General features: G+C 36.3%; 1 protein-coding gene and 1 pseudogene across 1 annotated transcript; one reads left to right on the top strand and one right to left on the bottom strand.

Annotated features, from left to right (window-relative positions):
• Window positions 1-27,866: 27,866 nt before the first annotated feature.
• Window positions 27,867-30,414, top strand: SNRK2-8 (Protein kinase superfamily protein). The gene is made up of 9 exons (XM_079054412.1): window positions 27,867-28,200; window positions 28,324-28,398; window positions 28,819-28,920; window positions 29,017-29,070; window positions 29,151-29,243; window positions 29,334-29,426; window positions 29,570-29,674; window positions 29,758-29,856; window positions 29,940-30,414. Exons 1-9 carry the CDS (start codon window positions 28,081-28,083, stop codon window positions 30,213-30,215), a joined length of 1,017 nt encoding a protein of 338 aa, XP_078910538.1. The 5' UTR covers window positions 27,867-28,080; the 3' UTR covers window positions 30,216-30,414.
• A 267-nt stretch (window positions 30,415-30,681) lies between these two features.
• On the bottom strand, window positions 30,682-33,057 carry LOC145122409 (wall-associated receptor kinase 2 pseudogene; annotated as a pseudogene).
• Between the last annotated feature and the right edge of the window lie 39,032 nt (window positions 33,058-72,089).

Raw genomic sequence — 72,089 nt, 5'->3', positions numbered from 1 at the left:
TTGAGGTCGAGTGATATTTAGCCAAAACTTTCTAAATGAGAATTGAAGATCTCATCAATAGTAGTCCAACGATAAAAAGACAGACGAAAACGGAGTTCAAATGAAGGAGTTATGAATTTCGAACAGAGTTTTCCTGTCCCGGCCTACTAAAAATAGTATATTATTAATATATTAAAAATAAAGTCAAAATTAGCCTACAAAGTCTAAATGAAAGTTGTAGATCTTGTTTTTACCTACGCGTCGATATAAAGAACGTCGAAAACGGAGTTCGTATGCGAAAGTTATGAATTTCTGAAGTTCGGGGCGCGAAACCCCAAAACTGTCAGAGACCACGACGTGGCAAAAGTGGCCACGACGTGGCATGGCTTCTGACGCCTTCTGGAGCCTGACAGAGCAAGTGGATGATGACCCATGCAATGACGACCAAGCCCACGACGTGGAAGAAGTGCCCACGACGTGGAAAATGAGAAAACAGCCCTATAAATAGATTTGAAGGGGCAGCCATTTGTGGTTGCCAAATCTCTTCTCTCTCACCCATATTACCTCGATTTACGTGCAAAGAAGTACCCCCAAAGCCCCGATATCATCCCGATACCCGAAGCGAGTCCCGAAGCCCTGAAGATCCCGAGGAGAAAGGAGTTTCCGAGCCGAAGCTCTGCCTGCGAGAAGCCAGGTATTTGAAGATATTCTAGTTTCACCGAAGAGCTACTACTCTTAGAGCCATAGTGTTGTCCGATCATCTTCTGATCAAGTGAGTGTATAGTCCCTTTCATAAACACGATAATAATACAAGTATTGTTTGAATGTATTAAGTATATTGTTGTTTATATGTGTGAGTGTGTAGTTACTTTCTTCTAACATATAAGTATTAAGCATTTGCTACGAAATACGTGTTATGTGTTTATATATTGTTGTTTATTTGAGATAAGCGTGGAATGGATGTTTTATATAGGTTTTAAATGAGTTAAACTGTATATGTATGTTATATCTACAAATATGTTGGGTAGAACATGGGTAGACGAATTAGTTAGTGTGTGATGACGGATGAGTTTGAGGATGAGACGAAAGACGAACCTTGGTAGCTATGGATTTAGTACCGTATAGACAAATGTTGGTAGCTATGGACTTAGTACCTACACTGGTAGCTATGGATTTAGTACTGTAAAGATAAACCTCGGTAGCTATGGATTTAGTACTGTATAGATGAACCATGGTAGCTATGGATTTAGTATCGTATAGACGAACGCTGGTAGCTATGGATTTAGTACTGATAGATAGATGATGATAGCTATGGATTTAGTACTGTTAGATAGACGATGATAGCTATGGACTTAGTACCTGTTAGATAAACGTTGGTAGCTATGGACTTAGTACCTACACTGGTAGCTATGGATTTAGTACCCGATGAATGAGCCATAGCAGTTATGGAATTAGTGCTTTACGAAATAACCTTGGCAGCTATTGTCTTAGTGCCTAATAAAGAATCCTGGCAGCTATTGTCTTAGTGCCTAATACAGAGTGAACGAATAGATGACTCTTAGGGTAGACCCTTAAGAGTAAGGAAGATAATGAGGATGGGTAATTGGAATGATCGTTTGATGATTGAATATATATATATATATATATATATATATATATATATATATATATATATATATACAAAAGTTCAATAGAGAATCAAAAGGAAAAAGGAATCAATAAACCAATCTCATCTATACATTCATACTATTTATGATGGGCATGCTTGCATGTGTGCATATGTGTAGGAGTGTATAGATATACAAATAAATATCCGATAAGGAACATGCGAGGCATTGATATGTCAAACACTTACATGTTTATAAAGCAAGTTGATGTTTATGATTTAAGGAATTGATCAAGTTAATGTAGTAAGTATGTAAGTATATTATATGTACATGTATTCTTTACGCATATGTAAACAATGATTTGATCATATTTATGTAATTACCAAGATATGTTATATTTTGAGTAAGGATACAAGTATGATAACATGTTAATTTATTATGTTGTCATTGAAATAACTGAAAGGGTTGTTGTGTTTCAAAATAAAAATTTCTTTTTTGATAGAAGTGCTTATAACTTATGCAGTAACAAAAAAATGTGTTTGGATTAGTTTATGTGACGAGGAAAAAACTATAAGTATAAGTTTTTTTTTTGTTTGACAAAACTACTTACCGATGTAAAATGACCAAAAAGTGCAGGATAGAGAAAAATGAAGGAAAAGAGAGTTTGAGGTTCATTAAAGGTACTATGGTCTTTTTATCTTAAAAATTCATAAAGAGTTTCAATAAGCTAGTAGGGAGTGTGTAACACCCTTAATTTGGGCATGGAGTTTTAACTCATTTTTTAGTAAAAATATATTTTTTTGGAAAAATAAAATAAAATGATTAGATGAATTAAAAAATTTAACTAAATAAAATAATACAAATTAATGTAAGAAATATCTTAAAGTTTAATAGATTCCAAATAATGAAATAATTTAAGATTTAACCTTAAGTTAGCTTGACTTAACCTTGTGGGATTAAAATGTTATAAAATTGACGAGAAGGACTAAGAGTGTAATTAAATAAAGTGTTAGTTATTTGTTATTTTTTTGGCCAATGTTTAAAATAAGAATCTTGAGGGTTTGTAGTGTAACATGTATTAAGTATAAAAACTAGTGATCTTCCCTCATTTTTCTTATTTGATTCAAACGACATGTAGAGAGGAAGACACACTTTGAAGATGGTGATCCCAAGCTCTCATGGTGGAATTGAAAGTCCTTTGGTATCAAATTATATATTCAACCATTTCCTCTTCATCTCTAAGTGATTAGAGCTATAATTTCTCTTTTAACTTCTTCATTTAATTATTTAGGGTTTTGAGTGATAAAGTCGAATTCAACTTTTATCTTTTACCAAGTGATTCAATGAAGTTTTAGTTTTTATCTCATCTCTAGAACATCATATCATCATCAATTTCCTCCATAGTTGATTGTATGATGCTTTGATAGAGATTTTTGTGTGTTTTCAACCCTAGATTTTTTAATCTTGAATTTGATGATTGATTTGTGATTGGAATGAGATTTAATGCTTGTACCATGCTCTAAAACATCAAGGTATCACTATTAAATCCTTTGAATGGTTGATTACATCTTCTATGGTGGAATGTGAGGGGTTGCAACCTCAACTTAATGTTGGAATTGTACTCTAGATTACGCCTGAAGTTTTGAATTCAAATCTAGGTTCTAGTTATATTTATGAAGTTAATTGTTAATTTGTGATGATCCTCATGATGATTCCAAAGTTCTATAGCTCCTATGTTAATGGAATTAATGATTCCAGTGGTGACATACCATTGGAATCGTTTTGACTTGTTTTTAATCAATGGTAACCTCAAAATCATTTCGTAAAATTTGGAAAAGAAGTAATGATTTTAACACTACATGTATTTGAAGGTTTTTAAAAGTGTTTTAAAAATCCAATTGAATTCACAAATGTTTTATTAGAAAAAAGTCTCATAACTTCACAACTGGACTTGGAATCATGTATGAAGGATGGAACCATGAACTGAATGGGCGGATTAGAAGTAATATAATGTTTTGAACTTTTCAACGTAATTTAATTGATGATTTTAAGGTTATTCAAATCAATCTAGTTGAGTCAATGCAGTGAAAATGCCAATTTTGAGACTGTCTTAATTGTTGCTTCTTTTGAGTTTTATTGAATTCGTAGTCATCTAATCTATAATTTATGGAAATGAATAATCATTTTTATAATTTATTGAGTTGTTTTAGAAGTTTCCTAATAATTATTAAGTGTTTAAGAGTCCATTGGAACCATTCTTGATACATGACCCCAAGCAAAGTGCAATAGCAAAGTGCAATGGACAAATGGGTGAAAATAAATATTTTTGGCAATGTCCTACATTTAAACCTTGGGCCTAGTTGGGTATGCCTAGTTGATTTTGGTACTTGTTGGTGAAACCGACGCAAACCCACATTCAAGCTAAGCCCAGGTGGGCTTAGTATTCAACCATTTCTTGTTTAGACCATAACTCTCGCACCTGATATATAAATTAGTGCCTGTTTCTTTTCCTATGATCGTGTTTAAACTTAAGGAAGACTTTGAGACAATAAAATTTCATCTTCCAAATTAAGATCTTAATATGTGACTTAATAGGTCACTTAATAGGATTTCAACACACCAATTCCTTATAGCTACTTTGATTTTTTTTTTCTTTCTTTTTTTTCATTTTATATATGATTTTTTGGTTTGTATATCATATAATATGATCTTACTTGCTATATATGTATCAATGGTTGCTTGTATTCATGAAACTTACTTATGGTTTTGATGAAAATATATGCATAGTTTTGAAATGGTTTTAGAGCATCCTTCTGTGTGCATTCATATTAGGATTGGGTTGAATTGAGTGGCCACATGACTTTGTGATCCCATATTTGTTTGTTTGTTATGGTGAGTAGAATTTTAAAAAAGCCCTCGCAGGTACAAGTGTGGCTTGATACCTCATATTTCCAAGTTTGTTTGACATTGTGTGATGGCTCATATTTCCTAGTTTTTTTTAGGACACAAGACGAGGGTTTAGGCTATGTGATTGACTCGGGTTGGGATAGATGCATATAACATTATTATTATTATTATTATTATTATTATTATTATTATTATTATTATTATTATTATTATGTTTATTTATATAATTACTCCATTTTAACCTATTGAGTCTTTTGTTATGTTTTTAGACAAAAGTTGAAGGTGATGCATTATGCATACTTTTCATGACTCCATAGATTCTTTTGTTTGGTTATTTGTTGTCAATCCTTATATTTAGTTTATTGAAAGGTTAAACCATTTATTTAAGTTTATGAGTTATTCTTCCTTACGCTTTGGTTTATTGAAAGACTTACCTTTTATTTGAGATTATGGGTTATTAAACCCTTTCTTGGATTAAGCATTATGAACCCTTCTACTTGAAATGATGGGTATCTAAGCCCTTTGCTTTGCATTATGAAATACTAATTCCCTTATTATATATTATGGGTTATTAAGCCCTTGACATTGGATATGATTAATACATCTTTGGTTTTGGGATAAGAGTTAGTAAACTCTTGACTCTGGTTTATGAATTTCATATCCATATATTTGAATTTAGGTATATATACCCATTGTGTTTGGTTATTTTACTCTTCGTATTCTACACTTTAGTTCTTGATACTTATGGTATTTGTTGGTTTTAAATTTATTTTGGAGGTTTGATTCAAGTGTAATGATAGCTATCATTACTTGCTCAAAATGAATCAATCTTGAGTATTTTCACTAGGTAGTTCTATTGCCTATAATTATTTTGACTTATGCGTGCTCAGATTGAAGACTTTAGGGGCGAGACTAGTAGTAGTAGTATGGATTTTGAGAAGGCCACGTCATGTGTGGTATATTAAACTATGTTATGATATTAATTGTTAAATTCATCCTTCTTTTGTACTTAAACAAAAATATTTTAAACATTAGGACCTATTTACTACACTAAAACCTTTTGAGGTATTTTGTAACATCCCACTGTTGAGGTATTTTCAATTTTGACCCTATGTATGAATAAATATTGCTTTTTAGCCCTTGAGTTTAAGAAAGAGTACAAAATGGCCCATAGTGGCATTTTGGTAATTTCAACAAAGGATTAGTACGCTGAGCGTACGTTGTGTACGCTAGGCGTACTAGGGCGGACCCTAATACGTTGGGCATACACTACGTAACCAAGGCGTACGTGGTTAACCTTCAAACCCTAATTTGTAGGGTTTTGCCTATATATAAGCATTATCGACAAAGGATTAGTATGCTGAGCGTACGTTGTGTACGTTAGGCGTACTAAGGCGGACCCTAGTACGTTAGGCGTACACCGCGTACGTGGTTAACCTTCAAACCATAATTTTTAGGGTTTTGCCCATATATAAGCATCATTATCTCTCATTTCTCATTCCCTCACCAGCCTCCATCTGAGAAAAACGACCTCTAGCAAACCCTAAGTGAAAAGAGTGCATTTTGAGCCCATTTGTGTGCTTTGGTAGTGTTCTTGAAGAAGAAGAAGAAGTTGGTACAAAGACTTGGAGCTTGGGAAGAAGCTTGGATCTAGGATTCTTCACTTGTTAGCTACCTCCAAAAAGGTAAAAAGCTCCTTGCACAATCTTACTATCTTGTAGATCTAGCCATTTCTTCGTTTAGGGCATTTCTTGAGCATGACATGCTCTTAACCAAATAAGTCGTCCTTTCAGACCTTATGAGGGGTCTTGAGTAATAAAAATGTGGTTTTGATGCTTAGTTTTGCCCCATGCATGCTATAGAAGGTCTTAAGGCATTAAGATGTTGAGATTTTGTGTATTAAGCACTTAATGGACATGCAAAGTCATAAAGTTGGAAACTTTATGACTCTTAGTGGTATTTTGGCCTTGGATATGAAAGTTGGACGTGAGAGCTTAATGCATTAGGCTCTTATTGGGGAAATGGAGTTCTGAGCGTACGCCGCACGTACGTGGTCATTTTTCCGACTCCGGTCAAGGTTTGAGTACGACCAACATAGGAGCTGAGTACGCCCCGCGTACTCGGTTGAGTGGACCAAGTTGGCTGCTTAACCCGTTGACTTTGACTTTGACCAGGGTTGACCAAGTTTGACTTAAGGGTATTTTAGGTATTTTAAGCTATAGTTGAGCCTTGGTCTCTATCTGTTGAATAGGTGACCTGTAGAGCTGGTATTTGGAGCAGTGTTTTGTTCAGCTATTCGTCAGACCGTGATTTGGGTTTTCCTCACTGTACTTATGGGTCGAAGGCACCAAGGCCGACCCATTGGATTAGATATCCTGATTTGTTGTATGATGTTATGCGGAGTTATGTGGTACTGGTTATGTGATTAGACTGGTAGATCTGTAGGACTACCTGTGTTATCTGTTATTAATTGATAATGTTATGCATTGATATGTTATGGTTTGCTGGGTTGAGGCAGGCCAATGGATAGACTAAAGGCCAAGATACCCAGGACGGTCCGGAGAGACTGAAGGCCTACGAGGCGGACCAGTCAGGCCGAAGGCACACAAATGGGCCCACGACGTGGCACACAAATGGGCCCACGACGTGGCAAAAGTGGCCACGACGTGGCATGGCTTCTGACGCCTTCTGGAGCCTGACAGAGCAAGTGGATGATGACCCATGCAATGACGACCAAGCCCACGACGTGGAAGAAGTGCCCACGACGTGGAAAATGAGAAAACAGCCCTATAAATAGATTTGAAGGGGCAACCATTTGTGGTTGCCAAATCTCTTCTCTCTCACCCATATTACCTCGATTTACGTGCAAAGAAGTACCCCCAAAGCCCCGATATCATCCCGATACCCGAAGCGAGTCCCGAAGCCCTGAAGATCCCGAGGAGAAAGGAGTTTCTGAGCCGAAGCTCTGCCTGCGAGAAGCCAGGTATTTGAAGATATTCTAGTTTCACCGAAGAGCTACTACTCTTAGAGCCATAGTGTTGTCCGATCATCTTCTGATCAAGTGAGTGTATAGTCCCTTTCATAAACACGATAATAATACAAGTATTGTTTGAATGTATTAAGTATATTGTTGTTTATATGTGTGAGTGTGTAGTTACTTTCTTCTAACATATAAGTATTAAGCATTTGCTACGAAATACGTGTTATGTGTTTATATATTGTTGTTTATTTGAGATAAGCGTGGAATGGATGTTTTATATAGGTTTTAAATGAGTTAAACTGTATATGTATGTTATATCTACAAATATGTTGGGTAGAACATGGGTAGACAAATTAGTTAGTGTGTGATGACGGATGAGTTTGAGGATGAGACGAAAGACGAACCTTGGTAGCTATGGATTTAGTACCGTATAGACAAATGTTGGTAGCTATGGACTTAGTACCTACACTGGTAGCTATGGATTTAGTACTGTAAAGATAAACCTCGGTAGCTATGGATTTAGTACTGTATAGATGAACCATGGTAGCTATGGATTTAGTATCGTATAGACGAACGCTGGTAGCTATGGATTTAGTATTGATAGATAGATGATGATAGCTATGGACTTAGTACTGTTAGATAGACGATGATAGCTATGGACTTAGTACCTGTTAGATAAACGTTGGTAGCTATGGACTTAGTACCTACACTGGTAGCTATGGATTTAGTACCCGATGAATGAGCCATAGCAGTTATGGAATTAGTGCTTTACGAAATAACCTTGGCAGCTATTGTCTTAGTGCCTAATAAAGAATCCTGGCAGCTATTGTCTTAGTGCCTAATACAGAGTGAACGAATAGATGACTCTTAGGGTAGACCCTTAAGAGTAAGGAAGATAATGGGGATGAGTAATTGGAATGATCGTTTGATGATTGAATATATATATATATATATATATATATATATATATATATATATATATATATATATATATATATATATAAAAGATATAATATTGTGGGTTGAAAACCCTATATGCTCACCAGGCTCCCAAGCCTGACCCACTCAGTTTTCTTTGTATTACAGGTTGTGGCACAAGAGCATAAGTTGGCTGACGTAACGAGAGATAAGGATTATATGCCCGTAGTTATACTTAACTGTGTAAGGTCTATGTCGTTCTGTTTATGCTTTTGGTCTGTATTGAACATGACATCCCGAGATTTTGTTATATAATGAAAATACATTTCTTTAAAGAAATGATTTGATAAATTCTTATCATGTTTTGTTTTGGGAACAAATTCCGCAACTGTTTTGTGTAAAAGATTACTCTGATTTTAAAAACAAATCATAAACAAATCGGTCTTTTCTGGCCGTGAAATTGGGGATGTCACAAACCCCGATCCTGTATGAAAGTTTTTTTTAAACATGTGGGGGCCCTGATCCTGTATTGGGGGTATTAAAAAAAAATCGGGGATGAGGGCGGGGCTGGGCAGTCCCATCCCGAAACCCTCATGGCGGCACCGTTAAGATATATATATATATATATATATATATATATAATATTTATATAAATATAATAAATAATAACATGAATTTGAGCCGCCAAAGTTCAGCAAAAGTCATGTTTTTAAGTTTCTAGTATAATGTTTTTGAGATGTGATAACATTTTTGTTTTAACATGTAAAATTTTGTTATAACAAACTATTTTTTATCCAAAAAATAGTTTCTTTTAGTCTAAAAAAAACTTTTTTTAGTGCAAAAAAAGGCAACCCAAAATCAACCGGGGCAGGAGTAATCTAGGAATTCGGGGGCAGGGGCGGGAGTCGGAAGGTTGGAGATTTCGAGGGCAGGGGAACGGGGGAATTTCGGGGGAAGGGGCGGGTGATGCAACCCCATCATGTTTGTCCCCATTGACATCCCTATTTCAAACTATTTATTTTACTTAATACCGATCGATTCTATAAAAGTGTTAGAAAATATTTATGAAAGCAAGTTGTGATATTTTGTAGTACAAAAATGGTTTCGTAATAAGTTAGCGATAAATGTTAAAAATGTAAAACAAATGCTAATTTTTCATAAAATATTTTTAAAACAAGAAAGATTTATAAAAAAAATATAAAAAAGGCCTTTTTGTTGTTTATTATTATATCAATGTCCATATCTTAATAAATGAATCATTTTTGCCAAATTCCACAGACCATTTTCAATTAAAGTGAAATTTCTCATATACCCATGCTTTATTTTAATATCCGATTACTTTTGCATCATTCAATTTGAATCCCTACAAATTAGCAACTTACAAGATAATATTTTTTTTTAGTATTGATATCATATACCATTAATATAATCGTTTGTTATTAATTTCAAACTAGATTATGACCCGCGTTAAACACGGGGAAACACATAAATAAAATTCAAATGTATAGAGATATTGTAGAATACTTATAGAAAAATCAGGGTTATTAGTATTATTGAAATATATATAAAATATACTGAAATCGGTAAATATATATAGTCGTTGAAGGACCTCTTGAGACAACATTTTTTGTTTTATTAGTTGAACGACCTTCCTCATCACATATGAGTACATTTAAACATTTTTTACTTGTGACACATGAAACATCTACATATAGCTGACCATGCGTGAAAACAGGTCTACGTAAGTATAATCCAACATTTGACAATGTAGTTTCAAAATACATTGTTATTTTATGGTTATATCGTGAAATAGAACCGTTTACTTCAAAAAATAGCAACTTATTTATCCTCCTTCAAAATGAACCACATAGACCCCCACAATATTAAATATAAAGAAACTCTAACCAATAAATATAAAAATTGTTATGTTTGCTCGATTTATATATTACCCGTGACTCATTGAAAATGTCAAAAGACAGAATTGGCACACAACTTACTTGTTATTATGAGATAGATTAAACAATTTAAACACACGAGGATGTCTTTTTTATTTTATGATAATGATCAAATAATGGAAAAAGGAATGCTTTAAAGACATTTGTGGACGTTTGGGTAAGGTCTGTTGTCTTAACTGCTGAGTATTCTTATCTTTTACATATAACTATTAAATTGTTATTCAAGATGAATTAAAAAAAATGTTTTCTTGTTGCCTCGATGCTAAACAGATAAAAGAACAGAAAAAACTTGATTTTCATTATATACCCAATTAGTACAAAAGTAGCCGACCATAATTAAAGCAGAGGCAGAACCATTAAGGAAATTGGTAAATTGAGGTTCTATTTCTTAAACATGTGATAAGGTAGAGACATACCCGGGCATGCATTTAAAAGCTCGAATTCCATCATCACCGCCTCAATAGGTTCAACGGACAACCCTAAACAGATCAAAAAAGTTAAAAATTTAAAATAAAGATTAATAAAATAGGGCCGAATTGATGAGAATGATAAAAAGATGGAGGTGTCGATAACCTACAATTGGATGAATAGGGGATCTATTAAACGATTTAAGATGAAAATCACCTACTGAGAAGATACTTGAATACAACACCAAACAATCATAGAAGGTTAATGGAAAGAAGTGTCAATTGTAAGGAATGGAATTGAATGTTTTTGGAAGGAATGAAATTTAAAAAATGAGTATAGCATGTACCTCCGACTATCAAGCATAGACCAATTGTAGCAAAGTTTGCATTATTTGACCAATTTTAGCATTATTAGCATCCTAACTTTCATATAAAAAATTTCTTTTTTGCATTTGACCATACTAATGTTTTTATCATTATTACCATTCTGTAATTTACATTCTTGAGAGTTTTGAAAGTACATTGCTATATATCAATTGTTTTTTAAAGTTCATTTCTATTTCTTGTCGGCTTAGAAGTATGTTTCGACCATTTTTGCATCGGATAAAAACATATAGGTTCTTTTAGTATTATTGCAACCCCACTTTCATATAAAATTATTCTTTTTCGCATCATACCAAACTTGGTGTTTTTTTAGCATTATTATCATCCTATATTATACATTCTTGATAGTTTTGAAAAGTTCGTTGCAATTTCTCATTTCTTTTTGAAAGTTCGTTGTTATTTCTTGTTGCTTTTAGAAATAAGTTTTAGACTATTTTTTTGTATCAGGCCAAATTTAAAGGTTATTTTCACATTATTACCCCGTATACGTTCCATTTCATTTTATTATTTCAATATAGCTTTTTGTAGTTCAAAACCGATACGAATATAAAATACCGACTATATATTAACCGACTCTCTATAATGTATAATTAAAAATCAAGACAATGTAATCATAATTTATTGATGTTAGTTAAAATGTAATTTATTTGGTGATGAAGTTACTTTTTGGTTATTTATTTGGGAAATATAATATGTATTCTGCATTACAAGTGCTTAGCTTTTGAATTTAGCATTTGTTACTTTAGAATTTTATTTTGGCTTGATATAGCCATGATCATCCCATATTTAATACTTTGTTATTCTTGCACCTTTACTACCTGTTGACCTGTATTCATTAAATCCAAATTTAACATTTTTTAAAAACAAATATAGACAAGAAACTATTAAACTCAATGGATACCTGAAAGAGACATGAAACTTGTCTTTTGGAAAATCAATAATACAAAATTGGACTACTTTGTGCAAAATTAGTTAAGAACCGAAGTAAACCTGATTGCCCAAATGTCTAATATCATTATTTTAGTCATAACGTTTTACATGCCGACAAAATTGAAAATTTCAACCAAAACTCTGTTACATGCCATCAAAGTTGAAAAAAGATCCTTTAAAGTTAGATGAGGGTATTAATTTAAAAAACCGTCTTTCACTTTTTGTTGGATGTATTTTCTGATTGCAGGAACAATTATCAGGTGAAACATAATCCTTAAAAACCATCCTAGCCAAATCATAGATCGCTTAATAAACAAAATAGAATACCATAGTCGTAGATGGTAATCCAGTTAGAACATTTTTTTTTCTAAAAGATCAAGAAATGGACAATTTATTAGAATCTTATCACGTTGATAAAAGTCATAATAAAGTGCAATAGATTGAATCGATAGTTTACAATAAATATAAAAAATGGAGCCCTATTACAAATAGAACAACCTGAGGACGGGACAAAAAAAGCACGTAACACTACAAAGTTACAAAACAACAAAAACACATGATGCTAAAAATCTAGAAAAAAATAAAACCAAAATTTATACATGGTTGTGAGGTGAGCGTAGAGAACTTGTATAAGATTTTTTTGAGACATTTCATCAAACACCTAAGGTGCCTATTCTAATAACCTATCTTTTGAATGTAACATGACAAAAAAAATCCAATGTTACAAGAAAGTGTAGGAAATGAACTAAATTAACATGTATTTAGATTATGCAAATTATTTTGAACAATATTCATTCAAAAATATACTTATTGTTGTTGCATACCTACATACAAAGTTTAATAAAAAAATGTTAATTGTAATTATGTAATTTGATTCTACCAGATAAATACGACCACATAGAAAATTTAAGAATCAAATAAAAAATTTGTCTATAATACCGTAAATCTGATATTCAAGGAAATAAGATCATTCCTAATTTAGATTCTAACTTCTCAGCATACTTCTGATATGGTTCATGTATTAATATTTAGAGAAATCGGTAGGCAAGGATGTTGATATTAAGTGTTGTATATTGTTGTTACCGGTAAAAAATTTAGTTGTGGTTTAAAATTAAAAGGTTTTTTTTTCATGATAAGTATGTTGCTATAATTTGTAAAAAAAATCACATGACTATTGATAGATAAAAAGAAACGTATGTTGCTCTTGCAGTTTGTAGAGGTTGTTGAGGATTGAGTCAAAGTTAATAGATTAAGCATTTAAATAAAAAGTTATACATTGTTGTATTGTTTGCCTTAATCTAGACTGAATGATGTAATATGTTAAACCAAAAAACCTTATGTAATGTTTTATGAGATTTCAAAAATAGAAACATAATTTTGTTAGTCAGAGAAAGCAATCTTTGAAATGTTGTATTTACTATACAGAAACATGTACAAATTAGAATAATTATAGTTTAACCTTTTTTGGATTAAATTGTTTATAAAATTCATACCCTTAATAGTGAATAAAAGATAAATTAAAAGAGACATTTAAAATACGAAAAAATCACTAACAGGTTACTGTTAAAAATGGTATAACACTGTACTTTAAAAGTACATTCCTAAAAATGGTAAAATATGATGTTATTATGTAACATCCTAAAATTCAAGGCCAAAAATTTCATTTTTAAATAAGTTATTACATAAAACCATCAGTATAAAAACATTCATAATAATATCTCATGTCAAACCAAAGTGTCAGTAATCAAAACATATTATCATAAAACCATATCAGAGTGTAATCCCAGAGATCTCATGTGCGGAAAACATAGTGTGATGCGCTGCGATCAAGCTGGCTCCTTTCCTTTGAAAACGAGTACCTGAAACCAAAACTGTAAACCGTAAGCACGAAGCTTAGTGAGTTCCCCCATCGTACCGCATACCATACAATCACATAACATACATATACTGTCAGGCATATCTCGGTGCCCGACCTACCCCTTCGGTCCTCTCGACCGGATACTGCCTAGCATATCTGGGTGCTGGCCTCCCCTTCAGTCCTCTCGACCGGATACTGCCTAGCATATCTGGGTGCTGGCCTCCCCTTCGGTCCTCTCGACCGGATACTGGGGACTATTTCACCCCTCTACTACTACCATATAACATATAACACATAATCATATTCTATCTAGCATGACTGGGTATGGCTACCCCCTTCGGCCCAATCGACCGGAAATCTTGGGGACTATCTCCCCTATTGCTACCAGCATATAACATCATATCATACTAGCACATAACACATCAGGTAGTAGCAAACCTAGATGAATATCACAAAGACAGTCATCTAACATACAACCCCTACTGGTGGGCCGATATTGTGGTCGTAGACCCACCGCTACTGGAAGGTAACTCACCTCACACTGCTGAAGTCCCGTAGACACAATCCCACTCTGCTGAAGTCCCGCAGACTCAACCCCAGCTGCTGGATGACAGATTCCCGAACTGTCAACACCAAAATAACACCCAATTAATAATTGGGTCCCACTACATAACCATAAGTACATTCTTTGGGTAATTACTACATTACCCCTAGCTTGGATTATTCAAGCCCAAGGCCCAATCCATAGGCCCAAAGTCAATTAGGAATCAAAGCCCAACACATGGCCCAATTTTCCAAATTGGGCCTAGGCCTATACATGGTCTCATTCTAAGGCCCAACATTATATAATCATTAAGGCCCAAACTATGGCCCAATTTTCCAAATTGGGCCCAAACCCCTTGCATGGGCCTTACCCAAGGCCCATTAAATTATTCTAGACCATTTGCTTGATCTTGGTTAGCCCATTTAATAACCCAATCATCAAGGCCCAATAGAAAGGCCCAACAATAAACCCAAGTTAAATTAGAGTTTCTCATAGAATGATGATTAGGGTTAAGTTTCCTACTTAACCCATTAAGGACTTAATCCTCTAAGGACTTAATCAATTAAGTCCAATATCGCTTAGATTAATCTTTGCCAATGATTATTATTTAATATCTCAAGTTATTAATTAATTCTCGCGTGCCCCGGTTAATTCCCCAAATTAGGGTTTCATTGCATTAGGGTTTCCAACCCAAATACTAGCCCATTTATCAATTTGTTGGGCTTTTAGGTCAATTAGGGCTTTATTGGGCCTATTAGGCCCACTAGAATATCATTAAGCCCATTAGGGTTTTATTTGGGTCAATTAGGGTCCATTAGGGCTTACAAGGCCCATTAGGGTTTTAGTCCCTCGTCCAAACATCCCGGACTAGTCACTATCCTACAAGGCACACCGCCACCCGACACGGCGGCCGGTGGCGGCAGCCACCACCCTAAGGTGGTGGTTTTCAATTTCTTTTCATTATACTTTAGCTAATTACACTTTACAACGCCTTAACCAAAAATAAACACACACTAACTACATTAAACACACACAATGGTGGTTCATGGCGGCAGCCACCACCTCACGGTGGTGGCAGTGGCGGTTCTTATTTTCCAGCCACGCAAACCCAACTCCACATCACTGAAATAAAGAAACACAAGCACTCTTGTCCGGAACAGCAACACAGCTACCCACCTGGTGGCGTACATGGTGGCGATGGCGCGAGATGGAGGCAGCAACAACAACATTGCTTTGACAGCCACCACCTCGTGGTGATGGCGGCGTTTCCTCACGTTCCACAACCCATCAACACTTCAGCCCACGCGAGTAGAACACATGAACGCAAGCCCGGTCGTAAGCCACGCATCCACCGTGGTCACTTTGGGTGGCAGTATCAGGCAATCAGAGAAGAAATAACGACGATGGAACATCACAGGAGCTGAACGACGTCGAGAAGGTGAAAGGAAAGAAGAGGTGGCATGCGACTACCCCTACCGAGAACCCTCAGGTCGCACATGACCTCCTCAGCGGCGATTACGGCTTCAGTCAGCAGTCTCGATGGCCCTTCTGGTGACGCACGACGTCCGACGGCGAGGGTTTGCGGTTCGATGGCAGAACAGCCGCTTGGCGGCCTTTACTGATCGGAAAACGGACGAGGACCAGAGGCGGCGGTTGGGAGCTCTTCTAGTGGTGGCGGCTACATAGAACCCGTTAGGGTTAGCGTAATGAGGCAACGAAACAGTTAAATACCAGGTTCCCTTAAGACTTTGAACCATAATGACAGAATTAGTCCCTGCCCTTCAATTCTCTTTCAAATGAAATCCAAAACTTACATTATAGCCCTCCCTTCCATAATTCCTTACAAAATAAAACCCCTAATTTACAATACAGCCCCTAAGCCTCTAAAATCCCTTCAAATGAAATCCCAGAAGTTACAATTTAGTCCCCGCCCTCATTAATACTTACAAATTAAGTCCGAATTTTACACTTTTAACCCCCAATCTCTTGAAGTGTGACAGTTAGCTCCACGAGACCATCATTTGATATATAATTATTTCTTTTAGGGCTTCTATTCGCTCATTAATTTATTTATTTATCTAATAAATAAATAGGGTGTTACATATTATATTCGACAATAAGGTTAGAAACAATAACCAAGTTGAGATAATCAAACAAAACAACAGCAACAACCGATTTGATCTATTTTTAAATTAAATTATCGATTTACCCTTCTGATGAACATTGTTCATACTAAATTAATGATTTACCCCTCGGATAAAAAATGGAAGTATCATGCTAAAAGAATCATTTAAGTACACATGTCATCTCAATATCAGCCATCAATTTAAGATATTATGTACAATAAAAAACAGTAACCAAGTTGAGATAATCAAACAGACAGAAATAGTAGCAGCTCACGATTTGGTCCATGTTTAAATTAATTTACTTATTCACCCTTCTAATGAACATTGTACATACTAAATTAATGATTTACCATTCGGATAAAAAATGGAAGTATCATGCTAAGCGAATACACAAAAAATTGATTATCATTAACAGGAAAATGGGTAGGGGTGCATTTGTCATTCCATCAAAGTACTTTGTTATAATGTCTTTTAACTCGTTTCCATCAAAGTACATTTTTTTTTGGATTAAAGGTACGTAATATATTTTCCTGTTTTTTTGAAAAGTTTCAGAAAAGTAGATAACCGATTTTATGTAATTTGTGACAAAGAAAATTAAAATATATGAATACATATATTCAATACAGGAACAAAAAAATAATCGAAAAAAATATAAAAAGCGAAAGAAGGTTCCGACCTTCTATTGCACATCAGTGAAGGTTTGAAACAAAAAATGATGATGGACGTTATAAGAAAGAATGATGTTGTAGGACAAAGTTTGGAGAAAAACAACGATTAAAAATAAGTGTGAGCCGCGGATTCAATGATGAATCGTATATGTATGTAATAATTTGAATCTGCTTTTTTGATATTAATAGTTTCCTAATAAAAATGGATTTTATATGAATGGTTTACTAATATAAACGAATTTATATTAATGGTTGATATTTAATGCCTTAATTGAATTAGTAGTATGTTTTTAAAGTTGACCATATTAAAACCTTTATAACCGGAAATTCAAGATTTAAAATATGAGAAGCTTTTATTGGAATTAAACAGATTCCATTTCAACGAATGTAAGTTAATTTTGTTTGACAGTTGGAAAACTTTTATTGAAATTAAATATATTCCATTTGGGGAAGATAATGTTAGCAATTTGATCTAAGGGTAGAAAATATATGATTAAAATACAATTAAGGTTCCATATTGTTTAAGATGATGTCATAAGGTTTTCTGCTTTAATATATATTAAAGATACCACTCCACTAATCATTACGGATAAAACGGACAACAACGGTGACGTTTGAATATAATTTTTGGGAATTTTTATATGAATTTAATAACAACATTGTCTAAATTTATAGTTTATTAAAATAGTTAGATTTGATAAAAAAAAACTAGATTATAACCCGCGTTAAACGCGGGGAACGCATAAAAAACATACAAATGTCTACAGATATTGCATAGTAATTATAAAAAGAAAAAATATGGTTATTGGTATTATTGAAATGTATAGAAGATACATTGAAATCGATAAATATCTATAATCATTGAAGGACTTCGTTGTATACAACATTTTTTGTTTTATTAGTTGAATGACATTCCTCGTCACATATGGTTATGATATTGTTATATAAGCATAAGTATTCTAATTAGACGTTCATTCCATAAGAAAGTTACTTAATTTAAGCCTATATTGACAACAATATACTGTTTTTTTTCACCGTATTAAATATTGACAACTATTTCATGTATTCAAATCAAATCATAGAGTATAATTTATGGAATATTAAATGTTATATAGATTTAATTTTAGTATATCATCAATGAAAATTCTTTTTTAAATCATGATTGGTTTATTTTAAATTGATTATGAATATAAGTGCTAACTTTTATGTTTGTTCTTATTTTAAATTGATTATGAATATAAGTGCTAATCGTAACGTTTTTACTAATTGTACTTACAAATATCTTAATATCTTATAATTTTTATCTTACTATATAATTTTTCATAACTATATTATTTTCAAGATTGACAGTCTTAATAGTTATTTTTTTCAGTCTATTCAATTTTATATTTCATTATACAACATCATCGTTTGTATGTATTCTGAAATTTCATTTTAAAAATGTTTAATGTTTACATCTTGATATTTTTTTAATAAACTCGTGTAATAATTATGGAATATATATCTTGTTTGAATTAACATTTACTTCCTTCACTAAATTAAATTCCTCATTAAACAGATATATTTTGGTAAGTAATAATTATAATGGGGCAACATTATCTAAGACATAAATGTTTGATATACTTTTGGAGAAGAAAATCGAGATCATTAAAAAAAATTATATAAAGAAAATACAAATTTAATTTGGGTGAAATTATGGATGAAATTACTGACGAAAATTATTTTGGAGGGATTGTATATTTTGTAAAGTATAATACTATGACAAAATTCGAAATATGTATATTGTTGTGTAAATTTATAAATTTTATTGTTACTATATAAACATAAAACAAAGTAGGTTGGTATGTTAAAAAAAATCCAATGAACGTATGTAACTAAAAAATGGAATTTGAAGATGAAAATTTAAAACTTAAAAGTATGAAGACATGTGATAAAAAAAATGTGTGAAAGAGCTCTAACAACATTTGACCAATTTGTTAGTGAGAAGATCATAAATGGACCCTCCTATAATGATCAACAAATTATATCCTGTATGACAAAAGGTGAATTATATAATTAGTGGATTCGAAATGTTTTAAGTAATGTTAAAATAAACATGTATATTGAAGTGTAGATGAACATGTCATTTTCATGCAAACGACATGTTTTATGGTATCATGTAGAAAAATACTTTAGAAAATAAAATGTTTTAAACACATATACTTAACTTAGATCCTCATCAACCAGGTTCATCAACCGTTTCTCCCTTGAATTTTCAATAATCACTTTCATGGGATTAGTCGACACAACATGACCAAGAAAATCTGGAACAAAAAATATAAATAAACGGTTGTTGTATTATAGATATGTAATACAATAAATATTTACATGTAGATAAGGTAGAATGTAAATAAAATCTTACCAAATGCAATACGAGTGTCGAGATTCCTGGCTATCAAATCCTGGAAAGTCACAAAATTATAAGGATCCACCATAATAGCAAAATCATTTGATACACGAACTTTGGTTGTTTTGTAGAAATTATTCTTATGATTATGATCAACCACCATGTAATCTCCTTCATTTCTGGCCATACCAAAACTACTAATTTCTATTACAGACCCTTCAACAAAGAGGGCTTCAAACGAATTAATGAGATTTTTTTATTGTTGCTTGTATTTTAGTGCCATGTAAGTGAAAAAAAAAATTGGTTAAGTTTAAAATTTTATATATTAAAAGCAATATAATAATAAAAAGAAAAAATTGTACCTACTCGTCAATTAAAATCATGTCAAAGCTGTTGAACATGTTTGGGTTGTTTTTTAAATGTTTCAGGTTTTGTGCCATGGGTATAAAATGAAAGAGAAAACAATTAGAATTAGAAAGTACTTTTATATGAAATAAAAGGGATGTATACAATGTATTTATCTATAAAGAGGTATGATTTATAAAGATGTATGAAAGCTATTATAGTTGTCAACAAAATTGTTTTCATACTTAATTTCAAAGGATGCATAAATAGATTATATATTATTTCCAATTAAATCAACCTAAAATTGTAATACGATCATACCAAAATATTTTAAAATCATACCAAAATTAACTGGATTCTTATGACATAATAATTAAAAAAAATCATAATCATCTCTAATATATAAAAATAAAATTTTCCTAATTAGTGTCAATTCCGAAGATAGTTAATTTCTGTTTTGTTAAAGGTACGTAATATCTTTTCCTGATTATTTAAAAAGTTTCAGAAAAGTAGTTAACCGATTTCATGTAATTTGTGACAAAAAATCGAAATATATGAATACATATATTTGATATAGGAGCAAAAAAAAAATAAAAAAAAATATAAAAAGCGAAAAAAAGGTAATGACCTTCTACTGCACAACAACGAAGGTTTGAAGCAGAGAATGATGATGAAAGTTATAAACAATAAGAATGATGTTGTAGAAGAATGTTTGAAGAAAAGCAACGATTGAAAATAAGTGTGAGCTGCAAATTCAATGATGAATCGTATATGTATGTGATAATTTGAATCTGATTTTTTGGTATTAATGGTTTCCTAATAAAAATAGATTTTATATTAATGCTTTACTAATATAAACAAATTTATATTAATGGTTGATATTAATGCCTTAATTGAAATGGTTTGTTACTAATATGTTTTTAAAGTTGACCATATTAAAAAGCTTTATAACCGGAAATACAAGATTTAAAATATGGGAAGATTTTATTGTAATTAAATACATTCCATTTGGGGAAGATGATGTCATCAATTTGATCTAAGGGTAGAAAACATAGGATTGAAATACAATCAAGGGTCCAGATTGTTTAAAATGATGTCATAAAGTTTCTCTTTTAATAATATTTAGAGATTATGATATCTTAAATTATATTTGACCTTATTTGAATAAGAATAAGGGTAGAAATTATTGTTCAGCTTTCGTAATGTTAGCCAAAATTTGATTACCTAATCTAAAATTAGATTATGGATAATCTTTTGGATTATTTATATAGTAATATCTATATAAACTCACCTAAATATCTCTCTAATGATATATTTTCCATAAAATTTTGTTATGAATTAAAATGTTTAACAATATATCACAAAATCATTAAAAGCAGCATGCTAATTTTTTTATAAAGTGTTTTTATTTTCTTTCTTACATCAACAATTGTTTATTTTCTTTTACAATAGTTTTGTGATGTTTTTTCACTAACCTAGCAATTACTTTTCATATAATTGTAATTATAGTATTGTTTTTTTAGTTATTTTAGTATTAAAAACTCATTTATAATTATACAGTTGTAATTACAGTATTGTCTTTTTAATTATTTTAACATTAAAAATTCGTTTAATCAAGTTTATGATTAAATGATATGGTTATGATGGAGTATATTTTTTCAAATACAAATTGGAATAAGAAGAAATTAAAGTATAATATTACAATGAATTTATATCACATGTCCTCATCCGCCAAATTTACAAAGTAAAGTTCCAATTTTGCCATTCTGTTGTTTGAAATTCCATGTGTATGAAATCCTGATTTTTCAGTACTCTTGATCTTGATTTTGTTCATGATTTTCTGCAACTACTAGCTGTATAATGGTTAATGATTCCCTAAATCAACAACATATCCCAAATCGGCCAAGATAGAAATAGATTGGCGTTCAAGATTGCCAATTTCTCTATTTATACTATTTAATTCCACAACCATTATGCATCGATCTGGAGCCTTGATTTTAACCCAAATATTTTGTTCTCTTTCTTCACCGGAGGTTTTGCTTGTGTATTTGGAAATTACTAGAGCGAGATGTATACAAGTGGTGAGTATGATGCTTCATTTTATTTTTTTAGTTGTCATGCTTCAATAATTGATATGCTCTGAATACATACATTTTATACAAATTTTGACGAAATTTGTAGAAAAGTCCCGTTATTTCGAAAAAATTAACGATTTGGTCCCATTATTTGCTGAATAGGTCAAAAAAGACTAAAATGAAGAAATTTATCAGTTTCTTGGTTTTTCTATTCAATTTTTTTGGAACTTAATCATTAATTTCTCAAAATAAAAGAATTTTCTAGAGATTTCACATATATAATTGAATGAGTTTTTATTTGTGCAGTTTAATGATGTTTATTCCTATTCATAACTTGAACTAAGAAATTTTCAGATTTCAGTAAAATAGTAAAATAGTTGAAGTAAAAAAAATTTAGGATTTTTTTCATAAATTATGCCAAAATAATGAGATTTTTCTGGAAGTAACCGGGTAAAAAATAGTTTACTGGTAAAAAATGGTTGATTTGAATTTTTTATTCGGTAATCAGGACTCTTTTTGTTAACAAAATAAAATTTAGAACTTTTTTCATAAACTAGACTAAAATACTAGGACTTTTATGGAACTTTCTCATAAACAGTAGTAAAATAAAGAACATATTAATATTATAAAATACCTTATATTATTGGATTTTTTTTGTTTAAACCTATTATTTTTATCTATTTAAAAAAAAGCTCACATTTTTGCAATTTCTTCATCTTAAGCCTTTCAAAGGTAGACCGGTAATTGACAACTTTTTTTTTTCCGAAAAATGTCCAACATTTTTTCAAAAAACATTTATATTTGAATTTTTTTTGGCTTATAATTCTTATTCTTTGTATCTCGTCTTCATGGTACAATGTATTTGGAAGGTTTCAATATTAAAATTTATAGGAAACATATATTGTTTTAGAAACAAAAAGAATTATTATTATGTCAAATTCTTATTGGTAAAATGTATATCAAAATCAAATAGAAAAACAACTCTCATAATAATCTCATTAATTTTCTTTGAAACTTAATATTTTTCCAGCAATAGTTATATCAATAATAGGAGAGTCAACAAATTTCTTAGTCTTTATATTATTATTTATTTTTTTAATGAACATACGTAAAACCTTCGATCTTCAAATCAGCAAACACAAAACTTGCAGTTGGCCAACATGGAACCTCTGGTCTCCAAAGTAACAAACGTTGTTCGTATGCTAAATTAGTAGATATGGAACCATTGTTGAACAATTTGTGAACAATTCCTTTTAAGTTAACATATGCAAAACATTCACTTTCTAAGATCATCTCCAACCCACTTCCATTTGTGAACAATTCTTTTTAAGTTAACAGATGCAAAACATTCACTTTCTAAGATCATCTCCAACCCACTTCCATTTTTTCCTCCATAAATGGACTAAAAAATGGGGCAAATAGTGTTTCATCTCCTGTCACACCCCCAAACCGGAACGACGGAAACGTTCGGAGGCGGAGGACGTCATATACAGTATCACAACCATTGCATAATAGTAATCAAAGAAAACACAACCATTACATTGATATAATATTGTATTTACATCTGTTCAATACATAATTTGTATGACATCAAAAATGTATAGCAAAAGTATAAAAGACGCGACTCTATGTGCTCCGTCTTCTCAAAACCTGTGGGTGTACCTGTCTACCGGTTCCCTGAGAATACAAGTGGTTTTGAAAGTGTATCAACATTTAAGTTGGTGAGTTCATAAGTATGTTTTTGCAGTGGAAAAACTTATTAATGTTCCTGGAAATATGTTAACATGTTCCTCCGGAAAATCCAATATTTTCTTTAGTAATGAAAAGTAGTCTTATAAATGAATAAAACCATATCATGTATGTTTTCCCTAAACTGTATGTAGTACTAGTGTACTCGATACTAGGAAAGTAGTGTATTATTGTAATGTTTGTTATGAAACCTTTGTATGAAAACCTGGATACTACCAGCAGTAATGTATAGTAGTGTACTGTATAAAAACCTTTGTATGAATGCCTGGATACCACCAGATGTAATGTACAATAGTGTACTGTAGTCTCATTAATTAAAATAAAACCATTGAAGTAGTGTTAATCCTGTAAACAAATATTTTAGTTAATACTATTGTGAGTTTCATATAACCATGCTTGATATGACCTAGTGACCTCTACGACGTTCTTCAGGCGTCGGAATGTTATGACGGTTGTCACCCCAGGCCTGCCGGCCTAACTGTAGCTAACAATTTAGGTGCGAGGTTGTCAATCCCATATAGATCTATACACAAACTCACGCTCTCCCTCCATGAGACTCTGGTTATACTGTAAAGGATTTAAATCCGGTAACCTGATGGGTACCCCGAAGTAGTGCCTCACAACCCTGTATTTACTAGTTTACATGTACTGTAGTGGTGTTCACTTGTACTTGAAATTGTATGAATTACTTATAGTAGTGTACTTTGTAATGTAAAATAATTATACTTAAATAATCATTTAGTAGTGTATCCTTGAATTAGTGAGATAGAGTAGTGTTCCATAAACTATACCTATTATAGTTTAAATGTATGTTCTTGTTCCTGTGTAGTGTTCCTTGAGTTTGTAAAATAGTGTAGTGTTTCTCAAACTATACCTATTATAGTTTGAATGTATGTTCTTAAATGAATTGAAAACCTTTGTAATTTATCTATGTACATATAGCAAAAATAAAAGGTTTGAACAAAGTTCCCTTTTGCTCGACATGTTACAAAAGGGTTAAAATATATATACAAATATATTTTAATAATTGCAGTGATAAATCGGTTTGAAACAATTGCAAAGGTTTGAACGTTTTGGAATCGTTTGAATATTAACACAAAAAGTCCTTGTGTTTTACTTGTATCCCCCCCCCTAAAAACATGGAAAGATAGTGAAAACGTAAGGGTATGAACTCACCTCGAATGTATGTTTGTGTTTGAATTAGCAAGTTGTAGAAACGATCCTCGGGTAAGCATAAGTGCGAATAACGTTATCCTAAAAATAATTGTATCCGACGTCGTATTTAAATTAATAAGATATTAATTTAAATAATAGGTTAAATAATGATTTAAATAATAATTAAAGTGTTAGACAACACTTTAATTATGTATGGAATACTTACAAAATTATTTGGAATTATTTGAAGTTTTGAAATGAGTTTTCGGTGGACAAATGGGGTTTTCGGTGTGTTCTTAGGTGTTTTCGGTTGGATGCTTGAAGATTTGAAGATATGAATGAATGTTCTTGGTGTTCTTGGTGAAAATAAGAAGATCTGGGCAAGATTCTTATGAATATATGCTGTTTACGGATGAGTTTTGAGAGCATAAATGGAAGTGTTTACGGTGTGAAAAGTGGGAAATGAGGAGTGTTTGCTGTTGAATAAATATATATAGAAAAGTGTTTACAGTTCATAATGGGCCTTAAGTTCATGATTTCGGTCCATTTCATGAATGTTTTTGGCCCTAATGGGCTTTTCCCTTGTTGATTTCGGTCATGGTGACCGAAAACTCAATGTTTCATGAGATTAGAATCGAAAACCACCGTTGATTTCAAATCCCTTGGCCGAAATCTCCATGTTCTAGATTCTTTGGACTGTAAATTCCTTTTCTTCTTGAATTCTTGGCCGAAAACCTTATTTTGTGTAATTCTTTATACTTTAAGCCTTAATCTTTTATCTTATGTTAATTTATACTAACAATAATCAATCTTAGGTTTCAAACTATAATTAGTTATTAGCTTATAAGCATGCCCTTAAGGCAACAGAGAATAAAATACAACAAGGATTGAAATATGGTTTAGACTCTTATTGATTTGAAAATGACGGGTTATTACATCTCCAACCCTACTCCATTTTTTACCCCCAAAAAGTATATTCCTAGTATATTCCATTCTTCAAACTTATATAAATTATCAAACACTCCCCTTCTACTAATTTGGTTTTAACAAATATATAGTCTATATTTTTTTCATTACAATAATATTAAATAAATAAGATTATACTTATAACACTTAATTATATGCTTTTGTAAAATATGTTATCGTGTTTTAAAATTTCAATATGTATTTAAATTTTTATATGAATTTGATAAAGAAAAAACAAACTTTATATTTATGATTAATTAATATAATTTAATATATAACACAATAGTCTAAGTATTAAATATTACATTTAAATTATAATTAGTAGATAAAAATAAACTAGAAATGTATAAATATATAAAAAGAGGGACTAAAAACGACAACACCAAATATGGTGTTATACTATTCATTTCTCCCAAAATGGGGGAATAAATGGGGTAGAGTTGGAGAGGAATGAGGAAAAAATGAAGGAAATAATGGAAAATGGGAGTGGGTTGGAGATGCTCTAAATTAACAAACATACATACAATAAAACATCCATCTTATCTATCATGTACATAACCGGCAACAATGCCAACAAGAATAGTAGAAATATGAGCTAAAATGAAAAAAATGGTTAAAACAAAACAAGTTTGTAAAATATGAGGATTTTTCTGAAAAACTTAGGGTTCGTTAGGTTGTAGAAAATTTTCCGGTTTTTCAGGAAATTTTTTCAAGAAAAACAAAAATTTTGAAAACGCGTTTGGTTCGTTTAGTTTTCCAAAGTTTTCTAAGAAAATATTTTTTTTTCATTTTTCCAAATTGTATGTAAATTAAAAAAGTGATTTTTACAGTTTTTCTAAATTTCTTAGATTGAAAATGAAAACTCCACCGGTCCAACCAAACTTGTTTTTTAAAATTTTCATTGAAAATTGAAAATGAAAACTCAACTCTATTTTCTGAAAACATTTTCTTGAAAAATAAAAACAATTTTCTACAACATTGGCGGATCTAGTATATATCCTGGAGTAGCCCAGGATACCCCTCAAAGCAATTTCAGTAGTGTAATTTTTTCTGGATTTTTTTTTCTTATTAAGTATTACGCGATTTTTTTTACCGCAGATACACCTTATTTGTTGGAGATACCCCTTTACTTTGATCTGGATCCGCCACTCTTCTACAACCAAACACAACCTTAGGTTCTTATCGAAAAAAATTATTAGTAGAAGATTATTGTGATATGCTAAAAAGCAAGGTTGTAAAAATCGTTCGACGGTAGCTCGACGATCGACTGGTGTTAAGGGATTAATCGGTATTGTCGGGGATTAATCGGAGAACATAGATTATTAATACAATATTAAAATTAATCACATATTAATATATTTTGAGAAAAACAAGTACTTCAAAATTTGCAAATATGAATATTTGTAATTTGAAAATTTTAAAATACGAAAATATGAACATTTTGGTATAATATTTGAAAATTTTAAAATTTTAGAGTAAAAAAAAAGTTGATTTTTTGAATTTTGAATTTTTTTTGACTTTTGTTGATCGATTAATCCCGCCAAGACCAATTAATCCCGCCAAACCCGATTAATCATAAATTTCCGATTAATACCTTAATCCTCGACGGTTAGAGAACGCCAAACGATTAATCGCCGATTAATCTACGATTAATCGCCGATTAATCTCGATTTCTGCAACCATGCTAAAAAGCCAGAACATAAATTTTGAAAAAATATAAAAGGTTTTTCTTTGTAAAATAAATTTTACTTTTTAAGTTTAAACAGAAAAATTTTATAAATACTTTTCTTAGAATATTAACCTAAATAAAAATAAGTTGGATCATGGAAAATATCAATTTTGGGTGTAGTGGATTACAACAACTCAAAACTCAAAGCTCACCTGGTTAAGACACATATAGGGTAGTTTTTTCATCAGCAAGGTATGGGTAGTATAATATGAAAGAGATGCTCCGTTATACCCATCAAGAATTCTATATATAGCAAGTGATCAGTCAAGTCTTCTCTCTTCTTCTTGACCCATAACACACTTCACCTACCAAACCAGTAGTAATTTCCATTATTGCCTGTTCATATCTCACTTATCATTCAAGGGTTTGTGAATTTGAATGATTTCAGTTTCTTGATTGATTTGGGGCGAAAATGGAAAGATATGAACTTGTTAAAGAAATCGGGTCGGGTAATTTTGGGGTAGCCAAGCTTGTTAGGGACAAGATGACAAGAGAGCTGTTTGCTGTCAAGTTTATCGAAAGGGGCCAAAAGGTTCTCTTTTTATCTTCGTAAAGTATTGATCTTTTTGAATCTTTTGATGTTATTATGCAGTTGATGTCTTGATTCGATGCGAAACGCTTTCTGGGTTTGATCAAGATTTTTGAAAATTTGCAGATTGATGAACATGTACAGAGGGAAATTATGAATCACAGATCTTTGAGGCATCCAAATATTATCAGATTTAAAGAGGTTACTTTTTAACTGCGTTGTTTTGTGTCGGAATTGTTTTTTCAATGTTTGTGCCACTCTGCTTCACTGAAGTTTACTTAACTGCATTGCTTTACTACCTTATCCTAAAAAGTCAAACTTTGACTTTAAATGTTCAAAAGTTCACATGGATTTTGTAAATTGTTCATCTCCAAAACGTTTCTGTTATAGATCTTGACTTTATTTAGTTATTTTCCTTGATGCAATCAGTTATTGAATTTTGCTAATTGCATTTAGTAATTTTATTGCTATCGTTCCATTAGTACCAAAAATTAACTTCCGATAAAAGATTCATTGTTCAAACAAAGCAATTTTCAAATTCAAAATAACAAAGATTTCGTAAGAATTTCTATTCAATATAAATTTATATGAAAGTACATTGCAATATTTTATATTTTTCAGGTCTTGCTAACACAAACTCATCTAGCGATAGTCATGGAGTATGCAGCTGGAGGAGAGCTTTTTGAGAGAATATGCAATGCGGGTAAATTCAGTGAAAATGAGGCAAGTTTCTTTACAAAGCATCGAATTCATGAATTACTTCAAATATTGTTACCCTTTTTACTAAAAAAAATACGTTTTTATTCTCTTACTTACCAGGCAAGATTTTTCTTTCAACAACTTATATCAGGAGTTAGCTATTGTCATTCAATGGTATATATATGAACTCCATTTAAGGCTTTTCTTTCTATACACAATATTATCACTTCTTGAAAAATTGATGCATTTTGCAGGAAGTTTGTCACAGAGATCTTAAGCTTGAAAACACACTGTTAGATGGAAGTGCAGCTCCTCGTGTTAAAATATGTGATTTTGGGTACTCAAAGGTATAAATTTGTTAAAATTTTATTTTGTGGGTCCCTCTCATTTATCTTTAAAAAGTTGCATACCAAATTCTTGTGGTTTGTGCAATTCAGTCATCGGTTCTTCATTCTCAACCAAAGTCAGCAGTTGGGACACCTGCTTACATTGCACCCGAAGTTCTTTCAAGAAAAGAATATGATGGAAAGGTGATTCCTTTGAGTTTTTAGTCATTTATTCAACACAAAGTATTCTTTTTATATTTTTTACAAGAACAACGATTAGAAAAGTCAGTAACTTTTTTAAAAACTCGGGGTAATTCCTTTGTTAATCCTTGGAATGGAAATTGTAGCTTGCAGATGTTTGGTCATGTGGGGTCACTTTATATGTCATGTTAGTTGGAGCATATCCATTTGGAGATCCAGATGACCCAAGAAACTTCCGAACAACTGTTTGTGTGAGTAACATCTTAAAATATTAAAAAGTTAAAAAAACATTCATTTTATGGAGTTTGATTAAACTTTGTTTGATTTATGATAGAGGATACTTAGTGTCCAATATGCAATCCCGGATACGGTTGAAATTTCATTGGAATGCAAACATCTTCTTTATAGGATATTTGTTGCAAATCCTGAGAAGGTAGAACTCATAACCGAATAAATAATCTTGTCAATTCTCCTTGCTTATCTATACATGTTCTTATTTTATTTATGTTTGTGTAGAGAATAACAATTCCAGAAATCCAAATGCATCCATGGTTCTTGAAGAACTTGCCAACAGATTTGATGATTGGAGGAAGCTCTCACAATGGGAATTCAAGTGACACCTATCAAAGTGTTGATGAAATACTTTCTATAATACAAGAGGCAAGAACTCATCCTGGGATGCTTAGTGATGGATCACCACAGCTTCTTGGTGATAGTATGGACTTTGATGACTTGGATGATTCAGATATCGAAGATATAGACATAAGTGATGATTATGGTTGCTCATTGTGAAAAGGATAACAACAAATGGAGACCATTATTAGAGTATAACTTGTGAGTTCTTATGTGAACTTGTATGTTGTAATAAGATCATAATAGCCATCTTTCACATGCTCGATTGAACATCTTGTAAGCAAATGCAACGACCAAAAATGCATGTATAATAGTATATGATATATATATCAAGCCAATAAGATCATATCTTAACCAATTCAATATTAAATTAACATAAAACATAAAGTACTTGGAAAATCCGTCCGTAGGATTAGATGATGAACATAATGCTATTGTTGATTATCCTTGAGAAATTTAAATTCCCATCCCATTTTGTTGCTGTATCTCCATGGAAATTTACAAGTATTTTTATGGTGTTTTTGAGTAAGAGAAAAATGGTTCCCTCAACTTGTACTAAACAACTGTTAAAAGGAAAGGAGACCACATTAAGGTATTTAAGATTGTTACTTCCATCAAGTAGCATTCAAAACAAGAGAAGGTCGTCAAGTTCAATGGAAATGATTTTCTTGGACATGATAGAACTCTTCAAAAAAGATTGTTTAAGTTCTTCAAGCTCCTCTTTCACTTCTACCATGTTAGGTCTTTTCCTTCCCTCTAGTTCAACACAATCTTTGGCTAATCTAGCAAAACATCTAATATGCTCATTGAGCCCATCTTTCTTCACTTTATCATCAAGAATCTGAAGCAAGTGACCCCTTTCTAGTGAAGAAATGAAATATGTTGCCAGACCCAAGTCACTTTCAGTTCTATCATGTGAAAATACCTTTCTACCTGTAAGCAGCTCCACAAGAACCATGCCAAAACTATAAACATCACTCTTCTCTGTCAAAATTCCTGATCGAAAGTACTCTGGATCTATGTATCCAAGTGTCCCATGCACCAATGTCTGTAAGTGAGTCTCATCAACTGGAATGAACCTTGAGATTCCAAAATCAGACACTTTGGCAGTGTAGTCGTCAGTCAAAAGTATGTTTAAAGATTTAATATCTCTATGAACGATTTGTGTAGTTGAATGTATATGAGCAAGGGCTTCAGCAGTATGTGTGGCGATGTTTAGGCGTCTTTCAAAACTCATTGAAGATAAGTAGTCTTGTTCATGAAGGTGGTGGAAGATAGTTTTGTTGGTTACAAACTCATAAACAAGGAGAGGAGTTTGTGTCTCTAAGCAACAACCCAAGAGTTTGACGACATTTGGATGACTAATTTCTGAAAGAATAATCACCTCATTTATAAACTGCTCGATCTGGCTCTCATCAATTGACTTGGCTTTCTTGATGGCAACCATTGTTTTATCTGCTAGTGTACCTTTATAAACTGTTCCATAGCCTCCTTGACCTACGATATTGGTTTTGTGGAAGTTATTGGTTGCCTTTTCAAGATCTTTTGCTGAAAAAATCTTTGCCATGTGGGAGGATTGTTTAGATTCGAATAGCACTTTCTGTAATATCAACCCCCCGTTTTTCTTGAAGAATATCTCCCTGCTCTTCATAATCTTCCTTTGTTTGAGTCCCCAGTATATTATCAATGTAAACACCAATGAAGCTGCAGTGCCCATGCTGACGCCTGTCGATGAATAGAATCCCCATACGAACATATGAATTGTGTCAAAAAGCAGTTATATATATAGAGAGAGACGATTCTTCCACTGAATTTATGCTCTTATAAATAATGATGTTATGCCAAAAAGCTGTTCTAACTCACCCCAATAGACTGAATTTCCGTCAGCTTGTAAATTATTATCAGAGCAACCATCACCACCCTTTCGACCATCCCCGTGTTGCCCTAAGGGGCATGAACAGCTGTAGTTCCCATTTGTGTTACCACAGCCATATATACAATCATGTAATTGAGGTCCTTCGCACTCATTGATATCTGAAAGAATCGATCACAGATTATCGTGAAAATCTTGTATTTATTGAAATCTGTTGATGGTAGTAATTAAAGTGTTTACTATACCTTGACAACCGTTTGGGAGATATGGGTTACCCTGGTACCCTTGAGCACACTGACAACGATACCCATTGTAGCTTCGATTGGATTCAGTCAAGGTATCAACGCGTACGCTATTCTCTTTGCAACCATAACTCGAAATGTTCTTTTGAGCTTCTTCACAAGTTGTGTACCCAATCGACCATTCAAGAACCACCGGAAAAGACCGATTCTGCAAACTATCAAGATCGGTTTTATGAAACGTGTAATTACCTTTCTCAACAATAAACCCGAACGTGCAGTTATTGAAACTCCAGCTCCCTACGTTCTCCCTTCGTGTATTGCTTTGTGCATGGATACGAAATCTTGTGAGGTTATAAGGAAGTGGAACTTGGCTGCAACCCAAGCCTAAACACGAACCATTGGTTAGCTTATCGCAACCAGTCATTGATAGACATCCAGTATAGTAACCTTCGCCCTTTATGGTCTTGATGTTGACTCTTGAGTCGCACCCAACTGCAGTTAAGAGGTTCAGTGTACTCGAGACTTGGAATCTTGATAACTTTATTCTGGGTTCTGACACGCTGGTTATTCCATGAGTTTTGTTGTAGCAACGATAGCCCATCGGCAACATGCCACGCATATAGCCATCGTCAAGTGATATACTTAACAGTTTGAATTTGGTGTTGGAAACACTTAGTGTCTCACAATTTACCTGATATTCTATGCTCATGTAGCATCCTTCTGTGGTCCCAAAAGGATACGGGATCGTGATATTCCCACATTTAACAGGGCATCCAGGAAGAGATAGAGCTACTTCAGATGCTGCTTTCGTTGATGATAGTATTATAATCAGTATAGTGAAAGGCTGGAGTAGTTTAAGAAGAGCAATTCCTTCTGATTTTTCCATCTAAAATGACTTGGAATCTAACTTGGTTTCTCTTATTAATGCTTTAGAACACCTTCATTTTGGCAACGTATACAAGACTACAAGAGGTAGACTCATATGGTCTTTAAGTTACTCCAAGGGCATCTTCAGTCAGTAACCCAAGAGAAGCAGTAATTAAGCTCGACATATAAACGAGAGGTAAACGTAACAGTCACTGAAAATCGATCACTTCACTAATCTATACTCTCTAAATCATATTTTTATCTTCTGAACTTGTGCATGTATATCTATCTCTATACGATTCATTGAGATTCACGTTGATTTAAAAACAGCTTGTAGCAACAACATCTAATATCATCGACCAATATGATGACCACAACCACATAGAGATAATGATAGAACCGATGTTGAATGATCGTTTTTAAGTTTTATTTCTAGTTCGGAAACTGTTCTTTTTCTTACCTTGGAATATCCTGAAACAACGATGGATTTGGCCGTTGTTTATATGTGCTTTTGTGTATGGATGTATTATTGCATGTTTTATCGAGTGTCCGCAAGCTTTGAGAGGAAAGTAACTTTGAATCGGTTAAGTAACCAAGAATATGAACCATTTCTTCAAAAGTGCCAAACTTGTACATCAAATTCCGGCAAAACTACCCATTTTTATATCTCATCGCGTTTTCATAATTGTTAGCATTTATAATAGCAAATATTTTCCAAGTTTTGCCGAGTGATCCCCTTTAATCGGGGTAAATAACTTGGTAATCCTTCTATAATTATTAAAAACAAAATTTTCATCTTTACGTACTCTATAGACATAAATATATGAAATACCACTTTTTTTTTAAAAAAAAAGAATTAGTTTAATATATTTATGAGTTTAACTAATTGATCTACTATGTATACCTTGGTGATAACATACACTCTTGGGCCCTAAGATCATCTACAATATATAGTTTAACGAGGGAGTTAAATAAGGTCATATTTCTAGTGTTTAATGAATTAAACTCTATTATTGTGGAATGTTATGTTGACATTCACTGGATATGAAATTTAATGGTCATAAAACTCTTTAATGAGAAACATGAAAATTTTATGATAAATGATTTTTTTTAAATGTGTCACAAAGTTCAGTGCATTGTATGAGAAGTTTTTAGAGTTGTATGATGAATAGATAGATGATGTGACAATCCATTTAAATCATGAAAAGTTCAATGCATGCATTGTGGATGTCCCGATAAGCAACCTATGATCTCTCGTTCTAATGACAAGGCAAAGTAACATGTAGTTGTCATTGCCGTTGCTGAGACTTGTTGCCTTCAAAATCTTATTCGAGAGTTTTTTCTCCCATCTCTAAATCTACTGTTGTATATTGCAACAATGTTAATAACATGTAACTCTCGTCAACTAATCATGTTTAACATCAACGTGCGAAGCATATAGAGATCGATTTCCATTTTATCTGAGAAAAAGTTACTACTATTGAGGTGTAGGTTCTTCATGTTCTCTTATCTTCTCAGTATGTCGATAGTTCACTAAAGGTCAACGATCATGTCTATACCCATAATTCAGTCTAGTCTAAATGTTCCAACTCTATTCATATAATTCAGTGTAGTCTAAATATTCAAACTAAAGGTCAACGATCATGTCTATTCACATAATTTAGTCTAGTCTAAATATTCAAACTCTTTCCTACGATTAAACTACGTGTTGGGGGGGGGGGATGATATATGATTATATATAGATGGGCCCATTTGTATGTAACACTTAGATTTGGGTATGTTCCTTTTTAGCCCCTTTGTATTTTATTATTTGCAATTTGGTCCTTGGGGTTAGTACGCGGGGGGTACCATTGGGTCAGCTTAGCTAGTACGCGAGGCGTACTACATGGTACGCTTAGCGTACTAAGTGGGTTTGATCGCGGGGCCGAGGCCTCGTACGCTGGGCGTACGAGGGTTTAATGAAACCCTAATTTTAGGATGTTGCACCCTATATAAACTCCTTAAGTCCATAGGGCAGGCCTCTTTTGTAACGCCCCGATTCTCAGGTATTGTGTAAATAGGAATTTAATTGGTTTCAAAGCCTACTCGACGAGTTGTTGCCCTACTCGTCGAGTAGCAGCGGGTTGGTTCGCGTATTTAGTGGCCTACTCGCCGAGTCCATGAAGGGACTCGACGAGTAGGAGCTGGCAGATGAAACCCTAAATCCCGGGGTTGTGCACCCTATTTAAGGAAGCATAAGCCTCCTTTGGCCTCTTTGCAGTCCTTTGAGAGCTCAGAAAACCCTAATTCGTGTGGTGCTTCATTCTTGTGTGTCTAAAGCCTTGGAGAGGAGATCTTTTGAGAAGAAGAGCTTGGAGAACAAAAGGCTAGGAGCAAGGAAGTGTGGGAAATCTGAAATCTACCTCAGATAGCATCATTTGGAGGTATCAAGTCGTCACCTTTTCTTCTTTTCCTTCTAGACCTCTTTTGGTTGAGATCTAGAGTTTTTATGGTTTGGTTGAGATGGTAATGTGGGATATGAGCTAGATCTGAAGTTGTAACTTCAAATCTGTACCCTTCTTGGGTTCTAGAGTCATAAAGCTCCGAATTTGGTCATGTATGAAGCCCCTTTGAGTATGAAACCCCCATTGTGAGCTTGGATTTGACATTAAGGGCCTTTGTAGCTATGCATGCACGTAAAGTTTGCAACTTTACGTGAAAAGCATGCCTTAGAAGCTTGGATCTGTAGTTTGGAGCCGCTGCATGGCTCAAATGAGTCTGTATGGAAAAAAGGACTAAAGGGACTCGGCAAGTCGCATGGTCGACTCGGCGAGTCATATGAAGATAGGCATGAACTTGGCGAGTTGGAAGAACAACTCAACGAGTCCGATGAAGATTTCCGTAGACTCGACGAGTGGATGAACAACTCGGCGAGTCGGTTGAGGTTTCCCCAATTTATGTATGCGCGTGTAACCGTCGAAGTTGTAAGAAGGAAGCTCGACGAGTGGCCTTAGGGTCTCGATCGTAAACCGAAGGAACTCGACGGGTCACTCAGGTGACTCGGCGAGTGGGTTAGTACCTCATGGAACTTGGCGAGTCAAGGTCAACATGGACTGTTGACCTTGACTGATGACTTTGACTTTGACCAAGGGTTGACTAGTAGGTTTATGGAGTACCTTGTAAGGTTGAGGACTTATGGGTATATTCATACTATGGAAATAGGTGGTGGAGTTTGTGGCAGTGATCCGAGGGTTGAAGTTTATCTACCGAGTCGACATCTGCAAGGTGAGTTATCCTCACTATATTGATAGGGTCTAAGGCACCAAGGCCGACCCTTTAGCTGTTATCGTTATGGTATGCTACATGTGGATATGATCTGTTAGATCGGAATCAGGATAGACAGTATGTTATGCTATTATGATCCGTAGGGATTGATATGTTAGTGACCTGCTAGGTCAGTGCTCTAGTTATGAGAGATTGCTATGTTTAGTGATCCGTGAGATAGATATGTTTGATGTTTGTATATGCCAGTATATGTTAGTTATGCGCACATGGTTATTTGTTTATTGCTTGGGTTGAGGCGGTCCTGCTTTGTGCTGAAGGCCAACATACCCTATGAGCGGTCCGGGGAGACTGTAGGCCCACGTGGCGGTCCAGTTATGCCGAAGGCTCGGGACAGATTCAGATTCAGATAGACTGTAGGCCCTGCAGGGCGGTCCAGTCAGGCCGATGGCCCAGTATGCATGTTGTTGATTGTCTATTACTGATATGGTATTATCAGTGGGGTATTGGTATTTTGGGGGTAGCTCACTAAGCCCTCGGGCTTAAGTTTTAAGTTTATTGGTTCAGGTACTTCAGGAGATCATGGCAAGGCGAAGGCGTAACCGTACCGCTCCTCATCCTTATGAACTGGTTATTGGGACACTCTGATGAATATTGATTGAAAACATTTTGTAAACAAATACTATTGGTTTTATTTATGATCGAAAAAGTTTAAATTTGGCGTAAAATTTTTGGATGTTACATCTTTACCAGCCTCCAAACCTCCTAAACCCTAAATTTCGACCGTTAGCCTCTATTTTTGTGTCTTTGAGCTCTTGAGAAGAAGTTGGTGCTTATTTTGCTCATTCTGAAGGGATAGAAGAAGGTTGAAGGTGCATTGCTTAGTGTGAAGCTTAGAGATCCAGAATCATCACTCATTTTGCAAGTCTTTTGAGGTATAAAGTTCATACCTTTTCCTCTCCTTGCTTAGATCTCTTCATGTTATGGTTTTATGCTTCTTTGTCCATTTTTGGTTAGTCTTGATGGGTTAAGGCCGTTTTAGAAGCTACATCTTGTAGATATGGATGTTTGGAGGGTTCCGTATGCTTAAAGGTGCAAACTTTATGGTGTTTATGGTCTCATACATGTATTAAGTCATTTATTAAGCTCTTTTAAGCTCTAGAGCCTCATTAAGCCATGCATGCACGTAAAGTTGACAACTTTACGTGATAAGCCATCTTAAGGAAGTTAGATTTGAGTTTAGATGGAAGTCTTAATCGATTAAAAGCTGGAAAATGGAAGTTGGCCATATGGGAGAAGTACGTTGGGTGTACAAGCATGTCACAACTCGAAATTTTTAGATCAAGTAAAGCCTAAACCCTAACCAAGTACAAGTGAAACTGCATTGCAATTCTTATTGCATTTTATCATCTATAGCCGTAGAGCTTGTTTAAAGAATTAACAAAGAGGTATGGATTGAAAACTTAAGCTAAATTGGAGTGTTATAAATGAGCATAAGTTAAAAGTTTAGGGGTTTAAAACATAAATAGCCCTCATTAAATGAGTTTTCACCCAAATTAATTAAGGGGAAAAGTAGTTTACGTATTTGAAATCAATTCAAAGAGGAGTTCACGGCCAAATCAAACAAGTGTATGGTGTTCACGGTTGAAAGTTTTAATTTCAAAAAGGTGTTTACGGTTTGGCAAATCCGTAAACCCCTTATTCTTTTGATCCAAGACCGTAAACACCCCCTCTTCTAGAAGCTCAATCCGTAAACACCCCTTATATATAAGTGTTCTAGGCGTAAACACTTTCATTTATCACATTTTCAACCGTGAACCACTTCCAAAACTCTCTCAATATTCATCCGTGAACAACCCATTTTCTCTCAATCTTCAAAGGTTTACGCCCAGTTTCCTTCAAATCTTCATATTCCCCATCAAGAACATTCAAACTATCTTCAAATCTTCATGTGGTCTTCAAATATTCATAATATTCCCAAGATCCAACCGTTAACTCCATACCCTCCAACCGTAAACCCCATTTTGCCATCCGAAAACTCCATTTCCTCATTTCCAAATAATTCCTATTTAATTTGTAAGCATTCTTTACCTAATTAAATAATTATTTAACCCTTTTATTTAAATTAATGTTATTATTAATTTAAATACGACGTCGAATATAATTATTTTAGGGTAACGTCATTTGCTCGTACAACAACTCGAGGATCTTCTCTACCACTTCGCTATCCCAACCTCAAACGCACATTCGAGGTGAGTTCATACCCTCATATTTTTCCAAGCTTTTCAATGTTTTTAGGGGGGGGGGGGAATACTGTTCGATTAGTGTCTAAGTCCATAACTATTTTGGTATGTACTTGACCCGATTATGAGCATGGTCCTTTTGGGTTGCCTTCACCATAGCAATATGTAGGATGAATTAAGGAGAGAAAGGTTTAATTATGATTTATTAATATATTATAAGAATAATATATTAAAGGAGAAATCATAATGTTTAATTGATATTAGTCAAGAATTAATTGAGAATTAATTTTGTGGCTAAAAGAGATTAATTAAACTTAGGGGATTGGATTTGTAATTATAAGATAATTGCTATTGGGCTATGGATTACCTAAATAATATAGGTTGGATGAATTCTATGGGAAGCCCATAAGGAATTCGTCCAAGGGATATGTTAAAGGAGTCCATGGGCTGCTTAGGGTTTAAGCAGCCAGATTAGGGTTTCCTAGTTGTAAACCCTAATAGCCTACATGTATATAAAGGACCCTTAAGCCCCAAAAACGTGGGGAACTATTCCTTTAGGATTTCCATCCGTTTTTGGTGCCTCCTCTCTCCTCCCTCTTCATCCAAGTTGCTTAGTGGTGTTTGTGACTCCATTAGAGGTGCAACACTTGAGGCACTAAGCTTTCTGAAGCCAATCAAAGAAAGGAATTGATTGTTATTACTATATAACAATCAAAGGTAATTACTAAACCCTTATTTCAGTTCTTATATGATAGATCTAGGGTTTATGGCTTTGGTTTATCAATTGCATGTTCATTAGACAAACTAGATCCAAAGCTATTAGGGTTTGCATGTACACCATAGGATTGATGTGTTGCTCGAAACCCATCAGTGGTATCAGAGCCTAGGGCTGTTTGTTAGTGAATTTGATGCTTACTTGATCGAAAATTGCATGAAAAACGAAGTTTTTTTTGCCCTCTGAATCTCCGACTCGGCGAGTCAGTGGATGAACTCGGCGAGTCAGGCCGACTCGGCGAGTCCAGTCCCTGACTCGGCGAGTCCATGGATCTAGCAGCGTTTTTTGGCGATTTTCTTGCTGTTTTGGCTTGGGATACTTACCATAAACATTTTTAATTCATAAAATCCGATTTTTATTGATATTGGGTGATTATCCTTGCCAAAATAGAAGATAATTGTCAAAATTTAGATAATCTTTTGTTTTATTAGATAAAGATTGATTATTTGTAATTTAGATTTGAATTATCTTGTGAAAAAGTTTCAATTTTCCCCTTTAGGTTTTATAGTTTAAATTTGAACTTAAATGTTTTGTTTTTGAAATTTAAATAGTTAAACCCTAATGTTTTGAAAAGTTTCAAAACTTGCCCTCAAGTTTTGGAATTTTAATTTTTTGATTATAAGTTAATTTTGAAATATTTAAATTCTAATCCCAAATGTTTTGAAAAGTTTCAAAACTTGCCCTCAAGTTTTGGAATTTAAAAGTTGATTAAAAGTTTGATTTTGAAATGTTAAATTCTAAAACCCTCGCATTTTGAAAAGTTCAAATTACACCCTTATGGTTTTGTTAATTAATTAAAGTGTATAATTAAAAGAGAGTTAATAAATACATAATGTTTTGGTTTACATTTGATTAAATTAAAAGTATAATTTATTAAATTGAACCACCAAGTATTTTAAAAGTGTAAAATACACCCTATACTATATATATGTAACATTATAAGTCTAATATTATATATATGAGTAAAGAGTCAGTCTTACCGTTAGTAGGCCTCATTCACGAAGCTGGTCTATAAGGGGTGTTTAAGGAAATTGCCTATAAAATGGCGATTGAATGGTTATCCACTCTTACCCACCGCACTCTTGACTAGTGGAGGGTCGTTAGCCGAACGGGTAGGATAGGACGAAACCTTCCATTATAAGTATAATGAAGTACAAAGTAACTACATGCTTTTACAAATTCCCAAATCATAGTTACTTTAGGAAAAATGGGGAATTGTATGCTAATCCATGGAATTACACTTTGTACCCTTGTCGAAACGTTAGTGGAGCGTGTGTGGTTAACCGGCACACTAATTTGGGTTTGGCATTGGTGGCGAAGGGTGGCTCGATGTTTATCATAGATCAATGGAGCGTGTGTGGCTAACCGGCACATTGATTAGGTGATAGTATCATTGAGTGCATCACGTAGATTCGTATGGTTATTCACACCTTGTTTGTATTCCTCGGCATCCCAGTCGCAAATTTAGAGGGCATAATCGAGATTAAACATGCCATTGAAAAGTTCAATGAATCTCAAAAGATCTAGGAGTTTCAATTCATTTAAAACTTAAACCTTCTTTTTTGTTTTTCATGGTGGAAATTGGTAAATCGTCATTTACCTACCTTCAAATATTCTGCAACTAGATTACGACATCCCTCTTGTAGGTTGTAGAGTATTGTGTTGGATCCTAGCCTTGATGTTTCGTTTGGGTGTTACATCAAGGATTCTAATCAACTTGACTTGAATTTCTCCCGTTTTGTAGATGTCTAAATCTTACAATGGTCTTCCCAAGTCCCTTGGAACAAGCTTTCCAAATGAAGATGACGTTCCACGATACGATCAAGGAAATGAGAGTCATGCTTCACTTCCTCCACCTCCTCCAATTATTCTCCCTAACCCACAAGTTCAAAGGCTTGAAAAGTTCAAGCTCACTCAAGCCCTATTGGCAAGTAAACACGAAGATGGGAAACCTGTGTGTGCACACGTCTTGGAGATGAAGTCACACATTGATAGGTTAAGGATGATGGGTGTCGATATCTCAGAAATGTTGGCTGTTGACTGGGTTCTTCAGTCACTTCTTGAATCATATAGTGAGTTCGTTAGAGAGTACTATATGATGGACCATGACGTGACCCTCATTGATTTGACCTATTTGCTTATAGCTGCTGAATCAGAAATGATTTGGCGTGCTGATCGAGCAAATTTGTCTGGCAAATCAAACTCCCAAACTTCAATGGACATTGAAAATGGTGACATTGGAAATCCAGAAAAGGTAAATTCTGAGATAGTTCCTTGTGCCATTCCAAAAGAGTCCATCTGCTTCTACTGCCAAGAGAAGGGGCATTGGAGACGAAGCTGTCCTGTTTACCTGAGAGATCTAAGAGATGGGAGAGTCAAGACGTATGGCTCTACTTCAGGTAAAATCTATTAACTAACTCTATAAGTTCCTATTCTTTGATTCTTAATACATGATGTGATAATATTACATTTTGATGTTTTTGCAGGATCGAAGAAAAGAGAGGAAGCTTAAGGAAGAAGCGTGCTGAATCTGATCATGAAGAAATGGATTTCGATCGCATGGACTCGAGGATCAGATTTTTGAGCTGCTACTCTAGAGTTAGGATAGAATGATAAGAAATATGAAATAACATAGTTTTTCAGTTGAATTGCATTGTAAGGACAAAATTTTTCCGCAATAAAATAAAATTTTATTTTGTCTTATTTATTTATCCTTGCAATGGTGTGTATGAAAAATTGATGTTTGATTGTTTCTATTGTTAGCAATAATGGATTCTTTATTATGTTATTTGTGGAAATGTCGAGAATTTGCCAAATAAGGGAAGATTCTCATCGCCCAAGTTTCAATTGGACAGAAACTTGGAATCATACAACTTGGTTGCGTGATGAATGAGAAACTTCATATTTGGAAATTAGACTAATTCTTTGACAAAGTGTCAAGAGAAGGACTATAAGATCCAGTACACTAGGTTGTGCGTTGATCAAGTTCCCCACAAGAGTGATAAAGATATTCGTCATGATTTACTAAAGTTTAGTAAATATGGTTATACTTATAAGATTAAGTATAATTCTGAGTTAATTGAAAGAGTTTCAATCAATAGCAGAACGGATAATAAGAATCTAGTAGGCAGAAAGATAAAAGTTTCTCTATTCTAAGAAGAAGGGAGAGTACCTTTTATTGTGTTTTATGATAAAGTCTTAATGATTAAGAACCATATCTCAATTGATCCTCTAAGTGAGTCTTAGTGCATTTGTATGTCTAAGAAGAGGAATCGGGAATTGTGGAAATGGTTAAAATCAAGAAGTCAATCATACTTCGTTCCAATATCAAAGTCTTAGAGTTATATTCCAAGATTGTGAATTGAGTGACACGTCTTTAGTAGGTTTAAAACACTCAACAAATGTGGAATTGGAAAAAGTCTTCTTATTCCTGCACATTTGAGATTGGTAAGTTGTGATGTCTTGGATAAGACAAAGACCAACTAGAACCAATTATGTGAAGTGATAGTCTTGATAAAAACTACACTAACTCTTGAATATTTGTTTTGTCAAGGAATGTTTCTTGACAAGAGAATCTTATATGTCAAGGAGTCAGTGGGAGTCTTAATGGTCTTGAAAGATTTCAAGAACAAATCAAGAGTTAAACCTAGTTGATCATCACTAGCACACGACTTGAGGTTTAAAGCCTATCGTGGATGACATACTCCTTTTCTGTGCCATTCCAATTGAGTTAATTATGCATGTGAGTTCTATGAGTTCTCATTTGAATGCATAAATACAAAGCACCTTGATCAATGGAAAGTACATTGATATGAAAGGGTGAGTTGCTTGGAAGACATGGTGGGCATTCATGTTACCATGAGGCAAGAAATCGAGATTGAGCACATTCGGTCCATATGAGTTTAGATTTGTCGCAAACTTTGGTTTTGACAAATTCACATGGATAGGAACACATACACTTTAAAATCTAAGTGTCATGAGGTTTCCCTCCTTCATGAAAATGATTGTAAGGAAATGCTTTCACTAAGAGAGATTTTAAGAAGATTGCAATTGTGAAAATTGTATTCTCAAATTCGATTATGATTACGACATCCCTTTTCATAGTTCGAATTGTGAGATTTGGCAATAGGTCTGAACATTTAGGACTTAGTAACATAAGTTCTGAATTTCTTTAGACACACATGTGAGCTATCTAAGGCAAATGTATGAGCTTACAAAGCTTAGATAAAGGCTTATCAAAGCATTAGGTATTAGAAATATGAACTTAAGGAATTCACTAAGCATTGTTTTCTAAATACATGTCAAAGCTAGTGGGAGCATAGGTGTTATGCTGGTAAGAAAATAATCATCATGTTAGTGGGAGCATGATTATTATGGTAAGTATTGCAAGTTAGCAATATTAATTATAGAAAACAAAGATTCACTTTGCAAAGTTGCAATGGTTGAAAAGTTGTTTTGCTATAATTAAGGGAGAGAATATCATACTTCGTTTCAAAATTCTAAAGCTTAGATCGAGAAATGGTAATAAATTTAGTCAAGGATACATAGTGCATTCTCAAAATTCGATTATGATTACGGCATCCCTCTTCATAGTTCGAATTGTGGGAACAGAGCACATAAAATATTGTGGCAGAAGGATGATAAAGTATCATGTCTTTATGTGAGACATTATGTATCGTGTCCAATACGCTTCGGGTATAGGATCAATTGCATATGCTATAATATTTGACCATTCTAAAATTTTCCAAATGCCTAGGGCATTAAGAGGGAAAAGGACTAGAACTGGATTTGACTAAAATAATTAAACAACTATCAAAGGACGATCTAAGGTTCACTGAGGATTTGTCGCTTGTGAGTAGTTGGACGTATAGTAGTGGATGGACTATATTGACATTATTATGAATAGAAAAGATTCTATTAAGAATGAGTTGTCATATGGCAAATATGGAAATGTTTCCATAAATGAGAGTTGGATTAAGAATCTATGTAGATTAGAAACTTTTTTGCAAAAGGATGTTCAAAGGAATGTACTTTGAGTGAGAGACATCACATCTATAGAATTGTTTTGTAAAAAAATTTCTGATAGAGTACTTTGTGATTTCATTGGCCAAGTCTTGATGACTTTTGTGCTATGACTTTACGAAAGGATCGTTGCATAAAATGTTAGAATCTGACATATTCTAAAAGTGGCAAGAATTTGGTATTCTTATACTAATAATAAGGATTGGGGATTGTGAAATGAGTTTCATTGGAAACAGTTTTTCAATTGATCTATTTCACAAAGTATGGACCATAGGAAACCAAAGTGTGCATGCTTGGAGCATGGGACAATTGTGGTTATAATTCGAGTAATAAGTTGATTTTCTGAAACAGTAAGAAATGAATAATGAGTAATCAATATGGTGTTTAAATAAAAGTGTTTTTATTTACGCTCAAAATTTTTGGGACCATATAGGATTAATATTATTATTGCGTTTCACTTTGCATGTTTTGACTTCCAGAATAACTGGGTTATTCGAACCCCCACAGTCGGTCATACGTTGGAAGTAGGTATGAAGGAAGACTGTCATGAATCTGTCTGTAGATTGTCTAAAGTGTTTAGACATAGCACAAGTTTGCTGTAGAGTTCATGAGTGCTTTGATAAGATTAAAGTATTGGATTAAACCCACGCTCACTTGAATCACTTCATGGATTTTTCACGAGTGATTAGTGCGACGATAATATTGTATATTCTTGAAACCAAGACGTGTGAGTTGTTACTTGCTGATCGGTTGCACATTGATGATAAGTAAACGCACTAGTAACTTGGTGTTATAAAACTTATTATTGTGTGTGATCCGATTAGTAGGTGCAAGCAAGCATTTGAGTCGAAGTTTATCCATTCCTTTTACCCAAAGTGGGATAAAAGCGATATCTGTGGGCCCCTCGATGATTTAATGATGACACCCTAAGCGCTTGGCCAAGCCGGGACTAAGTTGATGTGTTCAATTGTAGTATGTTGTCAGTCGTCATGAATCGGAAGTCGGGAAACAATACATAGACAGAGAGAATGATTTAAATCCATGTCTTGTGTCTATACGATATCTTGTAGAATGGAGGAATATATAATCCCTTATCTAAAGGACACGCATATCTGATAAGATCAGAGTTGACAGCGGCTTTTGAAAGCTACGATTGCTGATCAGGTTCTGAAGTTATGCAAAATAGTTATTAGACTTATCCAAGTGGGAGACTGTTGGATTAGTGTCTAAGTCCATAACTATTTTGGTATGTACTTGACCCGATTATGAGCATGGTCCTTTTGGGTTGCCTTCACCATAGCAATATGTAGGATGAATTAAGGAGAGAAAGGTTTAATTACGATTTATTAATATATTATAAGAATAATATATTAAAGGAGAAATCATAATGTTTAATTGATATTAGTCAAGAATTAATTGAGAATTAATTTTGTGGCTAAAAGAGATTAATTAAACTTAGAGGACTGGATTTGTAATTATAAGATAATTGCTATTGGGCTATGGATTACCTAAATAATATAAGTTGGACGAATTCTATGGGAAGCCCATAAGGAATTCGTCCAAGGGATATGTTAAAGGAGTCCATGGGCTGCTTAGGGCTTAAGCAGCCAGATTAGGGTTTCGTAGTTGTAAACCCTAATAGCCTACATGTATATAAAGGACCCTTAAGCCCCAAAAACGTGGGGAGCTATTCCTTTAGGGTTTCCAGCCGTTTTTGGTGCCTCCTCTCTCCTCCCTCTTCATCCAAGTTGCTTAGTGGTGTTTGTGACTCCATTAGAGGTGCAACACTTGAGGCACTAAGCTTTCTGAAGCCAATCAAAGCAAGGAATTGATTGTTATTACTATATAACAATCAAAGGTAATTACTAAACCCTTATTTCAGTTCTTATATAATAGATCTAGGGTTTATGGCTTTGGTTTATCAATTGCATGTTCATTAGACAAACTAGATCCAAAGCTATTAGGGTTTGCATGTACACCATAGGATTGATGTATTGCTCGAAACCCATCAAATACAAGTAAGACACAAGTAATCTTGTGTTTAAAAATATAATTTTGCTCATTATATTTTCTTACCGTTAACATGCAATTGAACGCGAAACTTATTAAACACGACAAACATTATGACTACTAGACTTACAAACAATTTACAAAACATGTTAAGACCAACTATTTTGCAAGCTCAAACTTTAACATGGAAACAAACTTATAAACTATATTAATTATAGTTTATGGAACGAACAAAATACTTTTACAAGGTTACACGTTGTTTACAAAAAGGTTTTCATTGTATTATTCGTGAATTTATTGAGGGATCAAATTTGTGAGACACGTCTTCGAGTACTTACCTAGGTGCCAAGGGAAGTCTAGTCTTATGAACCAGAGTCTCCTGGAGGGAGAGCCTGAGTTTGTGTATAGATCTATACGGGACTGACAATCCTGCGCCCTGACTATTAGCTACAGTCGTTATGGGTGACAAACGTCATTAACGTTTACGACGTCCGAAGTACGTCGTAGGGTTTAACGTCCATCGGTATGGTTATAAGAACTCACATGGATAAAACAACGACTCGTTCACGAAATAATATACTTAATAAACAGTCATCAAGGTTAGTAACTATATGATTAATTAGTATATACATCAGGGTGATATGAAATTAACATCCGACATGCAGTGGGATGTGTGACTTCCGCCCCATTTCCTGTTCCTTGTTTGGTTGTGGGCTTAGGGCAGAATCACCCAATTGACTGTCTGTTCGATCTAGATTTCTATAACTCGTATGTACTAAGTGATCACAGGAGGGTATTAACATCACTTCTAGTTTACTAAACAAACATGTTTTCGACTAGTTTTATTTAATAATAAAGCTACACTTTAGCAACATAAGTATGGGTAAATACTTGTGCTTCTCAGTTTTGGAACATTTAAGACAACAACTCACTTTTATGGAAAATATAGGATTTTCCAGGACTAACATCGGTATTTTACAAGCAAACGATTTATCATGCAACTAACGAACAATCATTGTTAATTCTATAATTCCCTAGTTTATACATCAAGGTTATGTATGAAGAATATATGATAGGCAGTGGAATGTGTGGTTTCCGCCTCATTTCCTGTTACTTGTTTGGTTGTGGGCTTAGGGCAGTTCCACACATTTAACTGTCCGTTCGATCTTGGTTTATATATAACTAGTATAAACTAAGTGGTCATAGAAGGAACTGGTATTATCATATTCTTATTAAGAAAGTATAGGATTTTCTTAAGGAACACTTTCATCATATCCCAAAGGACTATGACAGTTAACACTGTAAGTACCTAGTGAATGCGTCAGGGTTATATACATGAGGATTCGACAGACAGTGGGATGTGTGGCCTCCGCCTCATTTCCTGTTCCTTGTTTGGTTGTGGGCTTGGGGCAGAACCACACAATCGATTGTCTATTCGATCTGGATTGTATATGACCTGTATACACTAAGTACTCGTAGAAGGAACTAGTATGAGTCATTTTATTTATCATTCATTACATAATAAAATATAGGATTTTCTGGAGAAACACATCATGTTTACAAAGAACAAAGAACTTGTTTTCTAAAACAAAACGCTTATGAACTCACCAACTTTAATGTTGACACTCTTTCAAAACCACTTGTATTCTCAGGACACTAGTAGATAGGTACACGCCCGGGTTCTTAAAAGACGGAGCATAGTAGCTTCAAGTCTTTACTTTACTATTTACTTTTGGAGTCAGTGTTATGTGATTTGAATACAATGTAACCACTATATTATTAATACAATGGTTGTTGTTGCTTTGATTACTATTATTCAATTGTTGTGATACTATACATGACGTCCTCCGCCCCCAAACGTTTCCGCCGTTCCGGTTTGGGGGTGTGACAGATTGGTATAAGAGCATTGTTTATAGTGAACACAATATATCAATCCATAAAAGATATACAACTATAAATACAATGGGGCCGAAGTGCTCTAACTAAAAGTATACTTTTAAAATATAAGTATTTTACGAGAAGTATACGAACAAGCATACATATTAAGAACAAGTATCACAAGAAGAACAAAACAAAAGTATTTAGATGTTGGACATTACAGTCAAACCTAAGCAGTTATGTAATCATATTTGGGATAAATATAGCCTGATCAACTATATTTATTTGAGATACGACCAATATGTGTTTGGGAGTGATAGTGGTGTTGCAACGAGTCTAAAACTTACCAACCCTATATACAAGGGATCTCTAGAACAAAACATAAAGTTAAAATACTATAGGAGTATTTTATTATACCATAAGATAACAACAAGTCTGAAAACTTACCAAGTCCATATAACAAGAAACTTTAGAATCAATCATACAATTAAAATACTATAGGAGTATTTTAGGCACTATAACTAACTTATGGGAAACTAAAAGACCCTTGCTGACAGGTCTGTAATTGCGAAGTGTATGCTTCTAGGGTTATATATAATTGGGATCTTATAGACTTAGAATTTGTGATCTTCGCTCTACTACCTGTTCCTTGTTTGGTTGTGGTCTTAGAGTAGGATCACTTATTTGAAGGTCTATTTGATCTTGGTTATATACAACTTGCATACACTGCGTGATTATAGGAGGACCCGGTAAGGATCACCATAAAAATTTTCTTGAGAAATGATTTTTACTTGATCTCATAAGATTCCTTAGACATTCCCAGTCTCGCACGAAACACATAGATAGATACAGCCACTCCACTACCACAGTCCACAAAAGAGTCAAGGGGGAACAATAAATAATTCATAAGGAGGATCCCGAGAAGGGATCAGATGAGGAGTAAAAAACTAGAGAAATCATTGGGGACCCTACCCTATCAGAAGCAGACATGCTAGGTCGACTGGAACATTCGGAGTCAGACATTCCATCATGAAGTGATGGAGATCAGTGATAGAACCCGAGGCACGACCTGGAAAGGATTAAACACACTTATTGAGAACAAGAACACCATAGGAATGCTAAGAGACAACCAATCCCTACCAGCCGAAACTAGAACAATCATAGGAAGAACGGAGAACAGAGGAAACCACTCACTAGACACGTGAATAGACCAATCACTATATACGTCACGCTAATACATAATAAACTAATATAACCTAGTGAGTTAGTGATTACACTACTCACACTATGTGTTAGGTTTATCTCGTCTTTCGTAACAACTAGTATCAGTTATTCCATTTGCAAAAATTTATACAAGGGTAGCCACTACTAATTCATGAGTCTATTTTACATGGACTTATATTATGAATTGTTATCAGAACACTATAAAAGTCAGAACATGATACACTCCGAACTAAGATAACTTAGTTTATAAATAGCACTCGACTTGTAACCACCGCTAAATACTTACCCTCGTTTCATCTTTTAAATCGTATAACAGAAAGATACCATCCCGTAGGCCCATCGGGTGCGATTATACCAGCACTACTGCACCGGATCCCATCAGAACTCCGTGAGTAAGTGTGCTTGGGAAAAAGTAGTACCAGGATAAGTAAACTTAACACTCGTCCAATACCTTTTTCTACCCACTACCATGAGTACATCATAGGATGTAGGTCGAAACATTGAGAATTGTTCAACTAAACGAGAAATTTATAAGTAGCTATTTAAAGAGATAGAATACAACTAGAAACGACCATAGTTACTTACGATCTCACTTCACATCATGCAACAGTATCATGTCTTCACATGGAAATAACCGGCCAACCGATGAAACCCGATTCTACATATAGATTTTGCTACCTTTCAAGCCGCCGTAACAGCTGCCGTGACAGCTGTCGTGGCGCAATTCAACGCCAACAACCCAAATGAAAATAGAAACGATGTCAAAAATTCAAACCGTAGTAACAACCAGGGAACCCAACGAGTTTCTACCCACGAGGATACCCCAACTCCCAACCCTAAGAACAAGAAGCGTAAATTCTGGAACAAAAAGGAGCGTAAGTTATCTCAAAGACTTGCTAAGAGACATCAACTTGTAGCAGCCCCTGCGGCCACCACATCTGTCACCCTTATAACCACAACCCCTACCACGACAACAACTACTCCAACACCTGTCAGGGTATATGCTGGAACACTCCCGAAGTGTGTCAAGTGTAACAATCATCACAAGGGAGTCTGTAGGGAGTTGCGTTGTAATAGGTGCAATAAGAAGGGACACACTACCCGCTTTTGTAGGACTCCGACCCAACACATCACTCCCACTACCAATGCTGGCACAAGTCAAGTGTGCCATGCATGCGGTGCAACGGGACATTTCAAGAGAGATTGTCCCACAGAGAGGAATGACAGAGGAGCGGGACGAATTTAACAATAAGTCATGTTGAAACAACGAGGAACACTCCTGGGATTTTTTTGTTACGTCACTAAACACTATTACTTACAGCTTATATTTTACTAAGACTAGTATCAATTAAAAGAAAACAATTTGCTTCCCCGTCCGAACAAAGCACGTCACTTATACGAAAACTAAGTACCCTGCAGGTAAGTTGTGATGGCTTAGTGTAAACATTAGGATCATATATAATTAAGATTACAGGCTTAGAGTGCGTGATTCCGCCTTATTTCCTATTCCTTGTCTGGTTACGGATTTAGGGCAGAATCACTCAGTCGACGGTCTTCTCAGGCTTAATTATATATGACATGTAGACACCAAGCGATTATAGAGGGACCTGATAGGGATCATAATATGAAGTATCATAACCATCTATCAGAACACTCTTACGGTTAACATTTATTTAGCATAGTACAAAACGTTCACAGTAACGATAACAAGGATAAAACTGAAAGCACTAGAGAGTATACACTGAAGGAACTATCGCGTACACATAGGATACACTATCGCACTAACAAACGTTTCTTTCGAATCAACTTAACACACGTTTCACTAAGAAGTTCCGATGTCGTCATTCGACATGGGTTGGCTTGGTCCTCACCATACCAATTGCATGTGCTACGAAAAGACCCTTCGCCTTAACCGACCGACTAACGAAACCCCCGTCACTCATAACGACAAACTAGATATGAACCTCAGAATCGTCTCTCGCTTCAAACCTCCGAAGTACTCATGCGAGGAGTACCATACCATCTGAAAACCTCCCGGAGTATTCCCCGCAGACCTTTCGGGAATACCACATATGCAGCAAGTCAAGTTCAAGCACAGAGGCCAGGGACAAATACGGTTAACCTATCACTGTTAAGTGTATATGCGAGGGTGGTATATAATTAAGATTTTAAGGACTTAGGATGTGTGTTTCCGCCCTATCTCCTGTTTGTTGTCTGGTTGTGGACTTGGGGCAGAGTCACCCATCTGACCATCTTGCCAATCTTAATTATATACGACTTGTATACATGTGACGATGATAGATGAACCAGTTATTAGTCCTACCATGAACTTCAGGACAAAAACTGCCCAGGATTACGAGCGTACATGCTACCATACGAATGAACATAGATAAGTGAGGCAAACCCACACACTTCCTACCAATCGAAACAACAGACGCAATAGTGAAGATCCGCTGGAACGCCAAGCGAGGATCAGAATTCACTTGGGAACAAGAAGATCATATGGAATAGAAGTACCCACCTCTCTCCCTAGTTCAAGAGTAACCACTCAGAATTCGAATTTCGGGACGAAATTCCCTCTAACGGGGGGATGATGTCATAACTCGACATTTTTAGATCAAGTAAAGCCTAAACCCTAACCAAGTACAAGTGAAACTGCATTGCAATTCTTGTTGCATTTTATCATCTATAGCCTTAGAGCTTGTTTAAAGAATTAACAAAGAGGTATAGATTGAAAACTTAAGCTAAATTGGAGTGTTATAAATGAGCATAAGTTAAAAGTTTAGGGGTTTAAAACATAAATAACCCTTATTAAATGAGTTTTCACCCAAATTAATTAAGGGGAAAAGTAGTTTACGGATTTGAAATAAATTCAAAGAGGAGTTCACGGCCAAATCAAACAAGTGTATGGTGTTCACGGTTGAAAGTTTTAATTTCACAAAGGTGTTTACGGTTTGGCAAATCTGTAAACCCCTTATTCTTTTGATCCAAGACCGTCAAAACCCCCTCTTCTAGAAGCTCAATCCGTAAACACCCCTTATATATAAGTGTTCTAGGCGTAAACACTTTCATTTATCACGTTTTCAACCGTGAACCACTTCCAAAACTCTCTCAATATTCATCCGTGAACAACCCATTTTCTCTTAATCTTCAAAGGTTTACGCCCAGTTTCCTTCAAATCTTCATATTCCCCACCAAGAACATTCAAACTATCTTCAAATCTTCATGTGATCTTCAAATATTCATAATATTCCCAAGATCCAACCGTGAACTCCATAGCCTCCAACCGTAAACCCCATTTTGCCATCCGAAAACTCCATTTCCTCATTTCTAAATAATTCCTATTTAATTTGTAAGCATTCTTTACCTAATTAAATAATTATTTAACACTTTTATTTAAATTAATATTATTATTAATTTAAATACGACGTCGAATATAATTATTTTAGGGTAACGTCATTCGCTCGTACAACAACTTGAGGATCGTCTCTACTGCTTCGCTATCCCAACCTCAAACGCACATTCGAGGTGAGTTCATACCCCCATATTTTTCCAAGCTTTTTAATGTTTTAAGGGGGGGGATACAAGTAAGACACAAGTAATATTGTGTTTAAAAATATAATTTTGCTCATTATATTTTCTTACCGATGACAAAGCAGGTACGCGAAACTTATTAAACACGGAAAACATTATGACTACTAGACTTACAAACAATTTACAAAACATGTTAAGACCAACTATTTTGCAAGCTCAGACTTTAACACGGAAACAAACTTATAAACTATATTAATTATAGTTTATGGAACGAACAAACTAATTTTACAAGGTTATACGTTATTTACAAAAAGGTTTTCATTGTATTATTCAGGAATTCGTTAAGGGATCAAATTTGTGAGACACGTCTTCGAGTACTTACCTAGGTGCCAAGGGAAGTCTAGTCTTATGAACCAGAGTCTCCTGGAGGGAGAGCCTGAGTTTGTGTATAGATCTATACGGGACTGACAATCCCGCGCCCTGACTATTAGCTACAGTCGTTCTGGGTGACAAACGTCATTAACGTTTACGACGTCCGAAGTACGTCGTAGGTTTTAACGTCCATCAGTATGGTTATAAGAACTCACATGGATAAAACAACAACTCGTTCACGTAATAATATACTTAATAAACAATCATCTGGGTTAGTAACTATATGATTAATTAGTATATACATCAGGGTGATATGAAATTAACATCTGACATGCAGTGGGATGTGTGACTTCCGCCCCATTTCCTGTTCCTTGTTTGCTTGTGGGATTAGGGAAGAATCACCCAATTGACTATATGTTCGATCTAGATTTCTATAACTCGTATGTACTAAGTGATCACAGGAGGGTATTAACATCACTTCTAGTTTACAGAACAAACATGTTTTCGACTAGTTTTATTTAATAATAAAGCTACACTTTAACAACATAAGTATGGTTAAATACTTGTACTTCTCAGTTTTGGAACATTTAAGACAACAACTCACTTTTATGGAAAATATAGGATTATCCAGGACTAACATCAGTATTTTACAAGCAAACGGTTTATCATGCAGCTAACGAACAATCATTGTTAATTCTATGATTCCCTAGTTTATACATCAAGGTTATGTATGAAGAATATCCGATAGGCAGTGGAATGTGTGGTTTCCGCCTCATTTCCTGTTACTTGTTTGGTTGTGGGCTTAGGGCAGATCCACACAATTAACTGTCCGTACGATCTTGGTTTATATATAACTAGTATAAACTAAGTGGTCATAGAAGGAACTGGTATTATCATATTCTTATTAAGAAAATATAGGATTTTCTTAAGTAACTTTCATCATATCCCAAAGGACTATTACAGTTAACTCTGTAAGTACCTAGTGAATGCGTCAGGGTTATATATATGAGGATCTGACAGACAGTGGGATGTGTGGCTTCCGTCTCATTTCCTGTTCCTTGTTTGGTTGTGGGCTTGGGGAAGAACTACACAATCGATTGTCTGTTCGATCTGGATTGTATATGACCTGTATACACTAAGTACTCGTAGAAGGAACTAGTATGAGTCATTTTACTTATCATTCATTACATAAGAAAATATAGGATTTTTTGGAGAAAACCATCATGTTTACAAAGAACAAAGAACCTGTTTTCTAAAACAAAACGCTTATGAACTCACCAACTTTAATGTTGCACTCTTTCAAAACCACTTGTATTCTCAGGACACTAGTAGACAGGTACACGCCCGCGTTCTTAGATGACGGAGCATAGTAGCTTAAAGACTTTACTTTACTATTTACTTTTGGAGTCAATGTTATGTGATTTGAATACAATGTAACCATTATATTATTAATACAATGGTTGCTATTGCTTTGATTACTATTATTCAATTGTTGTGATACTATATATGACGTCCTGCGCCCCCGAACATTTCCACCGTTCCGGTTTGGGGATGTGACAAAGCAGGTATGGATAACGTACAAGCCCTAAAGCGAGTACGTTGCGCGTACGTGCTGAGTAAGCCCCGCGTACTCAGCAGGTTGGGCTTCGGACGTTTGGGCTTCAGTTTAGGCCATATTTGGACTTAGATGCTTAGGGCCTTGTTGGGCCATCAAGTTTTGGGCTGATGCTTGTTTTAGGTTCTTGGAAAAGGCCCATGAAAGTGATTGGGCCCAATTTGGAAAATTGGGCCATGATTGGGCCTTGGATGATTAATTTGGATTTAGACCTTTCGGATTGTAGGTTTGGGCCTTAGTCTTGGTCCAAGCTAAGTAAGGGGTAAAATAGTATTTTTACACTAATTTTTGGACTGATGGTTATGGATTGAAATCCAATTATTAATTGGATGTCATTAGCATTGATAGCGAGGAGATTTTAGCGGGCCAGCAGCCAGAGATCCTTTCTGTGAGATTCGACAGTGTGAGGTGATTTCTCTCATTAGGTTTAGCGGGTCGAAGGCACCAATGCCATCCCATGATTTTGTTACGTTCGGATGATAGATGTCTGTCTGACTCTTGCATGTGTTATGTACTCTTTTGCTTACCGGGCGGGGCCCGATGACCATTTTGTATGCTATGTATGTTTGTGATTATTGCATGTGTATGTGTTTATATGTATGCCGGACGGGGCCCGATCTGTATACCAAGCGGGGCTCAATGTCGGGCGGGGCCCATTATGTGTTTATTATGTATGGTATGTGGTATCTTGGGGAACTCACTAAGCTTTTTGCTTATGGTTTTCAGTTTATGTTTCAGGTACTTCCAGTTCCAAAGGGATGAGCTCGGGATGATTGTAGAGCACACACCACTTGTTTCCGCATCTTTATGATTTACTCTGATTTTGAGGATATATTGATACATTTTGATAACTTTGGTTTGATGATAATGATATGGTTTAATGTTTATTAATCTAAAACCGAAAAAACTTTATGGTCTTATTTATGGAACGTTAGAAGTTGGTATCAGAGCCTTGGTTTGAGGGATTCGGACATACTCTCGGGTGTGTGAACTCAAACTGAGGATTTGGTAAAGTTTTTCAAAAAAAATGATTTAAAGAAAAGGAATTTTCTAAGACAAGAAAGGTGTGGTGCATGCAATCGACTGAGCTCAAGTAAGTTTTCCCAAAATACCCATACATGTTATCTGATATGATTTGATCTGTGAATCTGTGAATCACATGCTAGTTAGGGCTAAGGATCTGCTCAGTTTTTGCATGGTAGAATGCTAGGAGAGATGCCTTTGTATGCCTATTATATGAGCTTGTAGATTTGCATGCTAGTACTGATCAGTCAGTGATATGATGGCTTGATTAGGCGATGCTTGGTTCTGATTACTTGACGCTCGAGTGCTGCTTGCTTTGTGCTTTCTAGGAGTTCTCACTAGCTTCAGCTAACTAGTAAGAAAATATGCTAAGTTACATATTATGGAACTAAATAATTTTATAAGGTTAGGTTTTAACTCTATTACACAGCTCTTGTCTGATTCCAACCGTTGTAGTGTGAGACCTTTCATTCGAAGAATTATCTGGTTTTGGTGATATGTAATTGTATTCGTAAACTAGTTAGAGGAAGTTATCGGGAGTTCCTTCTGCATTTGCTGGCGGAGAGTGGTGTGGAGTTTGCCCTAGGAAAACCTAGGATGCGATCTAGTGTTGGGAGCCTTGTCTTGATGAGGGTTGATTGTATAAATATTGGGTGACTTGGTAGATTCAAGGCAATCCTTGAGGAAAGTACAAATAGATGTGGATGGTAGTATGGTCCCGTACTATTGGAATCAGAGGATTCGTACTCGCATCGAGGAGAGTTGCGATGAAACCAGGAAGCTTGTAGAGATTGTGATCCCTCGATATAATCTAATGCTTATTCTGATGGTTTATATGGTCTATTTTCAGTATGGTGACATTGCGAGGCAGACCTGTTGGCAGTTTTGGTGCTGGAGAGGGCTCAGGATCAAGTTCTGGAGCCGGACAGCTAGATGATCAGACTAGGGAGTTCATCTCGTCTAAGATTATGCGTTGCATTCTTGAGCAAACTCCTGTGATCTTTGGCACGGTCAATGAGGGTATTCTGGAGATTTTGGATGAGCGGTTGAGTGCCTTTCGTTCTAAGATGGTGGCCTTGGTGGGGTAACGTTCATTGACCTTCAGGAGTTCCGGGCATATGGATCTCCGAACTATCACGGGGCGAAGGACCTGATAGCAAGCAGGAGGTGGTTATCAGATGTTGCTAATGCCTTCCGCACCAGTAGTTTCCCCGATGGGGCAAAGGCCAGACTTCGCTTCCTGCCTTTTGAAGGACAATGCACGAGATTGGTGGGAGGAGGTCGGGCATACAGTTGGTGATGAGGCTGTTGATTCGATGACCTGGGATGATTTTGATGGGTTTTGAGCATTCTAACACTCCTAAGGTGTACATGCAACCCTAAATACCTTGGATCTATGTTTTCTCTATTATACATGCAAACTTTCATTTTCCAAGGTATTACCCTAACTAGCATACAAAACTTTGATACTTGGGTAATAAAACAAGTCTAGATAACATACCTTTTGTTGTAGCTTGTTGCCCTTGATGTATTTGGCCTTTAAGAACTTAGTACCAATAGTGTGAATGCCTCAAATGGAATCACAACACATCTAGGACAAAGGATGACATTTTGAGAGAGAATGGATTGCTCTAGAAATCGGCTCTATGAATCTTCCAAAGATCACTAGTGTACCTTTCACCAACCAAGGGGATTCTTATATAGTGTGGCACAACTAGGGTTACACCATGCAAACCCTAATGTGCATGACTTTCCACATTCCTTAGGCTCCATTGGTTTTAACCTCCATGGAGTATCCATGGGTCACCACATGGGTTTACCCCAACATAAAGAACTATGGATCATAATCCCACTTTATAAGAATGAATGATTTACACAATCAATCCCCATATATTTAATTAGTCTCTTTTGATCACTAAATTAATTCTTGATCAATACTAATTAAATAATATGATTTCATATTAATATATTAGAACTTATAATATATTAATAAATCATAAATAACCTCTTCTCAAAAGTCCATCCTATCAAATTGTCTTGATGATATGCAACCCAAATGGACCATGCTACTCTCGGGTTAAGTACATACCAATTATAGTTATGGACTTAGACAATAATTCAACAGTCTCCCACTTGGATAAGTCTAATAACTATTATTGCAAGTACGACTCCACAACCCGACTAGCAATCGTAGCTCTTAAAATCAGCTGTCGAACTCGGATCTAGTCAATGACGCGTCCATTAGATAAGGGATCATATATTCCTCCATTCTACAAGATATCATATGGACCGAGACATGGATTATGATCATTCTCTCTGTCCATATATTGTTTCTCGATTTCCGATTTATGACGACCGACTAATTGAACAAATCAAATCAATCCAGGCTCGGCCGAGCGCTTAGGGTTGTCATCACTAAATCATCGAGGGGCCCACATATATCGCTTATCCCTCCAAGGGTAAAAGGGATGGATAAACTTTGACTCAAATGCTTGCTTGTACTTACTCATCAAATCACACACAATGATATGTTTTATAACACCGAGTTACTGGTGCGTTTACATATGTCAATGTGCAACCGACTTGTAAATTACAACTCACATGTCTTGGTTTCAAGAATATAAGATATTATCATCTCACCAATCACTCGTGATAAAATCCATGAAGTGATTCAACGTGAGCGTGGGTTTAATCCAATACTCGAATCTTATTCCAGGAGCACTCATGAACACTCTGCAGCTATGTCCTAGACAAACTACGGACCCATTCATGACAGTCTTGCCGCAATACCTACTTCCAAAGTATGATCGACTGTGGATGGTTTGAATAACCTAGTTATTCGGGAAGTCAAAACATGCAAAGTGAAACACATTAATAATACTAATCCTATATAGCCAAAAAAAAACTTTTGAGTCATATTGATTACTCATTATTCATTGTATAATGTTTCGAATAATCAACTTAATACTTGAATTAAAACAATAGCTATGCCATGCTCCAAGCATGCACAATATGTTTGTTTAAACAATAGTTATGCCATGCTCCAAGCATGCACACTATGTTTGTCTATGGTCCTTACTTTGTGAAATAGATCAATTGAACACATCTTCAATGAAACTCATCTCACAATTCCAAATCTTTATCACCAGTGTAAGAATTCCAAATTCTTGTCACTGCTAGAATGTGTTAGATTCTAAACTATCATGCAATGATTCCTTTGTAATGTCTAGGTACCAAAAGTCACAGAGACATGACCAATGGTGTTACAAAGTATTCCTTTGGAGATTCTTACAAGACAATTCCATGGAAGCAAAGTCTCAAATTCAAAGTACATTCCTTTGAACATCCTTCTTGCATAAAAGTTTCTAACCACAGATTCTTAATATCTAACACCCAATATGGAAACATTCCATATTTTCTATATGACAACTCATTATTAATAGAATAATTTCTATTTATAATAATGTCGATATAGTCCATCCATTACTATACTTCCAACTGCCCTTAAGTGACCAATCCTCGGTGAACCTTAGATCGTCCTTTAACAGTTGTTTAACCACTTTAGTCATATCCAGTTCTATCCCTTTTTCCCTCTTAATTCCCTAGGGACTTGGAAAATTTAGAACAAATGAGTATTATAGCACATGTAATTGATCCTATACCCGAAGCATATGGGACACGATTCATGATGTCTTACATAAAGACATGATACTTGACCAGTCTTTTGCTATAATGTTTTTATTTGCCATGTTCTCACAATTCGAAGTATGAAAAGGGATGCCGTAATCATAATCAAATTTTAAGAACGCAATTAACATTTCTATATATAGAATTTCCTTATGTTGAACCATTGCAACATAACATTCATATATATTTGACTAAATTTGATTAAAATCTCAATATAAGCTTTTAGATTTGAAATGAAGTATGAATTCCTCTCCCTTAATTATAGTGTAGCATCCCAACCGTCAGGTATCATTATTATTCCATTTAGATTTCATGTCTTAAGGTCTACTCGACGAGTTGACGCTGTGACTCGTCGAGTAGCAGCGGGTCAGGACACGTCATTTAATGATTGAATCGGCGAGTCGGCATGGGGACTCGACGAGTAGGAGCTGGCAGAGGAAACCCTAAATTTCAGGGTTTTTGCACCCTATATATTGGACCATTAGCGCCTCCCACTGTCCTCTATCACCCCTTGAGATCCAGAAACCCTAATTTCCGTGAGTGTGAGCTTGGAGAGTGTTTTGGAGCTTTGGGAAGTGATTTTTATGAAGGAAACTTGTAGATCAAGAGGCTAGCATCAAGGATTTCGTGTGGATCCAGAGTCTACTTCAGCTTGGGCATGTTTTGGAGGTAACAAGTTGTTACCTTGACCTCTTTTCTTCTAGAATCTTTCATATGTGAAGATTAGGGCTTTCTTTAGCTATTCATGAAGGGATTATGGTATGGGAGCTAGATCTAAAGTTGAAACTTCAGATCTGAACCTCTTTTAAGTCCTAAGTCCATAAAGTTCTTAATAGGGTCATGAAGGAACCCTTGTTTATGAGTAAAGTCACATTCAAAGCCTAGATGTGGATTTTCAGTCATGCAAATACGTAAAGGTAGCAACTTTACATTGCTAATGCACTCTAGGGACCTAGATCTACTGTTTGGATCAAAGGGGTAGTTCAGAATCGATTGATCATGAGAGTATGCGTATGGACTCAGCGAGTCTGGAAGATGACTCGGCGAGTCGGGTAGGGTTTTGTCCAGATTAGTCCCGCTTGGACTCGGCGAGGTCTGGGAAATGACCCGGCGAGTCAGTTTGGACTTCCAAGCTGAGTCGCGTATCGACTCGGCGAGTCTGCTAGAGACTCGGCGAGTCGAGTCGAGAAATTCTGGAATCAGGAGGGGCTCGAAGCAGAGAAAGTTATATTCAGCAAACAGGTCAACATGGACTGTTGACCATTGATCAGAGACTTGACTTGACTGTGGGATGTCTTGTACCTTCCAAGGGCATTTTGGTAATTTGAGTAATTATTGAGTGGACCACTTATGGGTACAGGCGAGGTGGTTGGAGCTATGTCGGGAGGTGTGGGCAGTATCACTCCGAGCTACTAGCAAGGTGAGTTATCCTCACTATATCAATAGGGTCTAAGGCACCAAGGCCGACCCTTTTAGTTGTTATCTTGGTTACAGTATGCTACATGTGGTTATGATCTGTTAGATCGGTAACATGATAGACAGTGTGTTGTTATGCTCTTATGATCTGTTAGGATTGGTATGTTAGTGACCTGGTTAGGTCGGTGCTCTGGTTAGGAGATATTGCTATGATCGATGATCTGTGAGATAGTTATATTTGATGTCTGTATATGCTAGCTTATGTTAGTCTTGTGCACATGGTTATTTGCTTGATGTTTGGGTTGAGGCGGTCCTTCTTTGTGCTGAAGGCCAACATACCCTACGAGCGGTCCGGGTAGACTGTGGGCCCGTATAGCGGTCCAGTCATACCGAAGGCTCAGGATAGATCCAGATAGAGTGTAGGCCCGGTTGGGCGGTCCAGTCAGGCCGAAGGCCCAGTATGCATGTTGTTGATTATCTGTGGTTAGTATGGTATTATCGTTGTAGTATTGGTATTTTGGGGGTATCTCACTAAGCCCTCGGGCTTATAGTTTCAGTTTATTGTTTCAGGTACTTCCGGAGATCGTGGCAAGGCGAAGGCTTGACCGTACCGCTCCTCATCAATATGATTATACTTCTGGGACACTCTGATGAATAATATTTTGAAAACACTTTTGTAAAGTACTATTTGGTTTTATGGTTGAAAAATTTAAATTTGGCTTAAAATGTTTGGGATGTTACAAGTTGGTATCAGAGCCTTGGTTTGAGTGAATTGGAGGAACACTCGTGTGAATCCAGTCTCAAATCAAGGAAATTTTTTTAATAAATTCTAAAGTGGTTTTTAAAATAAGGGATGGAGGATGCAGAGTGTACGATCAGCCGGAGCCAGTAAGTAGACCCCAAAATACCATACAGTTATTTGATATTATGATCTGTTAGAACAACATGCTAGTGCTAGGCTAGGGATCTTCAGGAATTGCATGATAGACTTGCTTGATTATATGATGCCTACTAGCCTAGGGTTTCTTTTATATGGAATTGACATCATTACTGTAGTTGTTTAGTGTATGCATCACGGTTGTGCATAATCAAGATCTTATAGCCTGAGAATGTTTGATTCGACCTTAGGGTAGGATTGGATATTTGAAAGTCTATCGGGTCCAGCGTTATGTGTGGCTAGCATACACTAATGCTGCAGGGTTAGTGGAAGTTTCATGCATGGATGGGTCGGGAGAAGCCGTGAGGCCAGTTGTGAGATAGTTTCACATTCCTCTAGGAGTGAGGGTTGAGCGCTTGCTATGTTGATGTCTATTGTTAGGGTGTTGTGGTGATACTTGAGACAAATATGGGTAGGTGTGGAAGGTAGTATGGGACCGTACTACTGAAAGCACATGACCCATACGCGTAGCAAGGAAGTCACAACCCCTAGTGTTTGTGAGAATTGGTCACCAGATATTATGTTTTTTATCTGACGTCTTGGGCATATTTTCAGTATGGTGATGACGAGACGCTTTACGACCGGATCCGGATCAGGATCAAGATCAGGGGGCGGAGGCCCGGATGAGCCTATAGCACCTGAGCCCGTGGTGCAGATAGGGACAGAGGAATTGGATGCCAGGATTTGGGAGATCCTGCATGATGAGATTGCTGCTGCGTTTCGAGCGCAACTACCAGAGATGTTTGGGTCGATCAAGACCGCTATGGTCGAGTACTTTGATGAGCGTTATGCAGCCTTAGCAGAGATGGCTGCCGCTGCAGCCACGTCGGCTGTAACAGCGGCAGGGGGAGGAGGAGGAGCCAGCCGAGATTTCCAGTACCGAGACTTCAATAACACGAAGCCCCTGACGTTTGATGGTACACAAGATACGATCAGGGCTATGAGGTGGTTATCTGACGTGGAGGGCTGTTTCTTCACGTGCTCTTGTCCTACTGACCAGGAGGTCAGGTGTGCCCTGAACCTGCTGAGGCTTGGGGCCAAGGACTGGTGCAGACTTACGACTGGGTCATACACCGATGATCAGAGAGCTGATATTACTTGGGAGCAGTTCAGGGATATGTTCCGTACCCGCTACGTTCCACGTGTGGAGCGGGAGCGGCTTGCTTAAGGGTTTTTGACATTGAGACAGGATGGAGAGTCGGTGATGGAGATCACCCGCATGTTCACGGAGAGGGCTATGTTCTGCCCGGAGTTTGCTTCCGAGCAATCTCAGATGACCCATTATCTGAGTATGCTCAAGACAGATATCCGTCAGTTTGTTGCTACGCAACGTTGTGATACTCTTTTGGATCTTCAGGAAGCCGCGAGGCGGCGTGAGTTGGAGATAGAGCTGCAGTTGAAGGAGCAGCGTCAGGTTCCGGCTCAGCCTCAGCCGGCACCTAAGCGGTCTAAGACCGCTGATACTAGGACCGGAGGTCAGCAGAGCCGCACTTGTGGAAAGTGTGGCAGGGGTCATTCTGGAGTTTGTCGAGCAGGTGGTGGTTGCCACAAATGTGGCAAGGAGGGGCACTATGCCAGGGACTGTCGCCAGTCCGCCCCTCTGGAAGATATGAGGATATGTTATCACTGTCATCGGGTTGGTCATGTGAAGACCAACTGTCCGCAGCTCGCCGCCAAGCCGGCGCAGATTCCCGCACTAGCTACGTTGAGGATTACAGATGGGAGGCCAATCAAGATGGAGCCTCCGAAGGCTCAGGGGCGTGCCTTCCAGCTCACGGCCGAGGAGGCCAAGGCAGCACCGGATGTGGTTGCTGGTATGTTTCTATTCTCTATTTCAGTTATCATATGTGTGTTATGCTTATCTGTTGTACCTATGTTTAGGTACGTTCTTAGTAAACTTTTTGCCTGCATTGGTTTTATTCGACGCGGGGGCGAGTCGGTCGTTTGTATCTCAGACTTTCAGTAGGGGGTTCAGTGTGCCGGTAGATGAGCTTGAGTGTCCGTTGCGAGTTTCTATCGCCAACGAACACGGGGTTTCTGCTTCTTCGGTCTACCGGGGATGTGAGTTGGAGATTTTAGGGGTATCCTTCCCGATAGATTTGATTCCTATTCCTATGGGGGAAGTATGTGTGATCGTGGGGATGGATTGGCTCAGTCGATTTGGCGCCATGATCGATTATGAGGGACAACGAGTAGTAGTTCGAACCCCAAGTGGGGGAGAACTGGTGGTATATGGTGAGGGCACCAGAGTAGGATCAGGGTTTTGTTCGGCAGCTAGGGCTCGAAAGTATATTCAGCACGGGTGTGCCGATCATTTAGCGTATGTGGTGGATACGCGGGTCAGGGATCAGAATTCAGTTTCAGAGGTTCCGGTGGTTAGAGAGTTTGTTGACGTGTTTCCGGAGGAGTTACCTGGAGTGCCTCCGGAGAGGCAGGTGGAGTTCAGGATTGATCTAGTGCCGGGTGTGGCCCCTATCGCTAAGGCGCCGTACCGTTTGGCACCGCAAGAGATGCAGGAGTTGTCATCTCAGTTGCAGGAGCTGCTGGGTAAGAAGTTTATTCGTCCGAGTAGTTCTCCATGGGAAGCACCGATCCTTTTTGCCAGGAAGAAGGATGGTTCGCACCGGATGTGCATTGATTATAGGGAGTTACATAAGTTAACGGTGAAAAACTGTTATCCACTCCCGAGGATAGATGATCTTTTCGATCAGTTGCAGGGTGCATCTTGGTTTTCCAAGATCGATTTGAGATCCGGATATCACCAGGTCTGGGTGAGAGAGGAAGACGTGGAGAAGACCGCGTTTCAGACTCGTTATGGTCATTACGAGTTCGTGGTGATGCTGTTTGGGTATACCAACGCGCCGATAGTGTTCATGGATCTGATGAATTGGGTTTGCAGACCGATGCTTGATCACTCGGTCATTGTGTTCATAGATGATATCTTGGTGTATTCTAAGACTCGAGAGCAGCACGAGGAGCACCTCAGGGAGCTATTGGGAGTTTTGAGGCGAGAACGGCTTTATTCCAAGTTCTCAAAGTGTGAGTTTTGGTTGCGAGAGGTCCAGTTCCTTGGGCACCTCATTAACTAGGAGGGGATTTTGGTCGATCCGGCCAAAGTTGAGGCGGTTATGCAGTGGGAGATTCCGAAATCTCTCTGAGATATCAGGAGCTTCTTGGGATTAGCAGGGTACTACCGGATATTCATTCGAGATTTCTCCAAGATTGTAGTGCCCCTCACTCGTCTAACGAGGAAGGGGGTGGACTTCCGGTGGGGCCCTGAGCAGCAGAGGGCATTTAAGACCCTCCGGTAGTGTTTATGCCAGGTGCCAGTGTTGACACTCCCCGAGGGAGTTGAGGATTTTGTAGTATTCTATGATGCATCCATCACAGGTTTGGGGGCAGTCCTCATGCAGAGAGGATGAGTGATAGCCTATGCATCGCGGCAGCTGAAGCCGCACGAGACGAGATACCCTACGCACGATCTGGAGTTGGGAGTGGTGGTTTTCGCTCTCAAAATTTGGAGGCATTACCTATATGGGGTCCGTTGTACCATATACACGGATCACAAGAGTTTGAGGCACATCATGGATCAGCCGAACCTGAACATGAGGCATCGAAGGTGGCTGGATGTAGTCAAGGACTACGACTGCGAGATCCTTTACCACCCCGGTAAAGCGAATGTGGTTGCGGACACTTTGAGCCGCAAGTCAGCTGGGTATTCTACCCCAGCAAAGTGCATGAGGATAGCGGTGGATTCCCTGCTTTTGGGCTTGATTAGAGATGCCCAGGTTGAGGGCATGCGGCCAGAGAACTGGAAGTTGGAAAAGGTCAAGGGCGAGAGTGCCCGGTTTGTTTAGGATAGCCGTGGATTATTGACCCGATACGGTCGGGTTTGGGTTCCGATGTCTGGTGGGGTCAGGCAGACAGTGATGGAGGAGGCTCATAAGTCTCATTTTTCTATACACCCGGGGGCCACCAAGATGTACCGCGATCTGAGTTTGAGTTACTGGTGGCCATTTATGAAGCGAGAAATCGCTTGGTATGTCGAGAGGTGCTTGACCTGTAGGATGGTCAAGGCTGAGGATCAGAGGCCACATGGTAAGCTGCAGCCTCTAGAAATTGCCATGTGGAAATGGGAGCAGATCACGATGGACTTCATTACGAAGCTGCCGAGAACGGCGAAGGGGTTCGATGCTATATGGGTCATCGTGGATCGATTGACCAAGAGTGCCCATTTCATGGCTATTCGGGAGAGTTCGTCGGCCGAGAAATTGGCCGACATGTACGTCTGCGAGATTGTCTCTCGCCATGGGGTTCCGGTCTCCATCGTTTCTGACCGGGATGTCAGGTTTACCTCCCGTTTCTGGCAGAAGTTCCATGAGGAACTGGGTACGTGCCTGCGCTTTAGTATAGCGTTTCATCCTTAGACCGACGGGCAGAGTGAGCGGACCATTCAGACCCTCGAGGATATGTTGAGGGCGTGTGCTATCGACTTTGGAGGGAGTTGGGATTCCCATCTACCTCTTGCAGAGTTTGCTTACAACAATAGCTATCATTCCAGTATAGGCGCCCCGCCTTTTGAGCTGTTGTATGGTCGGAAATGTAGAACCCCGATCTGTTGGGGTGAGGTTGGTCACAGAGTGTTGGGTCGGACGGAGGTAGTTTTGCAGACTACCGAAAAGATCCAGCAGATTAGACAGCGACTACAGACCGCCCAGAGTCGACAAAAGAGTTACGCCGATAGACGCCGATCAGATTTGGAGTTTCAGGTTGATGATATGGTACTCTTGAAGGTCTCACCCTGGAAGGGCGTGATTCGCTTCAGAAAAAGGGGAAAGTTGGGTCCCCGCTATATTGGGCCGTTCAGGGTCACCGCCAGGATTGGTAAAGTGGCGTACAGGCTGGAACTACCGGATGAGCTCAGCCGGATTCACAACACCTTTCACGTTTCGCAATTGCAAAAGTGCATTGTGGACCCAGAGGCAGTGGTGCCATTGGATGACATTCAGGTTGATGAGCGCCTAAATTATATTGAGAGGCCGGTTGTCGTTTTGGAAAGGAAAGTGAAAGTCCTGCGCAACAAGGAGGTTCCGTTGGTGAAGATACAATGGGAGCATCGGAGGGGATCCGAGTGGACATGGGAGTCGGAGGCTGAGATGTGGGAGCATTACCTGGAGTTATTCACTACAGTAGACTTCAAGGACGAAGTCTAAGTTAAGTGGGGGAGAATTGTAGCATCCCAACCGTCAGGTATCATTATTATTCCATTTAGATTTCATGTCTTAAGGTCTACTCGACAAGTTGACGCTGTGACTCGTCGAGTAGCAGCGGGTCAGGACACGTCATTTAATGAGTGACTCGGCGAGTCGGCATGGGGACTCGACGAGTAAGAGCTGGCACAGGAAACCCTAAATTTTAGGTTTTTTGCACCCTATATATTAGACCATTAGCGCCTCCCACTGTCCTCTATCACCGCTTGAGAGCCAGAAACCCTAATTTCCGTGAGTGTGAGCTTGGAGAGTGTTTTGGAGCTTTGGGAAGTGATTTTTGTGAAGGAAACTTGTAGATCAAGAGGCTAGCATCAAGGATTTCATGTGGATCCAGAGTCTACTTCAGCTTGGGCACGTTTTGGAGGTAACAAGCTGTTACCTTGACCTCTTGTCTTCTAGAATCTTTCATATGTGAAGATTAGAGCTTTCTTTAGCTATTCATGAAGGGATTATGGTATGGGAGCTAGATCTGAAGTTGAAACTTCAGATCTGAACCTCTTCTAAGTCCTAAGTCCTTAAAGTTCTTAATAGGATCATGAAGGAACCCTTGTTTATGAGTAAAGTCCCATTCAAAGCCTAGATGTGGATTTTGAGTCATGCAAATACGTAAAGGTAGCAACTTTACGTTGCTAATGCACTCTAGGGACCTAGATCTACTGTTTGGATCAAAGGGGTAGTTCATAATCGCTTGATCATGAGAGTATGCGTATGGACTTGGCGGGTCTGGAAGATGACCCGGCGAGTCGGGTAGGGTTTTGTCCAGATTAGTCCCGCTTGGACTCGACGAGGTCTGGGAAATGACCCGACGAGTCAGTTTGGACTTCCAAGCTGAGTCGCGTATCGACTCGGCGAGTCTGCTAGAGACTCGGCGAGTCGAGTCGAGAAATTCTGGAATCAGGAGGGGCTCGAAGCAGAGAAAGTTATATTCAGCAAACAAGTCAACATGGACTGTTGACCATTGACCAGAGACTTGACTTGACTGTGGGATGTCTTGTACCTTCCAAGGGCATTTTGGTAATTTGAGTAATTATTGAGTGGACCACTTATGGGTACAGGCGAGGTGGTTGAAGCTATGTCGGGAAGTGTGGGCAGTATCACTCCGAGCTACTAGCGTGGTGAGTTATCCTCACTATATCAGTAGGGTCTAAGGCACCAAGGCCGACCCTTTTAGTTGTTATCTTGGTTACAGTATGCTACATGTGGTTATGATCTGTTAGATCGGTAACATGATAGACAATATGTTGTTATGCTCTTATGATCCGTTAGGATTGGTATGTTAGTGACCTGGTTAGGTCGGTGCTCTGGTTAGGAGAGATTGCTATGATCGATGATCTGTGAGATAGTTATATTTGATGTCTGTATATGCTAGCTTATGTTAGTCTTGTGCACATGGTTATTTGCTTGATGTTTGGGTTGAGGCGGTCCTGCTTTGTGCTGAAGGCCATCATACCCTACGAGCGGTCCGGGTAGACTGTGGGCCCGTATGACGGTCTAGTCATACCGAAGGCTCGGGATAGATCCAGATAGACTGTAGGCCCGGTTGGGCGGTCCAGTTAGGCCGAAGGCCCAGTATGCGTGTTGTTGATTATCTGTGGTTAGTATGGTATTATCGGTGTAGTATTGGTATTTTGGGGGTAGCTCACTAAGCCCTCGGGCTTACAGTTTCATTTTATTGTTTCAGGTAGTTCCGGAGATCGTGGCAAGGCGAAGGCTTGACCGTACCGCTCCTCATCGATATGATTATACTTCTGGGACACTCTGATGAATAATATTTTGAAAACATTTTTGTAAAACACTATTTGGTTTTATGGTTGAAAAAGTTTAAATTTGGCTTAAAATTTTTGGGATGTTACATATAGCGAAACAACTTTTCAAAACCTGCAACTTTGCGAATTGAAACTTTTGTTTTCTATAATTAACATTGCTAACTTGCGACATTTACCATAATTGATTATGCTCCCACTAGCATAATAATTACTTTAGCATAACACTTATGCTCCCACTAGCTTTGACATGTATTCAGAAATCAGCTGGACTTCAAGAAATCAATACTTATTGACTTCCTTTCCAAAATTCAGATTTCTGATACGAGATGCTTCAATAAGATTTTATCTAGGCTTCTCAAACTCATACACCTTTCCTTAGATAGCTCATGTGTGTGTCTAAAAAATTTAAGAACTTACAGCAATAAGTCTCAAATGTTTAGACTTTTTGCCATTCCTCACAATTCGAATTATGAAAAGGTATGTCGTAATCATAATCAAATTTGAGAATGCAAATATCACAACTGCTATCTCCTTAAAAGCTACTTAGTGAAAGGGTTTCCTCACCATCATTTTCATGAATCGGAGAGAAACCTTATGACTCTTAGATTTTAGGGTGTATGTGTTCCTATCCATGTGAATTTGTCAAACCATAATCAAAAGACAAGGTTAGTGACAAATCCAAACTCATATGGATTGAACTAGTTCAATCTTAATTTCTTGCCACTTGGCAGCACAAGGGCCTACCATTACTTCCAGGTTGTTATGAAAACAATTGAGAACACATAGAACGCACATGCATAGTAAACTTTAACTGGAATGGGCATAGAAATAAGAACATGTCAACATGATAGGTTACAAACCTCAAGTCGTGTGCTAGTGATAAACAATAGGTTTTCTTCTCGATTAGTTCTTGAAACTTGTCAAGATCTTTAAGACTCCCACTGACCTCTTGACATATAAGATTCTCTATCAATAACCATTCCTTGACAAAACAAATACTCTAGAGTTAGTGCAGATTCTTATCAAGATAAACACTTCACACAATTGGTCTTAGTTGGTCTTTGTCCTTACCAAGACATCACAACTTACCAATTTCAAATGTATAAGAGCAAAACATTTAACTCTACATTTGATGAGTGTTATAAACCTTTCCTAAGATTATGTCACTCAAGGCACAATCTTGGAGTATGACTCTAAGACTTGTTTTGGAATGAAGTATGTCTCATCTTTTTGATTTAACCATTTCAACAATTCACGATTCCTCTTCTTAGCCATACAAATGCACTAAGATATCCTTAGAGGATCAATTGTGACATGGTTTTCATAATTATTAAGATGATCATAAAACATGATACTCAAGTACTCTCCCATCTTTTCAGATTAGAGAAACTTTTATCTTTCTGCCCAATTTGATTCTTCTCATTCGTTTTGCAATACATTGAAACTTTTCTAATATTTCAGAACTATACTTAAACTTGTAAGCATAACCATATTTACTAAACTTTAGTAAATCATGACGAATAGTCTTATCGTTCTATGTGGTGGACGTGACTAGTGCACACCCAGTGTACCTGATATCTAGTCCTTCACTTGACTCACATATATATGTGAACAAGGAATTAGTCTTAATTTCCCAAAGATGAAGGTTCTCATTCATCACACACTACGAGTTGCATGATTCCAAGTTTCTATCCAACTGAAACTTGGGTGATGAGAATCTTTCCTTATTTGGTAAATTATGACACTACCACAAACGAAAGAATCAAATTCATATTCCAATGTTGCTATCAATGGAAACATTCAAGCAACAATTTTTTACAAATGCCATTGTAAGGAAATTTTAAAAATAAGATAAATTTCAAAATTTTCTTTATTTATAAAAATTGTGGAAAACTTATCCTTACAATTCAAATACAAGTGAAAATATGTTGTTATCTATTCCTAAGCAATCTATTATAACTCTTAAGCAGCAGCTCACAAATCTGATCATCGAACCATGCGATCGAAATCCATCTCTTCGCGATCAGACTAAGCATACTCCTCCTTTAAGCTTCCTTTCATTTCTTCGATTCTTCAAAATATCAAAATGTAATTACATTACATCATATATTAAGAATCTCCAAATAGGATCTTAATAGAGTTAAATATTGGACTTACCTGAAGCAGAGTCATACACTCTGACTTTACCATCCTTGTGGTCCTTCAGGTAGATACGGCAGCTTCGCAACCACTGCCCCTTCTCTTGGAAATAGAAACATATGGACTCTTTGGAATGGTACACGGGACTATCTCAGACTTAGCCTTTATCTTTACCATTTGGTCAAATGACTTGACCATGGCCGATCCCTTTCCATTGGGAAGAGAAAGCTTTTCTGGACTTCCAATGTTGCCATTGTTAATGTCCATGGAAGTTTGGGAAGTAGACCTTCCAATCAAATTTGCTTTACCAGTGCACCAAATCATTGTTGATTCAGCAGCAACAAGCAAATATGTAAGATCGATAAGGGTCATGTCGCGGTCTGTCACATAGTAGTCCTTAAAGAACCCGCTATATGACTTAGAAAGTGATTGAAGAACCCAGTCAACAACCAACTTCCTTTATACTTCGACACCCATCTCTCCCAGCTTGTCAATATGTAACTTCATCTCCAATACGTGAGCACATACAAACTTTCCTTCCTGCCAATAGGGATTTGAGTGACCTAGAACTTGTGGGTTAGGGAGAATTATTGGAGGAGGTGAAAGAAATGAAGTTCCACTAAAGCACAAAGAAGGGATTAATCTTTCACCTTGATTGCCTTGTGGATAATCATCTTTATAAAGAAAGTTTTTTTCAAAAGATTCGGGAAGACCATAGTTGTCTGAACTTAGACATTTATGAGGGAGAAATTCAAGTTTAGTTGATTTTAGTCCTTAACATAACACCCAAATGAAATATTAAGGCTAGGACCCAACACAACACTTTACAATTCGGAAGAGGGATGCCGTAATCCAAATTGTAAAATATTTGAAGGTAGG

This window comes from Lactuca virosa, chromosome 6 (assembly GCF_052849685.1).
Source record: "Lactuca virosa cultivar CGN04683 chromosome 6, Lactuca_virosa_CGN04683_v6, whole genome shotgun sequence".
NCBI classification, from domain to species: domain Eukaryota; kingdom Viridiplantae; phylum Streptophyta; class Magnoliopsida; order Asterales; family Asteraceae; genus Lactuca; species Lactuca virosa.
The sequence above is the reverse complement of the archived record's forward strand: the minus strand, read 5'-3'. Positions and strand labels throughout refer to the sequence as shown.

Excerpts from the sequence above, each read along its gene's own strand:
- SNRK2-8 (XM_079054412.1), top strand. The coding sequence starts at position 28,081 with ATGGAAAGATATGAACTTGTTAAAGAAATCGGGTCGGGTAATTTTGGG. Across the intron at positions 28,201-28,323 it reads TTATCGAAAGGGGCCAAAAG|ATTGATGAACATGTACAGAG; the intron begins GTTCTCTTTTTA and ends GAAAATTTGCAG. Across the intron at positions 29,675-29,757 it reads ACTTCCGAACAACTGTTTGT|AGGATACTTAGTGTCCAATA; the intron begins GTGAGTAACATC and ends GATTTATGATAG.